Below are 70,789 nucleotides of genomic sequence, written 5' to 3' on the forward strand. Positions count from 1 at the left end.
GAAACGGAAAAAATGGTCCCACCATACTCCAGTCGACATGTTTCCCTTCAAGTTAGATCTGAACTTTTTTGCGGTTTTGATTTTATCCCTTTTCGTTTTAGCAAAGGGTTGAGGAAGAGATGGAATGCTTTAATATTCCTATGGGGGCAGAAATTAACGCATCTGGAGGCTAAAACACAACAAACCAAATTGGGTCGACAGACGGACGGTTTGATGGATGGAGGGATGAATGGGTGGGTGGGTGGACGGATGGAGGATGGATGGTAGGGCTAGTATCGATTAGAAATTTTAATGCAGGTAATGCAGGTAACCGCAAACAAGAACTGCGAAGCCTGGAACCGTTGGTTTAGTAGCTTAGTCGGACATATCCATCTAAGTGTCTGGAATGTCATAGAAGCTCTACGCTGCGAGGTTTCATCAGTATCGGTGAAAATTGCACTAGAAGCCGTGGGAGTTCCACCAAAGAAGCGCACAGCGTCGTCCCAGGTCTACGACATTTCGTTGCTGGACATTCCAGTGCAGGACGTTTCGGTGCGGACATTTCGGTGAACGGACATATCGGTGTACGGACGTTTCGGTGCAGGGCATTTCGATCCTTGCGCGAACATTTCGGCGACCGTATTATCGGGTGCTTGTTTGTTTCAAACAGCCGTTATATTTTTAGTTTCGCTTAACATGGGTTTTGGACAACAATCTAGGGCAGCGATTGCATTTTAATATTAATGCAGTGTTCGCGATTTTTTGCCAGGTGTTTTTAGAAACTGAACATTTGTGTATTTTTCTTTAATACCTAGTTCAGGGAACATCTGTTTTGCAGCCAGCTGATTGAATTCTTTTGCACATGTTTTTTTTTTTATTTACGACAAGACGTTATTTATATTCGCTCTTTTCTGGGGCATGCTAATCAGCAAAGACAATTACCCGCTGTTTACGATGGCTAACGCATTCTCTATGTTATTTTTTTCTAAATAAAATGCACTCTCACAATCTCAAACTTTACAAACATTCGGTTGCCCCTAAAAATGCAGACAATCTTATGAATAGTTTATTTAGGCTGCGCTGTCAAGTTTAAATGAATTTGGAGACGCTGCTCTCGCCAGCTTTTTTTTTTTTTAATTGACGAGTCCAGGATATTGTCGCGGAGGAAGAACGGGCCTTTTGAAAACAGCTGCAGCTTCTACAGGGTGTCCCAGCTATCATGCACCAAGATTTATAAAAAGAGTAAAGGCGTAACTCGAAAGAAACCAGGTGCATAATGTTTGCAGTACTGTGAAGAAGCGGAGAGTAATTTTTTCGTTAATGAGACTTAATTAACTAATTGTAATTAATTATCTAACTCGAGAAATACTGTCCTAATCACTAAAAAGTCAATGGGGCACTTGTAAGTAACCACGAGGGGCATCTAACTGCGCTATTTTCAGCGACGAACTAATTGCGTACTCATTTATTCTGACTGATAAAGGAAACCCGCGAAATATGAAAAATACCACGTGACGACGCTTACGCGCGCGTTGTAAAGCAGCGTCCCCAAACAAAACTGATTGAAAGCAACTGCTTCGCGTGTTACCCGCCCGAAGAGACAGCGCATCACCTTGATAATAGCATGCATGGAAGGAGCAGCAGCAGCAAGATTCGCGGAACAAATTCGGTTGCGATTTCTTTTTTGGTTCTTTTGTCTATTTCATTATGGCTAACTCAGAGGCAGCCTGTTTGAGGGCGTTGCTTTACGGTGCGCGCGGAGGCGCCGTCACGTGGTATTTTTCATATTTCGCGGGTTTCCTTTATCAGCCAGAATAAATGAGTACGCAATTAGTTCGTCGCTGAAAATAGCGCAGTTAGATGCCCCTCGTGGTTACCTACAAGTGCCCCATTGACACTTTAGTGATTAGGACAGTATTTCTCGAGTTAGATAATTAATTACAATTAGTAATTAAGTCTCATTAACGAAAAAATTACTCTCCGCTTCTTCACAGTACTGCAAACATTATGCACCTGGTTTCTTTCGAGTTACGCCTTTACTCTTTTTTTAAATCTTGGTGCATGATAGCTGGGACACCCTGTATATCTCCTCAACGCTGAAGCGCGTACAGGTTGTACGTACAAATACCACCAATTCTGTTCGGTCAAACCAACCTCCGTTTTAGCTTTACATGCTTACTTTCATTTCATTTTAATTGTCCCAACCCCCTCCCCCCTCCCCTCTCTGTCTGTAAGTTTTAACCTTCCCAGATTTATTTTTCAGTAATATTATGTTCAATTTCCCGTGGAAATCTTACAGGCATAGCGGCCATCAGCTTCTCCAAAGAGTCACGGCATTGATGCAAGAAACAGCGATACATTCGGCGTGAGCTCGCACAACCTCTCGAGTGCACAACAAAAAGCCACCCGAAAAGCCGCTGAGGACACAATGACCAGGATCGTTGGCGCCTGTCGCCCCCATTGAGGAACAATCTCGATGGCTGCATTCTTCCGCGCGTCGCGGCCACACGGAAGGCGCCCCTCTCCAGGAATCGCTGTCTTTCCTTTCAGTCGCCCCACCTGCAATTAACTCTTCAAGTCGCCATATCATGGACACCGCAGTCATTCCTCCTTTTCTTCCATTGTAAGAGGGGAAAATTTTGAATAGGCTGGTTTTGCGAGAGCCGCGACAGTCATATTCGCTTTTTCGATGCCCAGTTTACACTTTGAAGAAGCGCAAGTGACACCCCCCTCTCTCTACCAAGGGGGCTGGAGTGCTTAGCCCTCCCCACTCCCACCAACACCGACTGCAAGAATAAATCGATAGAGAAAATTATCAATTATTAAAATGGATGCACGCGCGCGTAAGTTAGCTTGTTTCCTTTCTTTCTTTTTTTTTCGCGGCGGTTTGTCGGACGGGGAAGTGTGGGGGGGGGGGGGGGGGTGATAGGAATGGACTAAAAGCAGCAGCATCTTGCAGCGGTGGGTGAAGTGAAATCAAAGCCTTTCGGTAACACTTGAATTAAAATCTTAGACTTGTTCACATGAATGCTAAAATAAAAAAGAGGTAGAAGAGAAATAAATTAACAACGTTAATTTTTAACATTTAATTTCGAAATTGGGTTTTAGGCGCTAATGCTCCGCCTTGGTTTAGCGTTCTTTTCCTTGCAGTGCGGCCCAAACACAACTCTCAAACGTAAAATTATATCATCTGACGAAACTAAAGTATTAAAGCTAAAATGTTTAAAGAAATGCCTGGGACATCCCGTGCACCTAAATGTCCGCACCGAGACGTGCTGCACCGAAATGTCCTACACATAAATGTCCGGATCCCCCACGGTTTTTCCATATTTTCTTTTCCCCCCAATTCCTTACTCTCTCTCTCTCTCTCGCCGGTCAGAAATTGCCGCCGCCGGCGATTTCTGGCCGGCGCACAGGTCTAATAGTAAGCCAATGCATAGAGGTGACTAGTGGCTCTAGGGGTGACAAAGCTGCAAAACCGCCCTTTTTGGTCGGTTTTGGAATATCCTGGAATATCCTGGAGGACGAGCGAGTGGGGCAGAATTTCATAGGTAACTTACTCAAGGAACCATACCGGAGAACCAGGTGCAAATAGCGTGGGAGGGGTAACATACTGTAGGCTTGTGTACACCTCCAATGGTTTGAAACAAGGATATCTTCTTTCCACTGCTGTTCATGATCTACGTGGCGGGGTTGTGTGGCAAAAAGGGTGTTGACCGACTGCAACACCCTCGGTTTTCTGTAGGGTGTTGAAAGGGTGTGAAATAGGTGTTCAGTTGCAAAAAAAAAAAAAGACGGGGAGCTGGGGGTCGACCTAGCTTCTTCCGGCGTTGCTAAGTTTTGTTAGGTTCTGCAACTTTCTTGCTAGGCTAGGCTAAGTGCTGAAGGGTGAGGCCACGTTTATTCGGATTTTACAAGGCTGTTCCAGTGTCCCAAACCACCACAGTGGGTAAGGTCATTAATCCCCATTTCCGCTTCCTTCACTGACGACCACACAAAGGGGGAACCGATCCTGGGTCCATTTTTTCTTACTTGGGCTCCATCAAAACTTCGTAGAGGGCTCATTGTTTGGGGACCATTGTTTCCAGGCGCATTTGCATTGCCACCGGTCGAATGCCTTCGCCGTCTGGCTAATGTGGTCTTTGCCACACACAACATAAGTTTCTTAAATCACTGTTTAGGCTTTCCTTTATTTTGTACAAGAAGCCAGGAAGGCTGCCTTTTACAGTGTCAGTTATAGCCACGTAGAAGCCTACTTCATACCTGCCAGGTTCGCCAAGATGGCATTAGGGAGATCTGTCCGGGAGGTGGGAGAGGGATAGAAAAATTAGTAGCAACATGGAATAATTTACATTTACATGCATTTCTAATTTAGTTTCAACAGAGTAGGAGCTGAACTGTTTTGTCCAAACTACTAACGAGCTACAGCACTGGTGAGCTGCTAAATCTTCGATGCGGCTGACGCCGCCTTTTTCAAAAAGCCCTGGGAATACTGTTGAGCATAACAATGTTCGTTTCTGCTACACTTCGCCAAAAGAACGCGACTGAGCTCGGATTGTGCCAGAACTTGATGCTCGGAACTGGGGGCAATTTTGTTTTACCATGCTGAACTGCCTCTCGCTTTCAGTGTTTCTGTGGTACTGACCTGTCCAACTTGCGCGCATTGCCAACTATGCTTTATAAGTTATTACAATGTCCAGTGGTGTAGGATATGTGATCGGGTTGTCAGGTAGCTCCAGCACAATGAATGTGGCTAGACTGGGAGAAAGGTTTAGCCAAACATGGGTGTGTATTCGGGAGATTTTTGTTTCGACCGTACATTTGTACAAAACAATCAAAATCCGGGAATTTCCCGGATAATTCGAGAAACCTGGCAGGTATGCAACTTGGCAGCACATGTTCTCACATGGGTGGCAGCCTGCCTATTTTTTAGTGGGGCTAGCTTTGGCCTTAACATGTACACCCCTTGTCAAAATTTTCTAAGCCAATCCTAAGCCTCCTGGACCACAAGGAATCCAAGAAAATAAGCTTTGCCTTTAAATGTGACAAAATTATTTTACGACAGTAAGGAAGAAAGGTGTTTTCTCTAGCTTTCCGCCATAAAAAGTTTCAGCCTTCCTCGGGACTTAAGCTTGTACATTGAATTTTTTGCGGCCTGCGCACCTCTGGCTTGGCCTCAAAATTTTGACAAAGACTGTATGGCTCTCAAGGTTTTGTCCCGACGATACACTACATGAGACGGTTCAAGGAAGAGGGCTGACAAATGGCCACTTCACCTGACCATACTATAATGCCTGTTCAGCATGTTATTTACACTGGGCTACAATACGCTGACTGGCAGTCAACCTGGCAGGCAAGTTTAATTGCTGTGTTGTTAAACGCATAGCAAAGCTCTCATCAAAAGTCGGAACATGCGAATCATCCACTCATCGCAGCTTAATTCTCTTTTTAACAGCAAAGCTGTTTAAGGTTTTTTCTGTCCGCGTGGCTCGTTTACAGAAAATTCCGCTCGGCAAAGTGGAGAGGGGGAAAATTCTAGGCCAATAAGTGTGAGGGAAAGTGGCGAGGAGACAAGGAGCCCACGAGCAGGTGTGGAGAGTGCGTGCCTCAAGAAAAAAATGCTTCCCGTGGTCGGAATAGAACCTGGGTCCCTCGTGCTATGACGTCGGCGTCTATCGGATTGCGCTGTCATCACATTCGGGGCACACAGCATTTTCTTTGGGTTCGTAGCATGAGCGCTAGCTTTGGAGTTTGGCAGTTTGGATTTCGAACCTCAAAACAGTGGATTGTGGACTTAGATTTAACTCAGTCTGCATGGAGAAAGCTTCGCTTTTTAACCATCTTGCGCTCAAGAAAGGGGCAGACCTAAGAAAAGCCAAGTTAAACCTAGTAAAGACCACCAGCTTCTCTGTTTCCTCGGTCTTCGCATCTCAATTGCAAAGGTGGACGATTTTTTTGTATTTTTTTACTCTCCCTGACGTGGAACCACTGATTCACTTGGGCAAAGAAACTGATTTTTTTTCATTTTCCCATGCTCCTTTCGATCAAAACATCTGACCGGGTTCCACAGGAAGTGTCCAACGATGTCAATGGGTGTGTCTGGCCGTTTCTGGAAAGGAGGAAGTGCACAGATGGTGTAAATGGTTCCACACAACCTGTTTGTTGAACCCCGTCAAGCACGTCTACTCTGCCATTTTCCAGACCAAATGCTCAGCCTGAAAATTTTGCGGGTACTTCATGTACAGGGGTACAGATTCCTGGTGTAGTTGGTGTTGCACTGTCAAAAAATTCATAGCGCATGTGGACAAGGACAAAGGAGAGAAGAGACGCCACGGAGTGCTTCCTGTGGTGTCTCTTCTCGTCTTTGGCCTTGTCCACATGCGCTATGAGTTTTTCATGTACAGGAAGCACAGAGCCGTCTTTTGGCCATGCAACAATTCAGGCATGGCCAAATGGTATTATTATAGTTCAATATTCTGGACGGAACAGTGCTAATATTTGAGTGAAACAGTTCAAATATTGGTTTTATGCATACCACCCCTGCCAAAATAGGGGATGCTGCAATTAATCACTGTAAATACAAAAAAGTTAACTAAAACATTGATTTAAAACATTGTAATGTGGCCTAGCAAGTACTGTAGTTGATCAGGTAGTGAAGCTTACTTCTAGGGAATATTAATTTGCGAGACAGGTCATGGATTTCTCGAAAGAAGGATTTCTACACATACTTCGGTGGCTTTCTCCATTGGGGTGTATGGCCTTTACAGCGGGGTTTGAAGAACAAGTGTGTGAGAACTAGGCGATTTGGTTTGATATGACAGTGCAAGCTGAACCAAGCCACTAACAGAGAATGACTACTGGCAGAAACACTTTGTCACGCCAGCACACTAAGTGCCTATGGGTGCATCAGTCTTGAGATAAGCCTAGAGACATCACGACAACGGAGCATCAGGTGAGCTGTGTGAAGCCCTATTTTGCCTTATTCCTGGTCTCAAGTCTACAAACCAAGGAAAAGGAGAAACAGTGAGTGCATTTGCCACTGAACTAAAACAACTTGAGGCTGATAGCATTTTTGGTATCGGCTCAGGCCAACCAACAACCCCAACACTGTTGCCACTGGACATGGTGCTTTAAGACTATTTATTTTTGTGATTTATGGGATGAGCACTTAACACACTTTGTGTCTCTACATCAGAACTGGCATTCAAGAAGGCCTATAAGTTTTCTTTGCAGGCAGACTGTGCCACAGAAGACCTGGAAAATGCTAAGGCTGAGTTCAGAGACCTGCTGAAGACAAGCACAACTGGTTCTCGCGAGGAATCATTATGGCTAGGCGAAGCAACCGAAAAACAGGAATGCTCAAACTTTGTTTGCAATGTGACACACAACACAGCCCAGACACTTACAAGCTCCAGACTTCCTCTTGCAACTATTGCAAGAAACATGAATGCATTCAAAAGGCTTAAAAAGTGAAATGACTTGTAAAAACTCACACTCAAACCACAGCATGGAGCTACCGCAACAGTATGTGTTACTGATCTTGACATCAAGGGTGATCTTGACACCAGCACGTAACAGCCATATTGACAACACACGACCTCAACAACTTTCCGGGCACCGAAAACGTGCTGAAGTTTACAGTGAATGTGGTAATCGACCATAAACCTTCCAACTTTGAAGTTGACTCTGGTGCTGCCTGCATGCTTACCAGCAAGGCCAAGTTCAATGCTATGTGGACGCACAACCCACCCAGGCTAGAGATGAACAACACGTTGCTGCACAAGTGGTCAGGCCGGTCTCTTTACACTGTGGGTACTACAACAGTAAACATTACATACAAGCCCAGGACTTGCTTTTAAAGCTACTAATCAGAACTTGCTTGGACGGAACTGGTTCACAAATCTTGGAATGTAACTAGCCAGAATCAACACTGCCTCAGATGACAAATTCACGCAGCAGCTACTATAGTTCATACCACAAGCTACATGCAGCACTGTGGAGGCTACATTGTTGTCAATCGAGCCCCGACTGAGGGGGCCTAACTCACCGCGAAAGAAAGCGTGAATAGGCGCAGAGGCCTTGGGGTTCCACCTGCCGAGAGGGGAGACTGAAAGGTCCTTTGAAAACCCCTTTCACGGTGAGTTGGGCGCCCTCAGTGGGTGCTCTATTGACAACAATGTAGCCTCCACAGTGCTGCATGCAGCTTGTGGTATGAATCAGACAAGTACCAGTCCACAGTCAACGGCACCAACTCCAAATTCCTTGGCCCTGAAGTGGACATTAAACCTATAGAATGAGCAAGGCCAAAGTGCAGGAAAAAATGGCAAGTACCCTTTGCCGTGCAGTCCCTTGTGTATGCAGATATTGAACAACTCAACAACCAAGGCATCACAGAACCACTCTACATTCAAAGCGGGTAACAATCCTCGTAATGAGGTGATAAAAAGTGGAACGTACAGGCGTCCACAGAATAAACCGGACCATGCGAGCGGCGCGCGATAGCTATCGGTGCGACACCTTCCGGCCCAGCGCCTGCTGTCGAGATAGCGGAGGGCGCATGCGTATCCCTCCCTATAGTTTGTGCATGTCAGTTTCCTTGACTGCGGCTGCAGTACTCCAATCCTGTCGAATGCGACGCGCGGCGGCGCCTTGCGCGGCTCGCCTACCGAGCGGGCGTGATGCATGTCAGCAGCCGGCAGCGTGCGCCATGCGCTGATGCCGCGTAACTGTGCGTTCATCTGAGAATGTTCGTTCGGCGCTATTTTTATCATTTTATTGACTGAAACGCAAACTGGCGTTGAAGAAAGGCTGCGATAAAGATTCACACATGACTGAACCAGTGCTGGTCGTTATGCGACAAACACACAGTTGATAGAACTAAAAACAGCGATGTTTTTTTTTTTAATTTCGAGTTTTTCCCATGCGGCATATGAGAGGCGGTTTAAAGATGGGAGGAGGAAAGAAAGTAGGAAGGAAAGAGTTTAAAATAGACCGAAATACACAGCTGTCGGTGTGAGTGAATTGCTATCGAAAAGCAATGAGGCGTTTCCTTCCATGTCACCCATTGGACAGTGATAGCTATGAAGCGTATAAAGCACGTAACTCGTCCTGCATGGCCATATTCGTGAAGAATGCCTTCCCGCGTCCCCATCGAGCAATGGAGGCACATCGTGCGACTCTTCATCGAAGGGACCACTCCGTGGGAAAGTTGCCACCTCACCGGGAGGTCTAGGACTTCTGTAAGCCGCATTATTCAAGCTTACCGCGATGATCAGGGCAGACTCATTGACGCAGAGCGCAGCGGCCGGCCTAAAGTCACCAGTGAGGAGCAGGAACTACTGATTGTCGCAGCCGCTGTAGCAGATCCCCTCCTGTCTGCAAAATAAATTCGACAGGAGCTGTCATTGAGTGTCTCTTGCGAGACAATTCGAAGACGACTGAAGGAGGCGGGACTCGGGAGTTGCGTGGCAGCGCAGAAACCACGCGTGACGGACCGACAGAGGCTGGAAAGGCTGGAGTTCGCCCGGGCAGTGGAGCGGTGGACAACGGACGAGTGGAAGGAAGTTATATTCACAGACGAATCGACTTTCTCCACTCGCTGGGATCACCAGCGGCGTGTTTGGCGTCCGATGAGCTGCAGGTACGAAACTAAACTGTGAAACGTAGCTGGTAATGTGCATTCTAGATGATATATAAACTACTACAGTCATCATCACCATCAGCAGCATCATTAGCCTATCTAGGCCCACTGCAGGGCAAAGGCATCTCCCATTATTCTCCAATTACCTCCGCCCTGTGCCAACTGCGACCAATTTATCCCCGCAAACTTCTTGATCTCATCTGCCCATCTAACTTTCTGCCGCCCCCTGCAACGCTTGCCTTCTCTAGGGATCCACTCTGTTACCCTTAATGACCAGCGGTTATCTTGCCTTTGCATTACATGCCCTGCCCATGTCCATTTCTTTTTCTTAATCTCTACTAATATGTCCTTAACACGTGTTTGTTCCCTGACCGACTCCGCTCTCTGATTGTCCTTTAATGTTACACCTGTCATTTTCCGCTCCATTGCACGCTGAGTCGTTCTCAATTTAATGTGTAAGAGGTCAAATCGGGAACACGGTTTAATGTGAGAATTGCTGAGCATTCCTTCGGGGGTCCCGAGTGCAACGCTAAGTGTAATTGTTAAGTCTAGCAATGCATAACTACCTGTTAATAACTATATTTCGGAGCAACCGATATACAATGTCCCTGTAAATTTTATTCAGCTGGGTTCATTTGAAACGTTTTAATCGTAGTTTTATAAGCACCGTTTGTTAAGCGTTTCTTGTCGCTGTTTTTTTACGAAACACTTCAGGTAACCCGCATGGGCTAACGGGGCTTTTGTAATTCCCGCTGTGGAAAGAGGATGAAATTGAATCATAGTTTTATACAGGATACTGTTCGCCTACGTGGCAGTGGGGGTGCAGCCTCCCGCTAAAAAAATGTGCCAGTAATTTCAATCGATGTAAACTATCAAACACGCAAATGTCCTTTCATTGATTTATCTAGTATACCCTCCGAACATCTTCGAAGATATCTTTCTTCGGAGATATCTTTCCTGAATGTATTTCTGTATTTAGCCCGATGGTATTTAGATAACAGCCCGGCTACATCCAAAGCGTCCTTTCCAGTGGGAGGTGCTCCGTCAGCGTATGGGGCGCAATGAGTGCGGACGGCCTGGGACCCCTCGTCAGAATTTCTGGGCCATTCAATGCTTCCCAGTACTGTAACATCATTTCGACAAGTCTGCTCCCCTACGTCCTGGGCAGGTGCTTCATCCTCCAACATGACCGAAGCCCTGTCTTCACAGCACGAGCCGTGAGCTCACTGCTCGGGGACCACGCGGTGCGACAACTGCGGTGGCCTCCGTGCGGGGCAGACCTGAATCCGATAGAAAATGTGTGGTGGATTATGAAGATGAATCGCGGCAAACGAAATGACTGCGGTCGCACGGCGGACGAGTTGTGGCAGGCAGTGGAAGATGAATGTGGACGCCTGCACCCCCGTCCCGAAATCATAAAGTCGCTTTATGAGTCGCTCCCCCGACGCATTCGTGAAGTTATCAAAAACGACGGAAACTTCACACAAAATTCATAAGGGGAACCACTCGGACAATCACCGATGTTTTTTTTTTTTGTTCCGAACCGAATAAACCTTCGCTGTATTCAGTTCTTGCTATCAACCGTGTTCGTCGCATAACGACCAGCACTGTTTTAGTCATGTGTGAATCTTTATCGCAGCCTTTCTTCAACGCCAGTTTGCGTTTCAGTCAATAAAATGATAAAAATAGCGCCGAACGAACATTCTCAGATGAACGCACAGTTACGCGGCATCAGCGCATGGCGCACGCTGCCGGCTGCGGACATGCATCACGCCCGCTCGGTAGGCGAGCCGCGCAAGGCGCCGCCGCACGTCGCATTCGACAGGAACGGAGTGCTGCAGCCGCAGTCAAGGAAACTGACATGCACAAACTATAGGGAGGGACACGCATGCGCCCTCCGCTATCTCGACAGCAGGCGCTGGGCCGGAAGGTGTCGCACCGATAGCTATCGCGCGCCGCTCGCTTGGTCCGGTTTATTCTGTGGACGCCTGTACATGGCACATTTGTCGTGACTTCTGTTTCCCCATCAACTTGACATAACGAAGGCATCCTACCCACTTACAATAACTGACAAGATCTTCAGCATGTTGAGAGAGGACAAGATATCTAGTACTCTGGACCTGTGCGCCAAAACTTTGCATCAACACAATAAAAGGTCTCTCCAAAGTGAAGTGACTTCCATTCGACATCTCCACAGCACCAGCCATTTTTCAGCATAGGCATCCCAACGCAACAACCAATGCTCTCATTGCTTGTTTGGAACAGGATAATATGCTGCACGTGTTATGGCTTGTATCCTGCTGGTGGCGTAAAATTATTATTTATTAATCAGATTTGAGAATAAAACAGTTCTGTTGTTGGACACTGCTTTCTTCATTATGCCAAAGATAACGAACAGGCTTCTAATATGTTAATAGCTCCTGACGTTGCCTATGTTACGTGAAGAACTTCAACTCACTCTGTGTGCGCACATACCAGAAGGTAGGTGCATCTGTCAACAGGACCTGCACGGTCAACACGTAGCATGAGCCACATGGCACCTGTGGGCGTTCCAAAACCAGAGCTGTAGTCTTAAATTGGGCTTAGCTGCAGAGCTTGGCAATCGGGGCAGCACTGTACTGCTTCTTCTACCTCTTTGTAAAGCCCTGGCGGCCATACTAGGCTCTTTGCATTTTTATTCATGCCACAATACCTTTGTGGCCTATACATATTAGCTCAAGAACATAGGGCAGCTCAGTGCTTGGTATAACAACACGTGACCCCCATGTAAGGCACTCCATATGGGTAGCAACTCCTTTGGGCTTCCTTCAGTAAGGCATGGACTCGTCTCCTGTTTGTGCACAGTGCAATCCACAACAGCATTGCCCGTGCAAAATAAAATGCTGCCCAGTTGTGTAAAACCAGCTATCTCCGTAGTTGTAAATGAAAGCCTTGATAGAGCGTCAAATATCAAGATGTCTGAACCAGCGATGTACTTGCAGAATTTTTGGGTAGCAAAAAATGGTGGGTTGCCTTAATGGCCTCAGCCAAAAACAAAATTTCAGTAAGCTGCAAGCTGCTTCAGTGTAAGGGCGCATTCACTCAGTGTTCCAACTTGTTCTTGGTTGTGGCATTGAAAATGGATTGACAGTAAACTCCAAAGGCTGCAGGTCGAAGTGAGCATCCACTTCCAGCCCTGCTACAGCCCAAGCATCCACCTCTCTGTGCTGGTTAGGCTGTAGCAGGACTCAGACAGTGCCATAAACCTCTGCTCCACGCAATGTTTGCAGGTGTTCTCTGTCTGAAGTATCTGTAACATCTGCAGACTCAGAAAAAGTTCAGGTAGCTGTGCTATGACTTCCATGAACCCAGTCTGCCATCCAACACAGGATCGAGGAAGTCAGGCATTGCTACGATGTATGCAGTCCTGACTTCATCGCCGTTCGATGGTGCAGCAGATTTACTTTAAAAGATTCAAGGGTCCTGAATTGGCCTTGTTGCCAAATGCAATGTTTGCATGACTGTGGTACGTGGCCACTGGTTTTATTTAAAAAGGCCATGAAGACAAAGTACATATTGTTCATTTGAAAGATTACCTTGTTGGAATAACACTCATAAACATTTAATGCGAAATTCACTCAAATAAGCTAACTAATGAAGAAAACAGACAACAGGCAGGCAACTCCAGCACTAAAGTTATGACACACTACATACTATAAGAAGCTTGTAAGATTGGCCGAGGTAAAAAAAATTATACATAAATTAAACAGGTGTTCAAACTTACAGAATGAAATTTAATGCATGTTCTTTTTATAGCACTAAGCGGGTTGGGGGGTGGAGGAAAGAAGTAAACAATAGTGGTTCTTAACAAACACAAACACATATGCACTGTGTGCGCATATAGAACTAACATTGGCCGATGCTGCGGAACACTGCCGTTTTCGGGCGCGCTGGCCATGCCTGACATGACATTGCTCAACTGGCATAAGTGACAGTGGCACCTACGTGACCTCGTTTGTCGAGTCACACCCCGTGTTTCACGAAATGGTTACAATGAACTGCAACAAAATATGGCACGTACAGGTCACGATACATGCTATGCAGCGGGAGAATTGTAATTTTGGCTTCGTACTTGCTCATTTTCTCTGTAAATCAGGCATTGTTTGCTCCTGGACAAGTAAGTGCTGAGCATAGTATAAAACACCAAATCTTTTGAATAAAAAGAAGTTATACCTTGTTTTCATGGCACCTTTACAATTGGCATACAATATGCATCATCTCTGTAAGCGTGTAAAGTTCCAATACTCCTGAGGGCAGTATGGAGATACGCTCCAACCTGATCACATTTCACGCATACCACGATGTTTATCCAACACGCAGTGCTAAGCAGGTGCCAACAGGAGCGCGCAAGTGCCACCGTTGTTGCTGTCGAACCATTATGCAGCTTTGCTTCACAGTCATTGGCCTGGGTGAAATGTCACAGGTACTACAGCCCTGCTTTGTTCAAAGTGACTTATATGCAAGTCAATATGTGTGTGTCCCACCATTTCTGCCACTCCTGGAAGCCTTTAAGGGAAATGTACTGCAGAGACTTACATAATATTTCTTTCTGATTTCATCGTCAATGGTGAATCACATTCCTTCCAGAATTTTTTCTTATTGTGCAAAAAGAAAAAAAAAAGCTGCATGGAGTAAAATCTGGGGAGTACAGAAGGCGGGATCCAACTGCCAACCTGCTCCACGGTCACAGTGCAACTACCAGTCTCTGCTTTTCTTACTCACTGTCTGATCTTTGGTGAGCACTCGAGGCACAGTTTGGTGGCCTCGCATAACAACTGCAAATCTTCACTCAAGGTTCACTGGCAAAGCATTCCATGACAAATCTTTCTCCTTTGAAGCTTCAATTCTAAATTCCCGCCAGACTTTGTCAAATGCAAGAACTTTGGCGAGTGACATTTTCGTCAACTTGGCTCGTTATAAGCTGCACAAAGCAAGCCCTGTCTTTGAATAAACGCAGTGTCTAGAGTTACGTCCGACGGAACCCAAAATCGAAAACTAGAGTTACGTCCGACGGAACTCAGAATTGAAAACTAAAGTTACGTCCAACGGAACTTTAAGCCAGTTTCTAGGGTTACGTCCGACAGAACTCAGAATTGAAAACTAAAGTTACGTCCAACAGAACTTTAAGCCAGTTTCTAGGGTTACGTCCAACGTAACCAAAAATTGAAAACTAAAGTTACGTCCGACAAGAGTCCTGGTCCGACGGAACTTAGGCCACTGTTTTAACTTACGTCCGGCGTAACGTACAGCACAAAACAAAATTTACGGCTGACGGCACCAAATACCTGGACGCTCTATATGTGCAATCCATCGCAACATTACGGCCAAACCGGTTCAGAATCAGTAAATCATAGGTAACATGTTCGACAGCACCGTTTCCCCGTCCGTCGAGTGGTCAGGAGCGGGATATAAGCGCCCGCACTACTGCAGCGATCTGGGTTCGAATCCCAGCTGGGTTGATGGAGTTTTTAATTAAAAGATTCAAATTTTTCTGTACTAGTCTTAGTGCACTTCTTTCCACATCTAACACATGCAAGCAAAGGACAAGACAGGAATAACAAAATAGAACTTCCTTACATTTTTCATTAGTCAGACAGATCAATTAAATAAACTTTATCGACATTTATTTTTTTCTGTGAAGAGAAAAAGGACCACCAGGACATTCGCTTTATTACCGCTAATCAATTATTTATTATTAGGGGTAGGTTATTGATCGATTAACCTTCCGATTAATCGATTAATGCTTTAGCCGCGATTAATTGTTTTAACCGGTTAAGCTGGTGAGAACTCGATAATATTTCATCGACAACTCTTAGACTTTATACACGAAGTCGACTTGTTCGTGTACCTCTGAGCCCATTTATCTTCATTCCACAGGGCAAAATTTTGAATAAAACCTACAAATATACACGCACAAAAAACGGGTAGGCAATTATATATGCCGTTTTGCCGTTGTAAAAACTATTTCTGCGGTAAGCAAGGCGCGATTAATCGGCGCCATCTGCACTCACGGCGGGTGCTGATGTTCCCGATTCTAGAAACGTGTGTGTGACGAACGAGCTGATAAGCGTCTCGCCCGCATCATGCGCCGTGACGATGACCTACTTACCTCATCTGGAATGTGTGTGAACAAGTGTATGAGCATATTGATCTTATTTCTGCTACTACATAATGTTTTTTGGTCATTTGTTCTTCCAAACCAACACAACCGAATAATCGATGCGAAAAGCCACCCGATTAATCGGGTTATTACATTTATTAAAAGACTCTTGGCCCATGTAAATTTGTTCTCGGCAAACTGCAGACGCTACAAACTGGCACTGCGCCCACTGCACGAGGTTCAATTTTGTTAATTCCTGTCTTCTCCTTTGCAAAAGCCCGTTCTACATGGGGCGAATTTCGCTTGCGAATTCGCAGCTGCGGCGCCACTCGTCCACCAAAACGATCTATTCTCGTTGCTGTGGCGAATTTCCAAATGTTTGGAAGAGTCGAACTTCTGTTGTGAACACGGCTTAGCATTTGGAAATATGTCGCAGCAGGGAAAACGGGAAAATAAATCGTTTTGCCGCACGGGCGGCGCCGCAACTACGAATTCGCAGGCGAAATTCACCCCATGTAGAACGGGCTTTACACGTGTTGGATATGGACAGAAGTGTACGTGGACTAGTGCAGAAAATTTTGAATCCTTTAATTAAGAAAAAACACCATCAACCCAGCTGGGATTCCAACCCACATCAATGCAGTATATAGTGTGGGCGCTTATATCACGTTCCTGTTGACCGACGGGGAGCTGGCACTGTCGAACATGTTACCTATGATTTACTCCTTCTCACCCGGTTTGGCCGTAAAGCTGCAGCATTTGTGTTTCCAAATTTCACGTCAGTTATCGTACAAGCGACCATTTCAATGACGTTGCGTCTAGATTACACATATAGAGCGTCACGGTAGCTGGTGCCGTTAGCTGTAAATTTCTTTTTGTGCTTTACGTTACGCCGGACGTAACTAAAAACATTGGCCTAAAGTTCCGTCGGACGTAACTCTAGTTTTCAATTCTGGGTTCCGTCGGACGTAACCCTAGAAACTGGCTTAAAGTTCTATCGGACGTAACACTAGTTTTCATTACTGGGTTCCGTCGGACGTAACTCTAGAAACTGGCTTAAAGTTCCGTCGGACGTAACTCTAGTTTTCGATTTTGGGTTCCGTCGGACGTAACTGTAGACACTGCGTTGAATAAAATGCCCCCATTTCTGAACTGAGAAAACTATTTGCAGACTTTGGCTTTACCCAGAAAAGAAAATAATGGTGCAAGCAAAAATGAATGTGGCCCTGTAATCTCATAACACTTGAGCAACTTTGAGACTATCCATTGCTCGCACTGGCTGAGACAGCCAATGTTAGTATCTTCCCATGATTCAAGGCGGTCTTTTGAAATTTAAAGGAAATTCTCTTCATGCTTAAACTCAGTGACCATGCAGTTATAAAGGTTTCTACGTGTATTACTGCAGATGCAGTAATTTAAGTCAGGGCCATGGCCAGAAATTTTTTTCAGAGGGGGTTATAGGTTATCTGAAGGGTGGAGTTTTGCTGAAAGGAACACCAAGGTCCGCTTACGCTCTGCCAGGAAAAAGTTTCAGAGGGGGTCCAAACCCCCTCACCCCCTTTGGCTATGTCCCTGTGATCTAGGTGAAATAATGCCGATACGATGCATTCATTTCATCAGTAGCATAAATTCAGTACGGTGTCATCTACTGAATCCTGCCAGTCACTAACTTGGTTGGAGAACTTTAAACAACTGCAGACTGTGATGGAATGTTTGATGCAACAATCCAACCTTACAAGAAAACAAGGGGCAAACTGTGAACTGACCGAGCAGCCGGATGCATGTACTTGCCATTTACATATGTTGTTTATCGTTCGCCGTTGAAACCATGCCAGCATTTTATTTCCAGCCTCCTACCAGATTTCGCAACACCTCGACTTTACAGGCATACTATTTATTCTCCACCGTACGTTTTGCCAACACAACAACACCAAGGCCATGAAAGCAACATCTGGTACGGAAAGGGACTTTTGTAACCCTTTTAGAAAGGTCAGCGGAAAGTAATGGCAACAGCCCAACAAATGCATAAAGAAAGGTGAAACAAACAAGCACTGGCTTCCAACTACCTTTAATAATAACAATAATAATAATAATAATAATAATAATAATAATAATAAATTAACACTTGCATAAGCATTCAAACAAACATGTCACGGCAGGTCAGATCGTGGCATAGGAACAGCACAGCAAGAATTTATGAAGGATTAAAAAGATTAGAAATGGCTATCAGGCTGGTGGCAGACCAATGGAAATTCAGAGTGTCTAATCAGCTCGGGAATTTCACTTCTTGGTGAACATTAAATAACTGACCAAACATTCTGGCACTTCGGCAAGGGGCCCTTACGGACCTCTCTCCTTCACTATGCCTTTTCCATTTTATTTTTTTCCAAGACAGGCATCTTCAGAATCAAATGTTTACTTCTGCTATTGAAATTTCCCTGACACACTTGCTTAGTTACGGTTCGTGTTACGGTTTGCGTGTTGACTAGCGCACAATTTTTCATCCCAAAACTTCAGCACAAATCCATTTGTGATGTGTGCAGGATATGGTGCAAGCGGCATTCCAGGCTCACCGGGTGGCTTGCAAAATTGCATGCCGGGTTTAGGTGCCCGTGCTAGGATGGGCCGGCATAGGTGCACATGGGAGGGTGGCTGCTTCCCACGCCTGCTCCCCTCAACCTGGTCAACAGGGGCAGTGAAGGGCTGGGTAGTGTCGTCTTTGGATGCGTGCCAAGGACATCTTCAGAAAGGGCTGCAAGCAGGAAACCAAAGCTGAGCCAAGAAACTGGCACTGCAGCCCCCTGAGCACTGCCTAATGCTGGCACTGAAACAAAATATGCCCGAGACAGGGTCCAGTCATAGGGCTGCTAAAAATTTTATCGGAGTTCACACGGACACTCTTGAACAAGGACATAAAACTGCAAGCAAATGCCGGCCCCTTACACATCTAGAATGAATGCCTGCTGGTAATTTCCAGCAACTATTGGAGAGTGCCAGGTAAAGTTGCGTCTTACAGTCCGTCATGGGCCACAATTTTCATGAGTAGAAATCACAATCCTGATTATAAAATCATTATTGCACTATGTAACTGATCTGAAAGCACCTTCACCGCACTGTATCTATATTCTTTTTTTTTTTACTCCCCCTAACAACCGTTCTTTTCACCCCCATGGGGCTTAAAGGGGCACTGACACAAAATTTTGAAGGCGAGATAACTTCGGAGATAGATTGGTGGGAACACATATACATCATCTGCAAAATACCAGCGGCGAATACAGCCTAGAACATATTTAAAATCAATTTTGAAGTGTGCGAAACGCAACCGAGCAGCCAGCAGAGGACCACGCGCAATTGTAAATAAACAACATCCAAACACGTCACGAGTTTGTGTTTGCCGCTTCCGCACTAACGGCGTTTTTTGCCGGCTCGCATGGCTCGCCTGGCTCGCCGCTCCAATCGGAGGGCCGGAGGGCGGAGCTTCTGCTCTCGAGAACGAACGACCCGATCGTTGGCGGCGGAGGCGCCGTGATTTCGTCAGCTCATCGGGCAGCTGGCCGCTACCAAAGTTCTACAGCGATTCCAGGCACTCTGTTTCTATTACTGGTTATTACCATTAGATGCGAAAACGCGCCGGAGGCACGAAAAGCTGACTGAGCTAGCCGCACGGTCGCTGTGCTGGCGGCGGCCACGGCCGCGAAGTGGCCCAGGCCGGCGCAGGTAGCTCGAGTGATAGTTTGTTACCGCTGCACGAAATTGTCCCCAAGTCCCGACCATGGTGGCTTACATGATAAAGGAGTTAATGATGCGATGGCGGGTTGCATTAAAAATTGTCATCTGCGCCGCTTACGAGAGCGGCACTCGAATATCCGCCGCAGTGCTGAGCCGAACACATCTGTAGGCGGACCTGTAGGCAGACCGGCCGGCTGCTCCCAGCGCGCGTCTTGCCACCCACCGTCTCGAGCGTCGCGCGTCGTTCTTTAGCCGCGGTAGCATTTGCACTCGCAGCGCCTGCCTCACATCCACGGTCGCTTTTTAATTAAGCGCCTCACGAGATGCAGAAACTGCCGTCGATGCGGATTCGACAGTGTTACGGCGGCTCTGCTCTGTGATATCCCTCCGACGGTCACGTGGTCAGCTTTGATCACACAAAATCCATCGTTTCGCGGCACTCGCTGAAACCGAAACTGCGACTGGCCGCATTGAAAATGCCTCTAATTAAACAACCGTCGCACGCTGAAGCAAATGAGGTTTCTACAGGTGGTAAGTAGGTCACTAGCTACTTATCGCAACAAAAAAAACAAGATGCAAAATTTTTGTGTCAGTGCCCCTTTAAAGGGGCCATGCAGACAAAACACAAGTTGGTTCATTCAAAATATTGCTTCGCTGGAATCATACTGACACCACTTTTAGCGCAAACTTCGCTCAAAACAGCTACATAATTAGGAAAAAAAGAGAATGGCCATGCGACTCTCTAGCTAATTTCCCGCACTAGAACCTATGACGTAATATGCACAGCTGTGCGATTGGCTGAGGCTGGCAAAAGCAAACACAAGTTAGGCAAGGCTGATAAGCATGCAGAACAAGCCATCTTTGCTTAAATGCAATGCATATTCAGTTAATAGCAGTAAGAATGGTGGGGTAAACAATGAAAGTTACAAAAGTACACATAACCATAAAAGCCCCAGTGCGTAATGCCGTTGGTACGACGTGCACTATGCTTGTTATAGCTGCACAGCAGTCCAGCGCTTTGGGGCTGTCTCACACGACACTGGCTGATCAGCGTAAGCGACATTGCCTTACGTGACCCTGTCTGTCAAGCGTACCTAATGTTTCATAAAACGATTACTTCCAACCGCAACCAAAACAAGCCGGGTGCAAATACGGTCAGAAACAAAGCGAGGGCGGATAGTGGTCCTTTACAATATGGTGGTGCTTCTAGGAGGACTGACGGTAAACAAGGCATTTCGGAATCCGCTGCAGACTAAACGGCATACGAACATTCACTTGAAGACCTGCACTTGTTGCATCATCGCAGACGTCACGAAACACACGATTTGTCAGGAGAATCAAAACTCTAACTTAAATTGATTAATTTATCAGTGAATAAAGCATCGCTTGCTGCCGGAAAAGCACTGGGGCCACCATAAAAGACCAAATCTTTCGAATAAAACAAACTTGTATTTTGTCTGCATGGCCCCTTTTAAAGGGACACTGAAGTGATATGTAAACATTGCGGGATTACTAGCGCAAATTGTAGTCCGGAGTCCCCAGGCCATGTTTCGACCACTCTAGGCGCGTTTACGCGATTTTATTTAGTAGAAAAACTAATTCGAAAATGCTGTCCTCCTCTCTTTACGCTCGCCCATTTTCTGTGGCGTTTTCGTGTGACGTCAGGAGGGGATGAGCTGGCAATTGGCTGCGCTACTGCACGGCTTCCCGGCCTTCAGACGGAGTCAGTCGGCCCAGCGTTTGTCCGCCGGCCGCCGGCGGGTCGTCGCAATCAAGGAGGTTAAAAAAAAATTGCTTGGTCGCAATTTGTTCGCTTAGTTGAAACGAAGCCAGGACACGTTTGTGAATGGAAAAATGTGCCTTTCTTTACTTGGTTTGTTTGTACACTGTATCTAGCTCCAAGTCAAGGTCGCTTCACACAAGCGCTGCACAAGCGCACATGCGACGCTTCGCTGACTGGTACGCCAGTAGGAAAATATAAGGCCTCTTGAAGGCGGGAGAAGAGTCAGCGAAGTCAATATAGGTACTAAGGAAATAAAATCAACTGATATTTTTACCGTACAGCGTAAAACTAGGGCGCGGGAAGCACTTTTTTGCGCTGGGCGAACAAGCACAGCGGTCAGCAGCACGACTACGCATCTGCGAACGCTTTTCCGTCTACGAAATGCAATTGCTAAACGTGAGCTACTGTGGAAACTCGGGCGACGCTTACTGCACGAGCGCAGTACAACAAATAGTCACCTAAGCTGCTTGAAATGCCAAAACTAAATAAAAGTGTAAACCGGTTGTACAATATATACCCTATATTAGCACAGCCTTTGCATCCCGCTCCGTGGCTCAGTTGTCTGGGGCGCTAGGTATGTCACCTCAGGTGTTTCGCAAGTCACGAGTTCGAATCCCTGCGGGTACGTGCTTTTTTTTTTTTTTTTTGTAAGTTAACTTTTTTGTTTCCCGCCGATGTTTTCTATATTGAGTTCACCTTTTTTTGGGCCGCACCGTTCATGGCTACACGAACTAGTTCACAAAACGCGCGCAGGCTGGCACTGGCGCGCTAGCGAGTTCTCGTTGGCGTGCTGTTGCCATAAGCACCGACTGCTTGCAGGCAGTGGGCACAGGCCAGAATGAACAGACCCTTGGCCTGGTGCGAACACGCTTTTTACGATACAGGCATGAGGGAGGCAAGCTCCAAATATGGGGGAAAAGCGCATGACATTTGGGCGTCTGCGGGTACGCGGAGGGCGTTCATGCACTGCGGAGGTCTCGGCTAGTGAATGCTACGACTACAAGCCGTCCTGTGAGGCTTATCTTGTGCATTTGGTCGACAACATGGCAGAAGCGCGGTACGTGATTACTGAGATATTGAGAATGCCCATCCAACAACGCCATTGGTTATGTTTTACAGAACCGAAACCAAAACCGAAACTTCTTTGATTGCTAACCTTGGGCATCGTCCAATCACGGCGCCCCTCCTCCCAACGTCACAGCCTTAGTTGGTGCGGCCGCCGCAAACCGCGCATGGTAGTTTTTCTTCTTTCGCGCTTTGTAAAATAATTACCGATTTGTCAACCGGATAAACGATGAAAAGTGTGCTAATTTGAGCCAGTCTACGCAGTGCAAGCAAAAACGGGAGCTTGACAAATTCACTTCAGTGTCCCTTTAAGAGGTAAAGGAAGCTTTCACTCAAGGCATAAATACCCCTGCTACACCGGCGTCTTGAATGCCTTCGAACCAAATATCATTCAACTCAAACGTGGGGCTTTGAATGCCATTCCGAGTCTGCCGTGCTCCACTACTATTTCGATGGCATTTGATTTGAAAGCTTTAACAATCACTCACGGTGCTGGGTGGTGCTGCTGCTACTGAGTTCTATTTTTACACAACAATGCAACAAACAAATTTAGCAGCAGTCTTTGGCAGTAAAATATCAAATTATAAATAACGAAAGCTTTAACATGGTTTTTCTTAATTCTAAATTGTAATCAAGGTTCTTTTTATACTTTTGGGTGCATGCTTTGTGTTGACTGGCCACACTGCTTTGTCCCTTGCTTGCACTGGTGCTTAGAGTATAGAATTATTGCATCTTGATATCATGATTTAAGTGAATGAAAAGTAAACAAAGTCTGAAAATTAAGAATAATCTGCTTGTTCTAAGTGTAACAGTAATTTAATGCTTATTTGGAACGCTGTGCACGAGAGTGCGAGAAATGTGTTCGAGAGCCCCATATGTCTCTCAGGGTGTTCATTCGACTTGAATGTCATTTGAGCTGAATGCCACTTCAAAACCCAGTGAAGCAGCACAATTTCGCATTTGAGTCAAATGACATCCTCTTCGAATGACATTCGAATGCCAGTGTAGCAGGGGTATTAGTAACAAAATGTTCACATTCTAGATCATACTTGAACCAGGCGTGTTCAAAATTGAGATGATACAGCATTGCACACATTCTAGTCAGCTGATTTCCCAAGCGACAGCAGGGAGAAACGCTACCTAGAATGTGTTCATGACCAAAAGCATCACGTTCAAGGTGGTTACTGACCGCCTTTATTGAGTTTGCTTCCCCAGAAGAAAACCTCTCACATCCCTTGGCTACTTGCTCAACCTGCATTAGTCCTTGTCTGCAATGGCACTACCCCCTATTTGGTGCTGTCGATGTAACATCCACTCCACATCATTGCGCCTTGAAGTTTGATTGGTATGAGGATGCATTGCAAGGAGTAGCCAAACCAAAGGTGAACACGTTTGACGTCATATTCCACGCCGCATGTGGCAAAAAATTAACGCAGCAGGCTTCGGAAAATTTGCAGTCAAAATTATTTGCACTTACAATTTTCAGCATTCAGAAAATTAATGTCATTTTATTCAAAGTTTAACATATGCCAAAAAGTACCTGAAGTGTATTCTGCCAGTTCAACAGCTAAGTCAGCACCGTTTAAGCTTTAGCTATGTGTGTACCCAGAGTCATTCTGTTAATTCCTGCAGTGTAAAAAAACACTTTTCTATGATGAGGTGTACGGTCAATGAATCTGCAATAAAGCATGTTGAACCACCGTGCAAACGACAAAACAAAGGACGATAGCAAGAGGACACACGAAGCACTTCACGCCTACTGCTAGTTGCTAGGGTTTGCGAGTGTTGCACAGAACTGTGCCCTTGCAGGAGTGCAAATAATCATTTTACCTGGTCTTGCTTTTCTGCCATTAGGCCATGTTAGTGGTGCCCACCAAACTATTCAGATGCACACTTCTCTTGACACTTTTTTAACTACCAATGTTACTTCAGCGCAGTATGTGTTCTGGTGTCAACAATCAACAAGCACTTCCAACGCCTGTCGAATGCAGCGGGGGTCACAGATGGCAACAGCAGCACAGCAGTGTACATTTGTTGCAAAGCTACAAGTGAGCCATTGGTAAAACCTAAAGAACTTTAAAGAATGGGCAAATTTGTTGCAGTGGCCTTAAATATTAAGTTAGCATTCACGATATACATGAAAAAAAAAAATCAATTCAGCATTCTCCTATGAAATTATTGGTTATATGAATTACTCGTTATATTCATCATAAGGGTCTATGTATGCAAATGCAAGTGCACACGCACACACACAACATATAGCTATGTGTAGAAATATACATTTTGATTTTAGGTCTGTTCAGGATGCCAGCATAATATGGCTCTTGCATAGTATGAATGAGAATTTGCCCTATGATTTCTTCCCAAAACTATAAAAGCCATAAATATCAAAGCTATCAGTTTAAGAGAAAATATTCCAAAGGTGCCTTGCATCGAGGCGAGTTCCTGCAGGGCTGCTTCATCGTTATAGAAGCTACCTTTAATTTTAACATGTATGCTTCCTGGGTAGGTTTGTTGCTTACTTTACTTAACCAAAAGACCCCAAAGTCTCAGCAAGTGCCTAAAGAACACTTTGCAATAGCACATTTTCCAGACAAACTCACTGCCCAGGCTGCTACACCAGTTATTAAGCAGAAATGCTCATCTTTTTTTTTCCACACCTTTGTGCCCCCCCCCAAATTATTGCAGAGAGCTCTTATAGACACCAACACTGTGTGAAAGCTTTTCATACTCTTTAAAAAACAAACAAACAAAAAAAAAAATCTTCTTTTATCACGAGACATGTCACACCGTGTAGCGTACAGGAAATATTGTCAGAAAAATGAATGCTCTGCTATCTGCAAATCACACAAAAGGTAGCGGGAGAAAAACCCCGGCACACACCTGCTACTCTGGCAACTGATGGTCCCCGGACGGCAAGCAAAGAGGTGTCCACGTGAGGGAACGTATCAGAAGTGGTAGAGGGCAGCCCTGCACTTTATGTGGCCAAAACGAAAGCAATTCAGACTTCAGGTCCTCAGGGAGAGAGCTTCTGTCCCAACTAAACAAAGTACAACATTCTCGCAAGATGGATGCAACAGGAGTCTTCTTTTCAACAAGTTCCGATTGCAAAACGTCACTGCCAATCAAAGCACCAAAAAAACTAAAGCTAATTTTACAGTTTCTTTTCTTTTACAACAGAGCTGTTGTCGGCTAAGTCCCCCACTTTTTTTGCATTTGTAGGATGGGAAAAGTTGGCTGTTTTCTTAGCTCCTAGGCCGGTTTTATTTGTATATGCCGTGGCTGACTGCACGTGTTGTCCTCTTGTGCTGTTTGTGCACCATCTCCCTTAAGCCACCTGTTTGCCTCTGCCATTTAAGGGGGGACACTGGTCTTAAAACAATTTCTTTTAATTTTCAAGTGAACTCTGTGAAACTTGTCAGTCTTGCTGCTTTTTTCCCACTGATTTCAAATATGCCAGTATTTTTTCAGTTGGTCAATTAGTTCCCAAGATAATTAGAGATAATTAGCCATTTTTGTCCCCACAATTAACAAAACAGTGTTGGTCACAAAACTGTAATCTTTATATTTTCCATTACTATGAACCCTGCTGAATGCAATCTTGGAAACAGTTTTTTGATGCATCGCTTGGAACTAATTTTACAGCTCATTAAACTTCGGTGTTTGAAATGGGCACTGAAAATGGTTCCTTGCCACTGGTGCTACCGAAGTTTAATGAGCCGTAAAATTAGTTCCAAGCGGTGCATCAAAAAACTGTTTCCAAGATTGCATTCAGCAGGGTTCATAGTAATGGAAAATATAAAGATTACAGTTTTGTGAGCAACACTGTTTTGTTAATTGTTGGGGCAAAATGGCTAATTATCTCTAATTATCTTGGTAACTAATTGACCAACTGAAAAAATACTGGCATATTTGAAATCAGTGGGAAAAAAGCAGCAAGACTGACAAGTTTCACAGAGTTTACTTGAAAATAAAAGAAGTTGTTTTAAGACCAGTGTCCCCCCTTAATATTTTGATATAAGATGACATGCATCATATTTTGATATAAGACAGCAAATTTGCATTGGAGACTGAAGCAGTCGGAGATTGGTGTAAACTTGGCCTTTGTGAGCTGGCTTTGCCACGTTGTTGTGCGCTGCACAGTGAAGCCTACCTATCAAGAAAAAATATGCAAACTCAAGAAATATCAAGCAACGCAAATATCAAGAAAAAATTGGCAAATAGGTGGAGGCGACAGAAGGAGACCAAGGCAACAATTGAGTCACGGATGCAAAGCACAAGTGCAATGCCCGTTGGGAACCCGAATACCACGAATTCCGCTGAATGCCTTACTGGCATGACTGCGCAGTTTGAACGCGAGATGTTAAAAAAGACGTAACTTCACAATGTTACTTATACAATTAAACACAGAGGTGCGTGCAGAAAAAAAAAGCAGACCAGTATTCTTCAAACATTTCTCAGATAGCTTAATTAAACAAAAGGCATTCAGTTCCACCCTGCCATCCCACTGCAGTAAAGGTGAAGGCAGAACTGATTGTATTCGTCGTTCGTGGTAGCACATAGCCAGTTTTTTGTCAGTTAAAGGAATAGCAGCCAGTTTTTCGTCAGTTAAAGGAATAGCAAGGATACGTAATAGGTGTGGATAACAGCTGACTCCACCATGGTACCACCATGGCGGCCGCTTTCCTGATGGAGGCAAAAAGCGAAAACGCCCGTGTGTTCGAGATCTAGGCACACGTTAAAGATCCCCACATGGTCAAAATTAATCCGGAGCCCTCCACTACAGCATGCCTCACTGCCTGTGCAGCGTAGGTGCGTTAAACATCATAATCAATAAATCAACAATTGATTACACTTGACATTTCAGCTGCACAAATATCGCAAAACGAAATTAATGGTGCAAACTAAAATGAACGTGACCCAGCAATTTCCCAACACTTGGGCAACTTTGAGACCTTCGCACAGTGGATGCGACAGCCAATTCCTCCTCCCTTGAGTCAAGGCGGTCTTCAAAACTCAAAGCTACTTCTCTTCGCGCACTTGCTGACCGTGTGGTTATAAAGATTTCTACATGTATAGCTGTGGATGCACTACTTCCCTCATTTGCATAAATTCAATATGGTGTCGTCTACCGAGCCCAACCAATCACTAATTTAGTTGGAGAACTTCACATAAAAGTGCATGCTGCGGTGATGCAAACTTATGCACAGATGTCTGACCCAACTGACCAACCTTACAAGTAAACCGGGGCAAACTACGAACTGTCTGAGCCACAGGATGTATGTACCAAGATTACCTGCTGTTTACAGATGTTGTTGATCGCTAGGCCATTGCAATCACGCCAGTTTTCTGATCCCAGCCTCCTGCCAGATTTCACAACGCTCCGATTCCAATGGGAACTTCAAGTGTTCTGCTTCCTCTCCTTCATAGGCTTTGCCAACATGATAACATAGAGGTTATGAAAGCAATTTTCAAGACGAAATGAATAATGCTTCTGCAGAAGTCAGCAGAAAACGTTGGTGTCTCCAACTAGCTATGTTCACTAGTTTGCAACCTACTGCCTTTCTCGTTCTATACCTTGCCTTGTTGTATAAGCCACACCCACCTATCAAATGCCCTTTTCACCAAAACATTCTGCACGTAAGCTGCACCCTAGCACAATCTGGTTTTTGAAAGGTGGACACGATAAAATTCCACAGGTTGATTGATTGTAGGGTTTAACGCGCCGACGCAACGCAGGCGATGAGGCGCGCCGTAGTGGAGGGCTCCGGATTAATTTGGACCACCTGGGGATCTTTATCGTGCGCCGAAAGCTCGTACACACGGGCGTTTTTGCTTTTCGCCTCCATCAGAAAAGCGGCCGCCGCAGCCGGGAATCGAACCCGCGACCTCGTGCTCAGCAGCACAACGCCTTAGCCACTGAGCCACCGCGGCGGGTAAAATTCCACAGGTAATTCTGCATGTGTACTGCCATTGCCAAATAATTATAAGTGAAAGACAGTTTTGCCGTCTTTGCAAGTGGCTTACTACAATGAACTGATCAGCGTTGCATCTTGCCATTTTATTAATTTGAAAAAAAAAGGGCTGCCCACTGCACACAACCAAGGTTTGTTTGCACAAACGTTGGATCCGATTGACTCGGGCAATGCCATCAAACTGATTGGGCTTAAAATCAATTCCATCATGTTGTCCGGCAGCATTAAAATCTGATGTACTATACCAACTGCGGAAGCATAACAAAGGTTCCCACGATTTGCTGCAGAAACAGTTAAAATCAATTCCATCATGTTGTCCGGCAGCATTAAAATCTGATGTACTATACCAACTGCGGAAGCATAACAAAGGTTCCAACGATTTGCTGCAGAAATTATTGTCAATTTCTAGTCGAGAATTGCAACTGCATTTAATGCTTCCTTTTCAGTGTGCTTCACAGCTTCCACCAACACAAGTGTGGCAGCACCGATCCCTGTGGGGTATACAGATAAGGCCATAATGAAGACACATTTTGCACCTTCCTCCACAGCATATACTGCGTCACTTTAAACATTCCAGATATAAGATGCCCTGTTGCACATGTCACAACGCCTTGAAATTTGGAAGACTGCAGCAACTTATACACTGAAAAATAAGGTGCACCCGGCGTCAAAATAAGCCGGGGCACGCGAGCGCGTGGCAAAATGCATCGCTGCGACATCTGACGTTGCACTTCTGGTGTCGAGACACCGATGTGCGCGTGCGCGTCCAACCACGCTCGTTAGCCTGTCTTTTCCTTCGCTTCAAACGGCAACGCTGGTCACATTCAGCGCTTGGCGCCAGGGGTCACTTTCTTTGCTCAACCCGTCTTCCTCGCACACGCTTCAGCGGCCGAGGGCGAGGGTGAACGTGCGTTGCTCGCTCTGCCCTGCTCTGACAAAGGATGCATTGCAACGGGACTGCTATCTTAGATTTAAATGCTGTATTCTTTTTTTCTCGCTATTTAAAAGCAAAAATCTCGGTCTGCCTGCGTGTCAATCAATTTACCTACACTGCCAAGAACAGTTGAAAAAATTCTGAAAGGTGAAAAAAAAAAAAAAAAAAAAAACCGTTGCAAACTACTTCAGCTTCTCCCATTGCTCATACAGGTTCATAACACAACGATAATGCGAGAGTCTTTTTTCGTGGCTAGTATACACGCTGGGTTAGTGTTTACGACATCGAATAAAAATCAACGCGTTATTAAATAATGTTTCGGAAATGTGAGACAATAGCAAGAATTAAAACAAAAACTATGATCTGCTTTAGCTGCACCCAGCTGAAAAAATAATAAAAAAGAAATACTCGCGCACTGCCAACAAATTGTGAGTGCTACCTGCAAGCGGGGAATAACTTAATTTAGGTGAGGGAACGTTCGTTGCATTGAGTAAAGGAGAAGTGAAAGGGAAGGAGAACCTGGCAGGCGCTAGGGGCGGAGAGGAGATAGCGTTACATTGCAGGTGTTGCAGGAGGTAGTCGTCCTTGATTGATTGATTGATTTGATTTGATTTGATTTTTATTCTTGCGCGAAAAAACAATAAACAAATCACTTTTGCGCAAAGGGAGCCGGGAAAAAAGCCGTAAAAACAGCTTGACTAGCCCCAATTGTTGGTTTTAACCCGCCGACGCAACACAGGCGATGGGGCGCGCAATAGTGGAGGGCTCCGAAGTAATTTTGACCACCTGGGTATCTTTAACGTGCGCCGCAACCTCCGAACACACGGGCGTTTTGGCTGCAGTCGTCTTTCCAACACATATGCTCTGAAGCGGATGAATACTCGCATAATTTTTTACGTTGCACTGGCGATATCTTCGACCCCCTGGTCATGTTACCTCCCGTATACCACTCAAAACGCGACACAATTATAATGCCATCTAGAGCCAAGCAAAGTGCTCTGAAATATCGCGACCAGATTTTACATTTTAGCCGACCGGCGGTCAAGATCGCGGCAACACATCAGGACTAGCGCCTTGTAAATCCCTGAAGAAAAAATAACAAGAACTACTAAAGACTGCCGCCAAAGGTACCCGATAACATGAGCATTTATCTGCATAGTGAGCATGTTGTTTTCAAATGTGCGGCACGGATGCAGCAGTGACGCTATTTCTTGTCATGCGGTCTAGCTTACGATTGGCCGCTGCTCCCCCGCAAAACGTATTTCAGTTTAGAGGGCAGAACAAGGGGGCTCAGTATACCAAAATGGCACCACGTGTTCCCGTGGAAGATCGCAAGCTAATAACGAGACTTTTCCTGGAGGGGCTGCCGCAGCGAGTCATATGCCAACGGACGGGCCGATCAAAGACCGCGGTGAGCCTGATAATTCGTGCCTTTTGCGACGAAGGAAGGATTGCGGATGCCCAGAGGCCTGGCCGACCAAGGGTCACGCAACACGTCGAGGACGAACTCATTGTTGCGGCAGTTGTCGCAGACCCCTTTCTGAGAACGAAGGAAATCCGTGACGAGTTGTCTTTGGAAGTGTCGACTCCGACAATACGCCGGCGTTTGAAGGAAGCCGGGCCTTCGAACTGTGTGGCTGCGAAAAAGCCGTTCCTGACTGGGCGACAATGCCATCAGCGGCTGCAATTTGCACAGAAACACCAGCAGTGGAGCCAAGAAGAATGGGGCACCGTCATTTTTTCGGATGAATCCACCTTTTGTATTCGCTGGGACCAGCAGCAGCGGGTATGGAGGCCCTTGAATTCGAGGTAACGGCTCCTCTCACTTTCTCATGTCAGCATCGTTTACTTGTTCAGAAATGGGGAAAGCTCTCGTGGATCTGTTCCAAAAAAGTTTTAGAAATCCTTTTCGTGAAGGCTTTTTGGTAATGCCAGTTTATATCTAAGTACTCATGGTGCAAGGTAATTTGGAATAATTTCTTGTTAGCATCATATCTAATGCATGCTTTTCAGGCTGTCTGCATGAAATAATACACAACTCGTGTTGTAACCTTTATCATGGTCTGCTACATTTTTTTATGTTTTTAGCTGTAAATGCGGTCTCTTCTAAATTTTCAGGTACAACCCAGACTATATCCACAGTGTCCTTTCAAGCGGCCGCTGCGCAGTCTCTGTGTGGGGAGCCATGAGCCGGGAGGGGCTAGGACCTCTTGTCCGCATTGAAGGGAGATTCACGGCGTCCTGCTACAGTGCGCTTCTGCAAGACACCATGATCCCCTACGTGCTCGATGGACCTTTCCCCGATGGATGCTTTATCTTTCAGCAGAACAAAAGCCCCGTGCACATGGCACGTCAGGCGACCGTCCTGCTGGAGGATCTGGGCGTACACACTCTGCAGTGGCCTCCGAACGGTGCGGACGCAAATCCCATCGAGAATGTGTGGGGGGTCATGAAGTCGCGCCTCTCCAAACGCCACTTGTCAGGAGGCACAGCGGACGCGCTCTGGACCGCCATTCGGGAAGAATGGGACAGCCTTCGCGCAAACCATGAGTTTGTGGTTTCGCTTTACGAGTCGATGCCAAGAAGGATGAGCGACATCATTTCCGCAGGCGGCCACTTCACCCATTACTAGAGTTCGGTAATGGGAAGGAGCACAGCAGCGCACTTCACAGATGATTTTTTTTATTGTTTGCCTTGAGCGGTGCTTTGATTTTTAGCTGGTGTAGAATACCGGCTGTCATTTCGGTTATTTTTTGTAAAACTCACGACGAGGCCGGTCTGTTCTCCCTTTTTCCCTTGTTTAATTATTTCAGAACGTGTGCAAGGTGAAGTCTCATCACACCTTCATAAAATAAATTATTTCTCTCTTCAGTTAGTATTCTGTTTTGGTGTGGTCATTCTTAGTTGACAACCAACTGCATGTTTTACGAAAACATGTAAAAACTCGTCCCAACGATTCTGATTGATACCTACTGAACAAGCGCGGAGCCGCATGCAGTTACAACCGTTTTCTCCTATACATGGCAATCTCTCTCCGTAGATTGCGTTATCATGACAACAAGCTAATTCTCCATCGTTGACAACTTCACTACCTAATTACGTCAAGTGAACCAAACTCGGCATAGCGGTATAGTCGACTTATCAGAAAATTTTAATAGAATTGGTTTTTGGATACATTTAATAACACATGAGTTAAAAAGGGTCGTGGTTTGTGCCTGTTCGTGATGCATAATGGGAACTGAAGGCGCAAACGAGACACACACAAAGAAAGGAGACAACAGAACAAGCACTCCTGTTGTCTCGTCTCGTGGTCTCCTTTCTTTGTGTGTGTCTCATTTGCGCTTTCAGTTCCCATTAAAAATGAGTTAAAGCCGTTTTCTTTAATCATACTTCCTCCGTAGATTTTCGTGCTTCGCTGCGCAACAAGCTGTGTGGGAAAGCCATCTTACAAAACCCCAGCTTCCGTCGATCTTCATAAAGTCGGCTTTACCTGTAAACACGAACGCATTGCTGGGAACTCCGGAGGTAGCGTAAAACGACACAAAGCAGGCTGTAGTCAAGCCCAGCTCAAGAACAGCGCCGCTGTTAGAAATGCCGAAATGGGAGAGCATATGTGGGGAACAATTCTGTCAGCGCGAGACGGTCAATATTAGTTATCTGTCAGAACAGAGCAGAACGAGCAATGCACGTTCACCCTCGCCCTCGGCCGCTGAATCGTGTGCGAGGGAGACGGGTTGAGCAAAGAAAGTGACCCCTGGCGCCAAGCGCTGAATGTGACCAGCGTTGCCGTTTGAAGCGAAGGAAAAGACAGGCTAGCGAGCGTGGTTGGACGCGCACGCGCACATCGGTGTCTCGACACCAGAAGTGCAACGTCAGATGTCGCGGCGATGCATTTTGCCACGCGCTCGCGCGCCCCGGCTTATTTTGACGCCGGGTGTACATAGCCTGAAGTTCATTGAGGCCCATTCAGCGTTACTTACTAGCTAATAACAAATCACAACACCAAGCTACGATCCCCACATTCAGAGCCAAGCAGGACGCCTTTTTTTTTATTCTCTTTAAACTACCTGCATCATGTTTGCATTTGATGACTAACTTGCAAGATCTCTACAAGCAGCCCTGCATTCAGAGTGCAGAAAAAACAAAACAATATATTTGGGCAAAAAATATATACCATTAATTTGAGACAAGATATATCAGCTCACACCATCAAACTGCAATTTTTTTGCCCACTGAATCAAGGTAGACAAATATTGCCTCCTCGACACCGTTAGCTAGAGGAATTCCAACACGGTTTCAGGATCAAATGCTTACGTCTCTGCTAGCTGCGATTGGAATTTCCCCAATGCACTTGTTAGTTGTAGTTTGTGTTAGGGTGTCTGTGTTGGATTGTGCACAGATTTCACCTAAGCACAAAGGCATTTGCGACACATACAAGACGTGGTGCCAGCAGCATTCAGCAGACTCACCATGTGGCTCGTAAAACTGCATTACAGGCCTGGGTACACACGGGAGGACGGCTGCTTCCCAAGCCTGTTCCCCTTCGACCTGGTCAACAAAGGCAGCAAAGAGCTGTCAGTGTTGTCCTTGGATGAGCACCGAGGCCTTGCTCAGAAAGGACTACAGGCAGATGGCCCAGATGGCCCACCTTGCATGGCCCACCACCAAACCGTGGGCTATATCACGGCAGTCCAAAGCACAGTCCAAAGCACACGCAAAGGGGGGTAATCACGAATATGCTACATGTAAGATCTGCACTTACCCACATCACTTTGAACTGAAAATGCCACTCTGAACAGGAAAGTAGGAGCCACGGTGACAGGCTGTGAAGAATAGCAGTACTGTCACGAAGGCCAACAATGCAAGGCTAAGCAGGGTCATCACACCTTTGCTGCATTGAATAATTTGACGAGTTCAAAAGACTGTAGCGTCTAAATGTTCCGTATTTCTTTCCCTCAAAATGCATGTCAGTACTGCCTGTCTAATGTCAGTACTGCCCGTCAGTACTGCCTGTCAGTACTGCCTGTCTAATTCTAGAGAGGACTTTTTTTTTCTTTGATCAAAAGTACGGTGGTGAGCCTGGGTAGTAAGGAAGCAGGGCACTGCTTTGGTGCTTTTTGATGTTCTGAAGCTTAGGGGACGCTTGCTGGTGTTTTACTGACAGTTTTAAGCGGAATCTGAAGCCACACTTGTTATAACAAGGGTCCTTAAAATATTTCTAGTTCACACCTGAGTAAGAAGCCTTGGCCCACCTAGCCTTGAAGATATGGAAGTGCTAACAGCCCTGGTGCTAACAGCCCTGCTAACAGCCTGGACCATTCAAAGGATTTGTTAACTGCAGGTTTACAAGTTACAGCAAATGGCCCCTGGACTAGACGTGGCAAGACTTATGCCACGTCTTCCTGCCCTCTGCTAAGCTAGAGAACTTAACGGAGGGGTCGTCAATAACTTTGGCCCAATCCTATCAATTACTGCTAAAGGCACCTAAATAAAACAAAATACAAGAAAACATGCAAGAAATAGAGGATTTTAAAAATTTTTTCTGCATTTGTTTTGGTGCATTCTTTCCAGGGTTGCTGGACTTAAAGTATCACAGGTGCCATGCTCACATCAACAGTGGATGAGTTCCAGCTACACTTAGAAAATGTACTACAACAGGTACTTGACAACACAATTCATTCAGGACAACATGCATATTTCGTGTTCACAATCACGAATATCACTTTGTGTGACATAACCACACAGTGGACCTTCGACAAGGTACCCAACTATTCAATGCCAAAAAATTTGAATCCTGTTTCAGTTCCCAATTTGCACTTTGTCTTTTCTCCCCGCCCTCCTAGCCGTACCTTCAAATTCCTCTGGGATTCATCTATCACAGTGTCTTACCTTGCAGAGTCACTGAGACCCGTTTTCCCTGATGCTCCTCAGATCCCGTAGCCCACGTGAAGTCCCGGCTATGGACACGCTGCCTCGAGCCACTGCTTCCCACTAAAATCCCTGGGTTGCTCAAAGTGTTATCTAGGGACTTTACTCGCCCCGGGAATGCAGCAACCCATGCAGTTCCATCATACATGGCCTGCAATTGCAGTCCCCTCGTCAACAGGAACGTATGTCACCACAGGACCAAGCTGCAAAAAAATCACTCTTATTCTTTGGGTTTCGATATGTTAGTATGAAATGCTATGCTCGTCATGGTACAGTTTTCTTCAGCTGTACCGTATGAGCCACAAGTTGTGCTGTACCTGGTGTTGCCAGTGTCACTACAGTGGCTGGAATTAGTGGCTCTATAGTTAGAATGGTTTAACAAAGAGTCGCTGCACGTACCGAGACAGCCTTGGTAGCCTTCAACTATGGAGGAAAGAAAAACTTAATTTCCTCAGTGCCACCAATCCAGCGTCACCTCTAATCCTGGGGCTAGCGCCAAATTCTTCCCTTCAGTATGGTGGCAGTGCAGGCCCTTGGCAAGCATGAGTTGAGGCAGAAGCACCAACTACGAGGGGGGGGGGGGGCAGTGGGGCTCGTCGTGCCCCTCCCCCGGACGGCTTCACGGAGGGCAGAGCCCCCTCTGGCCCCAGCTCAGGATTTTTTTTCAGGGCCTGGCTCGGCTCCGCGCCTGTCGACATCAGACTGTCGGTCGTCGTGTCTGCGAACTATTGTTTATCCAACCGTTGAACACGAAAAGGACAACACCCTTCATTTCCTTGATGTGATAGTGAAACAGGTAGGAGGACGTTTGAGTAATTCTGCACATTGGAAACCTACTCACACAGACAGAGATATCTGCAGTTCAACTCGCGTTATGGCGGCGTCTTAATGGGTGACATGTTTTGGCTGAGGTCTGTGCGGCGGAGGCATAGAATGTTTTCTAGGAGTGGACGGTGGCGCCCGACTACACGAAGGGGCAGAATAGAGACCCCTTGTGTGCGCTAAGTAGGCTCTCTAGGGTCCAAGGGGGTGGGGTGGGGGTGGGGCGTCTATATTGGAAAGCAGCCGCCTGCACTTTTGAAGACTCCCCACGGCCTTTTGCTCGCCACGTGTTTCGTTCGTGCGGTGGAGCCTGGAGGCAGTCTCACAGTAGCAGTCCCCCGAAACGCGTACCTGTTCCATATGCTCCCAAAGCCAGCAAAAGGCGTTGCCCAGGATATTCAAGAAAGAAGGGGTGCATATCATGCACAAGCCTTTGTCTGGGAAATAAACTAACAGGTACCAACCAAAAGTACTATGGAAAATCCGACGTTTTGAACCCAGCTCGGTTTCTTCTTCACTGGTGACTGGGGCCACGCAGCAGCATTTTCTTACAATATTTAGTGCGGTCAGTCTTTCCCGGAATTTCTCGCTGTGGATTGCAGTTCATGCATGTACCCTTGAATTGTTTACCCCTGAACTACCCACTAAAAAAAACAAATTGACTCGCTTTTTTGTGCTGGTGGTTCAGTCATGCAAAATTTTTTCATAAATGTGCCTAGTAAAACACGTATTCAAAGAAATTTGTACTGGATGCGTCAAACCGCTGAAGTTCACGGTTCATGGATTTGCAGGATGTCTTATTTGGGGACACCCCATAGTAAGCTGCCATAATGTAAAAGGCCCTCACTGGTGCAGGTGCCCCTTAAAGGGACCCCCCCTCCCCGGTGCAGGTGCCCCTTAAAGGGACCCCCCCTCCCGGAAAAATTGAAGTCTACGCCACTGAGTTGACGTTCTGTCAACACTGCAAGAAAGTACAGTCGAGGGAGAGAGATGATGCCCTTGTCTCGTTATGACTACTGTACTTCATTTTTAACTCTGCTCGCCCTGCCCGCCCCATAGGCACGCTGCGACCGGCACGGAGCCAGGCCGGCGCGGCGGCGTACGCAGCTTGGACAGTAAAGGCACCAGCTTCGATCACGCTCGAACACTACTCGTTTTACAGGAATGCGGCCAGCCGTGCGCAAACGCGACGTGCGGTGGGAAACACTGATGTACAGTACAAAGCAGCGAAACATATTTTATCAACCACAGTACACACAGTTGTTAAGCTCTTTACACGACTCACGTCCCTTTGTTTAGCCATAGCAACAGGTGGCTATGGTTTAGCTTAGCTTCACGGCATATGAACAAGCTTCTCACCTTTTTGCTACCAGGAAGCGAGAAGATATCTTGCTGCGATTAGAGTCTTTAGCGTCCCTTTTTGTGCGCTTGATGTCCGAGGAGGAGTTAGTCCGAGACAGCACACACGTTGAGACGCGCGCGCTGCGGAGAGAGGGAAAAAGTGAGAGAAAGGGTAGCATTATGCCTCCACAGGGCCGCTGCAGTTTCAGGAGCGCTAAAATAGAATCGAAACCGGAAAAAAGCCGAGGAAAATGTTCCAGCTAATACGGCAACAGGGACGGATGAATTCATACGAATTCTGAGATGATCGAGCACGCAGTCCGGACAGCACCACTGCTCGGATGGGGTTGTTTGACCAAACACGAACCGAGTGAATGCATGCGTTGTAAGTAGTAATTTGAGAAAAAAAAAAAAAAAAAACACTTTCCCGTTAGATGCCCTGCTTACTTTGATTGGTTGACTGTGGTGCTTTAGAATCAACCAATCAACATGTATCCCCTGGTAAGAGGTATAATAACATGCTCATCTCACCAAAGAACTAGGCTATGTTGTACTTGTAATTCCAGCGATGCTGGCAGCGGCGGGCTGAAATGCGGCCTAGGCTGTGTGACCACCGCCAATATTGTGCCACGTAGAGTCGAAGAGAAGCCATCAATACGCAGTAAATTTTCTCAGCGATTTCTCCTTTGAGCATATTTTTGCAAAAGATTGGCGCCCGTTCGGCGAATTCGTAACCTTTGTATGTTGGCTGTAAGTAAAAGAGAAATGGGACGGAGAAAAAACACTAGTGTGTCCAGAACCCCAGGTGGTCAAAATTAATCAGGAGCCATCCACTACGGCGCACCTCGGAGCCCAGGTGTAGAATCGGTGCGTTAAAGCCGACAATCAATCAGCAATCACGGCAGACCTCACATAAACACTCATGTTCCCAGTGAACGCAAGCACGTCTTGTAGAAGTCTCAAACTTATCTTGTGCAGCTGTCCAAGACATCTTGATCTGCACATTAGGGCAGCTACCACACTTCTATACGACATCTTGGCAAGACCTCCAAGATGTCTAAGCAACACCTGATCAAGATTTTTATAGACATTGCCAAGACGTGAGATAGCCATCCAGTAGCTCGGCTAACGCGACGCTATGCCTGAGCTACAAGACGTCTTGCAAGATATTCTTGACGACATCTCGGAGACTGCTAAAAATTCCAACAAGACGTTTACAGGACGAGTACTAAACACCTCATAGCTATCAGGATTGAAAGCAACAAAACGTTTATTCTCCGTTTTGACGACGTTCTCAAAAATCTTGCATAGCAATCCACGAGGTGACTTCTAAGCATGCCAGATAGAGAAATAATGTCTCGTGAAGATGTTTTCTAGTAGTTGTGGAGACATAAACGAGAACCTCTCACAGCAGTTTATGCAACCGTTATTGTAGTCATCTTGCTATCATCTTATTAAGATGTCATCAAGACGGCTGTTATAGCTCTCGTCCTGTTTTACGCCCAGAGAATATATAGAAATGCGGTTATCAGAATAGAGTGCACACATATAACTGGTTTCATCTAAAACAACTTTGATATTGCATGGATGGGACAGCATTCCCTCGTTAAACTGCATTTCATGTGGCCTGACAAACTTGAGTGAGCTAAAGCTTCTAGACACACCTTAAATGCAACAATAAGCACACTAAGCAACTTTTGCAAGACTAACCATTTTATTATTCAAATAAGTCATGACAAGTTAAAATAGAATAAAAGGTGACTGAAAGATGTGGAAGTAAATAAAAACTTGAAGCACTCAAATTGAAGCTATACAGATGTTATGCATAAAAGGCAAAAATTAGAAAATTAAAAATGAGAGAATTGCCATAGTGATTAAAACATGCTTATAAAAAATGACTAGATACTGAATGCCTTTCAGCCTTTCAATGTTATATGGGAAAAAAGTCAACTGCAAGAACTAAAAAGAATGATCATCAAAAATAAGTTAGAGATCACAGAAAATGTACCAAAACATGTGCATTACAGCGAAAACCTAAAGTGGCAGAGTCTTGATGATGTTTGAAGTGCTGGAAATCCAGGCATGCTGATCCAATGACGGAGGGTTAACCTTCCTGCGATGAGAGAAACACACTAATCTGAGTATACACAGACACGCGCCCAAATGAAACACCAAACTTACACATTTTTGAGTAACGAGGCTTTTTTTAGACCACTAAGGCAGGGCAAAGGTAAATGCTTAAGGTAGCTACTATTTTGCGGGTAGCCAGTGAACTCTTGCTGAGAAATTTTTTTATTAACCATTCCTTCCTTTATGCACCTGGAAGGCCTGGGTAGGGGAAGTCAACAGCGACTGATGATAGGGGAGGGGTATTGGGTAGTGGGGAAGTGGGTATACATTTCAGTGGTTTCAGAGTGCCACTTGTGCAAGATGCCAATAATATGGCCAATATGACGGCAGGTTAATAATGCAAATTATTTGCAGGAAATAGCAAAATGTTGCTTGACAACTATGTTAGGCAATATAAAGCAGCGTAAAATCATTTGAGCAATTTCCACAATATTAAAGCAAATTTAGAAGAGGGGGAACAGAAACCCAGGCGGTGTGGAATATTGGCTGCAATCCCTTCCAGGCTACTACCCACAATGAAACATTTTTTTGTGGTGGACACCTGATTATTTGGCAAAATTTTGCATCTTGTAATAACAAAATATAATGCCATTTCAACCCAACTTAATTATACTTGGTTTTTTTTTTCAGGTAAAAGCTGAATTTACCGTATTTTTACCCTCAACATGTGTCAGAATTGGGTTAAACCCGCTTTCTCCCCTGAATAGACCTTTTCAAAGTAGCGATCTCCACAATCGTGGGCTGACGGTCAGCCATTTTCAACCAGCACTTACTGGAATTCCAGCAAGCCCCAGAAGAACAGCTTCCAAAATCACTGAGTATTGACAGAACTCTACTGGTCACTACCGCAGGTCGGCAAATGCTTCACTGACAATCTTGTGCCTTGCTGATGGAAACTGTGGTATTGAGACGACCTTTTCCCAGCTGAGATACATTCAACGATCAGAGAGATCTTGAATGGAGACCGAAATGTTGCGCATGCAGATGATATGTGCATAAACAAAGACGTGTAAAACACTATGACCAGGTTTTTGTGGACAAAATATTTCATTTTTTAAAAATTATCAATGCTCTCCACTGTAATCATTACTGATTCATTTCCCAAACAAACGCCAAATTTTGGGTTGTGTTTACTAGGAAGCCCTGATATATCCCCGGTTACCAGCGTGAAACAAACATCATTTTTAATGCGTCAGATTTAAGCTCATAATGCTTACTGGTAAAATAAAGTGAAGTCAAGAGTTCGACGAAAGTTTGTCAGGTAAGGTATCATGATGAGGACGAAGATGCGGTCACTGACCAAGTCAAGGTGAAAACACTGACGTATCGGGACCCGTACTGGTCCCTTGATCACACTAAGCTGGCGAGAGCGGTAACTCACTTCTTATTCTAAAATGTGACGTAATGTGTAGCTTGCCGGCAGATTGCCATCTGTCGTATTGATAGTGTCCTCGGTCGTCTGAATAAACACGGATTCCACAAGCAGTGAGGTGCTTGAACTCTTTTCCTTGGCTATTAGAGCGGCGCTATCCCCATCGATGGAATGGCCATGATTATCGGCGTGCTCGTCCAGGGTGTTCGGCACTTCATGTACTGCAAGCTACACGTACTTCACGTACCGCAAGCAGTTTTGCAAGGAAATCCACGGAACTGCCATGGGAGCTTCCATATCTGTTACTACTGCAAATTTGCTCATGGAGGTCATTGACCCGAAGGCCCTCATCGATTTCGCTCCCAAGCCCAAGTTATTTGTCCGCTACGTGGACGACTGCTTCTGCGTTATCAATAGGAATGATGCCCCATGGCTCCTGCTTCTCAACTCGATAGAAGCCGCCATCCAGTTCACAGCAGAATCTGCGTGTAACAGCAGCCTCCCGTTCCTCGATGTCCAGGTGAACCGTACCGGAACTAGCCTTTCGTTTGCTGTGCACAGGAAAGCGACGCATACCGGACATTACCTGAATTTTAATTTGTGCCACCCAGCCTGTCACAAGCAATCTGTCGCTTCCTCTCTTGTGACGCGGGCAACACGTATTTGCTCAAGTGACGACGAAATGAGGAAAGAACTTCAGACAATACATCAAGGATTATTGACGAGCGGGTACCCGGAGAAGCTTATTAAGAATGTTGAAGATCGCATCCTCAATCCCAGGCCATCCCAGGGCAAGCGATTTCGAAGACGCGCCGGCATCCCATACGTTCCTGGGGTCAGCGAAGCTCTAAGTCGTATCTTTGCAAGGTATGACCTTCGCGTAGCGCGCATGCGGTCCGACAAACTGAGGAATCGGCTTGTGAACGTGACAGATTGCTTGGACAGCAAGAGATACCCCCGTGTTGTCTAGAAGGTACCATGTGCAGACTGCAGCTGCAGTTACATCGACGAAACTGGCAACTTCATCAGGAGATTAAAGGAACCTGAAAGGGACGTGGGCAAGAACAGGAAAGTGCCGAACACCCTGGACGAGCACGCCGATAATCATGGCCATTACATCGATGGGGATAACGCCACTCTAATAGCCAAGGAAAAGAGTTCAAGCACCTCACTGCTTGTGGAATCCGTGTTTATTCAGACGACCGAGGACACTATCAATACGACAGATGGCAATCTGCCGGCAAGCTACACATTACGTCACATTTTAGAATAAGAAGCGAGTTACCGCTCTCGCCAGCTTAGTGTGATCAAGGGACCAGTACGGGTCCCGAAACGTCTGTGTTTTCACCTTGACTTGGTCAGTGACCGCATCTTCGTCCTCATAAAATAAACTGAGTACATTACTTAGTACATCTGTTGATTTAACATGAAAAAATACAAATTGCCTACTGATAAAATAAACTGAGTGCATTACTTAGTACATCTGAATATTTTACATGAAGAAGCACATATTGCAGAATGGTTTTACAAAAAAGTCAGATTTTTCCCCAATTATGAGTCTGAAAAATAACAGCTGACTTTTACCAGCCGATTTTAACAAAATATAAAACCAGAATGTTGGACGAGGATGTATTTTTCTTCAACTGCCAAGTTTCTGAGAAAGCTGTATAGCTTTTCTTTGTAGCCGTTTGGCTTCATTCAGGTGGATGTCAAACTTTCCTTCATATAAAACATGAAAACAGACAACTCTAACTATACTGAGCATACTAATAATGTGGCACGAATTGGGTGGCTCAAGGGGAGAATCGGATAAAAAAAAGCACATTTTCTTTATTTTTTATATTTTCTGGCTATTTACTTTATTAATTTTGAATATGCTTTCAGTCAACAAAACAAAGCAAACTAAGTATTATCAAAAATCCAGGGAAAAACATGTTTGAATATTGATCAGAACTTGGTGAATATGTGTGTAAAAGGCTCCTTGTGATTCAAGTTAGTTCTGTCAAATTTTGGCCATCTTTGCGTAGCTTTCTTGCATGGCACCATTCTGGCTGGCATTGTGGCCACTCGATTTTTGTGGCCCAAGAATTTTTTTTCGGGGGAGGTGTCCGTGAACTCTGTGTGTCAAAGTAGAAAAGAAAAAGTTTCCCGGCCTGTTTTGAGCGGAACTAGTGAGCCTTTCACTTCTGATGCAAATGCGGGATAACCACTGGCTTCTGCGACTTTTTTTTTTCTCCAAGGTTGATTCAGTTATGCTACACCTCTAAAAAACATGCAGAGTGAGTAAAATAAACTTTCAAAGTCCTGTACCTCTTTGAAGCATTTTGAAGCCTGGCTGGGCAATTCCTGAGCCAGCCTTGGATGGCTGGCAGGTCGGAAGTCCATAGTTTCCATCAGTCGGACCACATCTGCAGAAATTCAAAATTGGTCTCAGTGCTAAGCATGTGCGTATAAAAACCAAAAAGCATTCTCCCTTTATTTAAAAGCTATACTTTGACAACAAAACAAACAATGCAAATTTAGGGTGTTTCTTGTGTCAAAGCTACGTAATGAGGCTATGAGCCACGTAATAAGGTGGGCTCTGGATTCATTTAGATCACCTGCAGACACTCAACACACAGACATTCTTGTTTATAGCTCCAACTACAAAAGTGACTGCTGTGGCTAGGATTAGACCTGCATATGTGGCCTTAGCAGTGCAACGTTTTGGCTACTATAGGCCACCGCTACTTTGACGAGATGGGCATGAGGTGAGCCCGATTGGGTACCTAGAATCAACCTGGGCTGTTTGAGAATTTTGAGGTGAGCTTGCTGTAGAGGGTCACTTGTCATAAACTGTGGGCTTCGAACTATTTCTTCATAGCACAAATTTGCGCAAGTTGGTTCGAACTGTGATACATGTGATGGGACAACAAAGAAGACCACACAGGACTAGCGCTGGTCCTGTGTGGTCTTCTTTGTTGGTCCTGTGTGGTCTTCTTTGCTGTCCCGTCTTTAGCGTGCTACTTAACCATGTTTTATATTTCTTCCCCTTTGACTATTGTTTTGTTCACAATTTTCTCTTTGTCTGCCCAAATCAGTGGGTCGTCACTGCAGCACCTAATTTTGAACACATGCACACCTTGCGATGATTTCCGTCACACGTTTTGGTTTCGCACAATCCCTCAGCTTCACTAGCTCAGACTGAGGAAGGCGACTCTTCAAGCCATCACAAGTGCCATTCAAGCACTTCAACTTGCCTCACACTCCACAAGCGTGCAGCAGGCATGGATGTCATGTTAACACCTGTGCCTCATCTCACACACCATTACCACTTAAAGGAGCACTGACACCAATTTTTGGCGTTAATATTATTGCACAGTTCGCTTCCTTCACTCAACAGAATACCCTGGCTGAAATATGAGCGGCCTGCGACTCATTGGATCTCATTTATCGCGCCGACGGAGGAGCGGGCGGAGCGGCACTCAGCAAATGGACATCAGCGTGACATCACCCCGTGAAGCCAAAAGAAGTGACGCGACAGCGGTCGTCAAAAACTCGTGAAGTCACTTCACACGCGCGGCCCCACAAGCGGCGAGAGGGCGCAACACACTCTCAAGCGGGCGCCGGTGACGTCCGCACAAAGCGGTGAGGTCAGGCCGGGATTCTGTCATATGCGCCGTTCGGGATGAAAGCGCGGGAATTTGAAACAAACGACTTTCAGCCTGTTCAATGTAATTAACTATCGCGCGCTGAAGTATTTGAAGTGCTTTTTCGGCTTCGCCAGACCATTAAGCATCGATAAAAGGAATAAAAGTGTAACATAAAATTTTCGTGTCAGTGCTCCTTTAAAATGTCACCGCAGGCTTGAGTGCCAAAATTTTTGTAACTCTAGCCATGGTCGTTTGAAGCAACAAAAGAAAAAATAAAATCGGGCAACAGGGACAGCACTGAGCTAGCACGAAATGAACTGCATTATCCGCACCACTGTCGGCGCGCCTGTCCAACCATACAAATGGAATTTGCGCTGCTGCTCCCATGCTAGCAAGCACTCGAGAGGCCAGTGCATAATAACCGTATGAGAAGGAGCAAGAAGCTGGACGATTTTGGCTCCGACAAATGTAAAAATGTTTTGGGCTGTATTTGCTTATATCTGAGATGCTCTCTTGCAGCTTTGTTCGTTTCATTGTGGGAATCGTTCATCTCAACATTCAACAGATTCAAGAAACTTACTCCATTTTACTCTGTGGTAAATGTTAACTTAAAATGTATGATCTCCACTTATTTCTGCACAAGACACCAATAAAACAGGATAAATGTGTTGTCATTGGCGCTATAAGAGAAAAATAGAAGTGCAAAACAAATTGCATCACATCCTACTAATGGCTATACATCGTGTAAAATATGGAAGGTTTTACGCACCAAGGACATATCTCGGCTATCAGGCATGCCGTAGTGGAAAGCTACTGAATAATTTAATGGGGATTTTTAACATGCACCTAAATCATGACAGTTGGGAGATTTTTTATAATGCTAATCAAAGATGGTTTAGGTGGATTTCCTAGCAAAAAATGCGATAAAAAAAAGAAGCACTGGTAGACACACCTCCAACATTAAAACCTTACTATGTACTGCTATAAGGCACACTGCAGATCTTACAACGTTAAGTTACACAAGGTACTGGCTAGTTGATTCTTTATAATTTGAAAAATACACTTACTGCATGATTACATGAGGACCGGAAGACGAGGACGACAGAGTGTTCTGGCTGTTGAGAGTAATGATGGGAAGTACACGTGTTGTTGCTTCTTCAAAGAACAAGTTTGGTGCTCAGCCTGTTATCCTCCTGCTTGGCTATCATTTAATCGTACAGTGTGTACTTTTTATATATAATCCCTGTGGGCTTAAAGGGGCCCTAAATAGGCTGCCAAATGTTACGATTTTGCGTGCGCAGTCACTGGAGTACTATCCAAGGAACGTCATGCCGCAAAAATTGTTTAAATTCGTTAAGTATTAGCCGAGTTATCGCTCATTAAAAGGGGCCACCCATAAGGCCTGGGGCTCTCCTCCTCTAGTAACTCCTCCGAAGCACTGTGGAAGCTGCGACGTCATTGACCCGGCGCAAGACCACCGAGAGAAACAGGGCAATCCATCCCCTCCTTGATGTACGTGCAATCATTGGCTGCGCCAAGCCCTGCGCGCGCTTTTTTTTTTTTTAGCACTCGACGCGCATGCTCCGCCCACCAGATTCCGGTTGCACGGTGAGCGCTGTCGCTGTGGTTCGCGTTCGCGGCGCCGCACTGGGCAGTGTCTCGTGCGTCATAGAGGCGCGTCAGAGCCGGAAAGAACTGCGTCAGAGCGCGCAAGTGTGGCGGCAAGGTATGGTTGGTGAGCCAGGAGAGAAAGTGAAATCTTTTTTTCGTGTTTGTGCGGCCCCTGCTTTACGCAGAGGTGTAATATTTGGTACACGTTGTCGTGAAGGGGTACTCTAGCGATTGCGCGATTGAAATGGCGACCTTCGGAAGCCTATTTAGGGCCCCTTTAATACTGATACAGCTTATATTGATTTAGGAAGTGCATTTTCAGAAAGCATGCAGAGCGTGCCGAAAAAACACAAGATTGCTGTACCTTTTGGTGGCATTCCAAAGCTTGAAGGGGCAATTCCTCAGCCAGCCTTGAATGCCTGCCAGGTTATCTTGCTATACACACTCCAGCACTGCCTGCAGTACAAATAATAAGCTCCAGTGAAGTGGGCACGGCCTTTTCCTGCACAATAAAAAAAAAAAGAATACTAATGCAGAGAAATATTGCCTCCCAAGCATCATGCATGTAAAAACAAGCTATGACTCTGTACAGACAGTATCTCTGTTAACAAGAGAGTGCACTACATGTGTTGCACTATCACTTCATTTCTGATAACAGAGAAGTTGATGCAACCACAGCAATATCAACCCCCTGCACTCAGCTAAAGCACCGCACACGTTAACCTGACGCAGACACGAATAGATTAATCTGTTCACTCAATCCTCCTGTGCATACATAAACTGAACAAAATCTAGGGCGTTTAGGTAGACTCCATGAAAACAACCTTTTACATCAAACCAAGTTGTGCACCTCTGCAGGAGGTGTAGGTTAGCGCAATTGTGCCTGCAGGCGCAAGTGGGCTGCTGAGTGAGGCTGGAAGCATGGCAGAAGGGAGCGACACGAGTTGCCTAACTGCTTGTGACCTGTTGACTCAGCCTGTCTACTTATACATGTTCTTCACCAAGCAGACAGTGTCCAAATCAACTATACTAACCTCGTAGGCTTTCACACTCAACCCATGCACTTATACGTGGGCGCACTGAATTGGAATAAGAAGCAACTATCTACTCAACCCTCCTCCCCCCTCCTTTCATTTCTGTATGCAGGATTATTTAAGTCTAGACTACTATAAAGCACTGCCGACAAACAAACATGCAAAATTTTAACATTTTTGTTTTTGTTTTTTTTGGGGGGGGGGCATTATAAATGAAGATGCTTGGGCCTCCAGGTGAGCCAGCAATTACTGTTTGTAAGCACACATGGGCTTATTTGGGTAACGGCCACACAATGACCACACACAGCTGAAGCCCCCAATGTTGAAACTTCAACAGTGTACACCGAACAATGGGCCGATTTTTCTGGTGCTCTCAACAAGTATGGATTGTTGCGACCATTTCACCCTTGTTTAAGGTGAGGGGGAAGCCGAGGGACAAAAACACCGATGCACTTATTTCCGCTCCACTTACTAATAACTGAAGCGTCTGTGAGGAGTTTTGACGATATTGATTTAGCCAGAAGGCCCACACATCAGAATACTAACGGAAAGGAGGCAGTTACGTCACCACCAACTAAGAAATGCGAACACGGCACAATGCTAATTGATTAACCTTCCTTTTTCTGGTGCACGTAATCTGAATCACACATAAGTAGTGCGTCACAAAAAAATAAGGCACCTCTTCGGCAAACCTCACGGGAATTTCATAGTCTGGCAGGGAAAGTTTTTAAGCGTACACTCACCTGAAGTGTGTCCCAGAAGAATTCGAAGGAACCATTTTCTCGAAGCCGCGTGTGTCCGAGCTGGGAGCCAATATAAGTTGCACACCTCTTTCTTGAGACAAACGCCACTTCTGCCGCCTCGACGAAGTTCTGAAGGCGCCATTTCACTGTTCACTAATGAGCGCTAACGAGAACCCACCGCTGAGAGCGCAACGAACTTTTCAGTTTTCTTTCACACACACTACCAGCGCGATCGCTGCTGACAGAAAACCTACTGTAGTCGCTGGCACAGCTAACAACAGACGTCGACACGGAAGGACGGTTTCAGCTAAACTTAACACCACAAAAAAGAAAACAGTTTAGTAACACCTAGGCAAACACACAAACACAGCGCGCGCGGCAACACGGCTTCCCGGCATTCACTGCCTCCGAGATTTCAAAATTTGAAAAAGATAATCAGTGAGTTGCATCTCAATTACTTACACATTTAAATTGCTAAAAATCTGCAAACTAATTGCAGAATTCATAATAATTTTCAGCGGCTTTATTAGCAAAAGCTTCTCTTCTTTTTATGTGCGGTCCTATAAAGTACCGCCTTCCCGATATTCCTTCCTCGCGCGTAAGCTTCACAAATCCGCCGCAGCTTCGCACTCGTTTTGTTGTGTAACGCAGCCGCCTGTAGCGCTGGTATCTTACCCCTTTTTGGCGCGGTTGTTTGAATGTGGAGTAACGAGCTGCAATGCGTGATAGCGGTTCTAACCAGGAAACACTGTTGAGACGGGATTGCGCCCTGCCTGATAAGCATCCGTGTAAGTGTGACGCCGGCATTCAACGGAAGATTTATGCCGGTGTGCGGTCAGTTCGCTAGCAGCATCGTGCGAGTACCCACTTTCCGGGCGTGTTGTCAGTGGTCTCTGGAATGTGAAAGTAAGGTTTTTCCTCTGTAGTATGTGTAGGACCATCGTGCGGCGAGAGAATATTGTTCCTGTAAGCTCACGTTACGACGTAGGTGAGCGGGTCAATCACGTCTACCGCGCTTAGCGTTTTAACCTGTGGGCAATTCGCTTCATTTGAGAAACCGTAAGCGTGATGTTTTTTCTTTTTCTTTTTTTTTTTTTTGGGGGGGGGGGGTTTGGTGGTTCTGATGTACCCTGGGGGCAATCAATTCCTGTATTCGTACGCTTTTTCACTGCGTCAGGCTGAATACATAATGCGACACGAAGAAACCCACGGCTGCACTTCTGTGCACGTCCGTTGGAGAGAAAATTGTGCTTGGCTAAGTCATGTTAACAGCGCAGCTGTCGTTTCTGGTCGTAATGTGTGCGGTGTGCGGCGTCCTCAGAAAACTGGATCATAGTTACTGCTGCCGTTTACCGCGCGTGTGAGCCCGCGTCTTACAAGGAGTGCCCGGTGTCCAAGCTTGCACGTGGCGCTCGCAAAAAAAAAAAAAAAAAAAAACATGAAAACAGTTCACGTGTGTTCACGCCTCAAGAGGGAGCACAAAACAGCTCGCGCTACAGACGTCCAGTTCGCGAAACCCGTCGGCGCCGGTTCTAACACCTGTTGACGCGTTCAACTTTGGGAGAAATGTGAAAGCCTGCGATCCGGGGACGGACGCTAGTCATGCATGAGGAAGACGGCGTACGATATAGATAAATATGACTATGACCTCTACTGCCACAATGTGAACATGTAAATAAACAAGTTCAAGGGCTTACATAAAAAGAAATTCTCCAGCTTCGTTATGGTTCAAACCTTGCGCGACTTAGTGCAAGCTTCGCCATTTTTTTTTTTTTTTGGTGTAGCCATAACATTATTCCACGTTCAAAGGAATTTATCCTCAAGTTCATTTCTCGTGTCATAATTTAGACAAAGCGCATTCAAAGTTTCATAAATATTTCACGGCAATTGTGTTGTAAAAAAACATTGGTACCATCTTATGCTTTACCACCAAGTAATTATGAATCGGGGTTAGCTGGAAACGACGTGAATCCCAGTAAACGGTAAAAAAACAGCTTCAACTCTAAAAAACGCGCTTGCGAGTAGATTTCAATTCAATGTTATATACATTTAGAAAAACGAAGAAAACTTATACCAGTCCTTTACAAGCGCTGCTTTTTCAATGAGTGTTGTGCCTGTGTCTTTTAAGACACCTTGGTTCTCCAACAAATTTGCTATGGGAATGTAGACTGGCTTCACGTCCAGGCCGATTTTGTTGAACTATTGAAATTTCACTGTAGCGCGCATATCAATGCCTATGGTTATTAAGTATCGTTGCAATATATGATGAAGAAATGACATTCTGATTATTTTTCAGCCGGAGCTCTGAATACATAGTGAAGCGTGCACGTGCACAGCCTGCATGCGCGTAGGAGACAATTGGGTTTAAAAGGGCCGTACGCATACGATGTTTGCATAATAAAAAAGTTTCAACGAATTTGAAATTTTTTTCTGGCTTGTATTTTTGTGCGATAACCCAGTTCTCATTCATTTATCCACATATACAACCACGTGTGTGTGTCTGTCAGTGAGAAGTAGCCACAGGGGTTTATCCAGAATTTAGGTTTCTAGGGGGTGACGAAATCCTTTTGGGGTTTTCTTTTGGGGGAATATATAAAACCCTGAGTCGCCAGAGGAAAGAATAGTGTTCCAGTCAATCACACAACTGACGAGCTGTTTGCCACAAACACAAAGCGCGTTTCATGCATGAAATGGTCTCTTTAGCCATCTGGCGCAATCCACTTGTCATTTTCCTTTCTTCTTCACCTGCCACCTCATCTCCCACCTGTCAGCGAATCCACGATGAGTCCTCTTCCCTAGGTTTGACTCTTTCACGCTTGATTGGACTGGATTCGGAAAACGTTATTGGGGCCTGCGAATAAAGCCCTATTGCTAGGTCTTCTGGATTTAATAATGTTCCCTCAACCTCCGTGAGACGCGTCCAGTACACACCGTAAGAAATTAGTTCTCACGATAATTTGCATTATCTCATACCAAACGCAATGTAGGCGATCACGTTCTGTAAGTAGAGCCTTCTAGCCCTATTACAGCCAACGTCGTTTAGACGCAGTTATGTGCGTAAACAGAGGGGTGCAAAAGGGGCAATTCCACTTCCAATTTCCCCACAAGAAGAGTTACCTACTTCCACTTGTTCTTTGCCCTCCCCTCGCAACGCAAATCCTGCCGACGACCATAGCTCAGCGACCTCAGCGCAACGTGCTAAACGCAAAGAAATTAAAGGTTTTTCCTTTCCACAAAACGTCTGTCACGAAGTGACTATGGCACGTCTTGCGTAGATAGCCAGAAGACATTATTAGTAGGTGTCTTCGATTCTAAGCTAGAAAAGGCGTGTGCACGATTGCAGTACAGCTAGACGATATCGCGTCATTGAAAACGTCTTCAACACCTTTTTAAAATGCCATCTCTTAGCTGTCTTGGAATCAACGTCATGTAGACGTGTTCAATAGCTGAACATCTGACACATCTATTAGTGACATCTTTCAGCTGTCTACACAAAACGTACTGTAGACATCTCATGGTAGACGCTTTGTAGGTGTCTTAAGAAGCTTACAACATCAGCCAGCTAGGACAAACGTCTTGTACACGTTGAGGTTCATATGTCTTCTAGCCATCTTAGCACAGATGACTTATCAACATCTCACGGAGCTCAAGACGTCGGAGATCTTGAACAGGTGTCCTGTAGCTATCTCTCTTAAGACATCTTTGAGACATACGAAAATAGACGTCTTATAGGTAACTTTTGTAGCGCAAGATGTCTAAGACCTCGCAAGACCATGGTAGACATCTCTAAGACGTTTTGTGTTCAGTGGGGTTTATCCCGAATTTTTCGAGCTGAGGTTTCTGCTACAGCTAGGTTGAATTCATATGGAGCCATAATATTATATAATTTGGGATTTCATCACCGTAAATTTTTTTACGTTCCTATTTTCTTCTCTGGAAAACTAAATGATGCCCATAAGAACACCACAATCACCATCATTTACACCACGGCACGCGGCACGCGGAGAATTCCACGCAAACGAAGAATGGCAAGGAACTCGGAACACGGATATCCAATTATGTATGTAGCTAAGAGCCCCCAACGGTCATTCGGGATCACGGCATCTGGCATGCCCCGCAACGACACCGACCAGCGACCTATTGAGTCCGCGCAGAAGCCCGGAAATCGGGACCAGTGCGGAAATGCTTACGCCGGGACGGAGCACACCGCTGCGGGACCGAAGAACTGCCAGGTGCACGAAGAGGGCGGAGGTGATGTTCCTCGGGGGGACGTGAGGGCCCTGGTTGACCGCCAACCATTCACACAGCAGAGGCTCGACACCCCCCCGTTCCATCAGCAGAGACGGCGCACCAATTCCACTGGCGTACCTTTCGGTTCCAGTTGCACCGACAGAGACCAGCGGGAGGCATACCGCCCATCCAAGGTTAGGCTAGAGACACTCAGGCAGCACCACATTCGGCCGCTTCGAAAAAAATCCACACTATTCCCGCGGGCGCAGTTCTACTGCCATCTCTGCCAGCGACACCTTGACGACGTTGGGTACGCCGAAAAGCACATTCAGCACGACGTACACCTTACCAAGAAGGCCCTCAGTGACCTGCGGATGGACGTCAAGAACCTTCCGTACCCGGTCAAAGCCCAGTGCGACGCGATCAGCAACTTCGTCCAGCAGATTGCCAAGGAGCACGGCCTGACGAGAGGGGAAGTTGAACTGCGCAGGAGAATAGCCGAGGACTTGGAGGCCCACATCAAGGGAACATTGCCAGATGTCAGTCTCACGCTGCATGGGTCATCGGTGAACGGCTTTGGCCTGAAGACGAGCAAGGTCGACATCGACCTGTCTCCACTCGGAAAAGCGGACACCGTGAAGCTTTTCGTCGAAACTGGCGACCTGCTTCTGCAGTGCCCCACGTATTCGAACGTGCAGACGGATTTTTTTTCCAGGGTGCCGCGAATACGCTTCACGGATGTCAGCAGCACCCTCTCCTGCGAGATCAGCCTCAACAACAGCAACTCGCTGAAGACCTCGAGGCTTCTAGAAGACTACGTGTCGCTCGACCCCAGAGTACAAACTCTGGGGGTCGCACTCCGGTTTTGGGCCAAAATATGTGGCCTCGACCAGCAAGAGAAAGGCACGCTGCCAGCTCACGCCTTTGCCCTCATGACTGTGTTCTTCCTGCAGCAGTGTAAGCCTGCCGTGCTGCCTGTTCTTCACGAGGTGAAACGGTGCGATGAGTCCGAATCATACGTGAAGCCTAAAGATCTGGAGGGCCGGTGGGCCTGCAAAAATTTCCGCTCCGTGGGCCAATTGTGGGTTGAGCTCCTGCGCTTCTACGCCGTCGATTTCAAGCTCAGCAAACACGTGGTGTGTATCAGGAGCTCCCAGCCCGTTGTCATCGCCGAGAAGAAGTGGAACAACCGCTACATTGCTATCGAAGATCCCTACTCTCCAAAATGGAACCTTGCCCGTTCCATCCCGAGCGAGCGGGTGTACCTGTTTGTGAAGGGCTGCCTGCGCTCGTCAGCCGTATACTTCCTAGTGCCCCAGCTCCGATCGGGACCCATGTTCACCATGCTGCCGGGTCTGCCTCACTACAAGGACGACTCAGAGCTCGAGTCTGAGTCTGACCAGGAAGAGGACAAGCTCAAGGGAAAGAAGGAAAGGCAGAACCAGTCGCCGAAATGCTCGGTTGTGACCAGGGCAAACGGCGGCGATGACGACGAAGAAGAGCGAGAGGATGGTGCTAAGAGTAACGATGATAAGTACCTCTCGTTTGACGAGAATGTCAATGCCGTTACCAGCCGCCACCTCGTTCCGAACCCGGCCACAAAAGCCAAAGGTCACAAGACGACAACGCCTCTTCTCCGAGAGCAGTTTGTCAAACCGGGACCGCCGATCCCTCAGGGGATATTGGCCAAACTCGACCTCTGCAGCATGGGGGACTTCCAGTACAGCTTCACCCGGGAGACTCTCGCCCGCGGAAAGGTGCCTCCCATTGTCTGCTCCTTATGCCAGAAGAGTGGACATCTGCGCGAGGACTGCCCAGGCCAGCGCCTTCCCGAATTGAAGAAGCTTCCTGACATGACCCGGAACTTCGAGAAGATACTCAACGACGTGTGCCAAGACGTGATGAGTGCCTCCGTTCTACAGCCGCAGGAAGAGGCAGATCGCCAAGATTTGCTTCATAAACTGCAGTACATGATTCGGGAGTCGCACAAAGACGCCAAGCTGACCCTGTACGGCTCCTCGTGTAATGGCTTTGGCTTGGCACGGTGTGATCTCGACATTTGTCTGACATTTAACAGCAGTAAAGACGGAAAGGACATCAGTCACGTCAGAATGATCAAGTATCTTGCGAAGAAGTTCTACAAACACCCAGAGCTTGACGAGGTCATGGCCATTACCAACGCCAAGGTGCCAATCGTCAAACTTTTCCATGTCCCGAGTGGCTTGGAGGCCGACATCAGCTTGTACAACAGGCTGGCGCAGCAAAATACACGGCTTCTGAAAACGTACAGTAGCATTGACAACCGAGTCCGGGAACTGGGCTATACCGTCAAACGTTTTGCGAAAACGTGCGATATTTGTGACACCTCACGAGGAAGCCTGTCCTCCTATGCATACATCCTCATGACACTCTACTACCTCCAGCAGCGCAAGCCACCAGTCATTCCAGTCCTGCAGGAGCTGTACCCTGATGGGGAGACAAAGCCAGAAGTGATCATCGAAGGTTGGAATGCGTGGTTTTTCGAGGACATCGGCCGTCTGCAAAGCGTATGGAGCGAGTTAGGCCAGAACAAGGAGTCCGTGGGGGAGCTATGGCTGGGCATGCTGCGATTCTACACAGAGGAGTTCGACTTCAAGAAACACGTGGTGTGCATCCGTCAGAAGGCTCCCATAACCAAGCTCCAGAAGATGTGGAACAGCCGGTGCGTAGCCATCGAGGATCCTTTTGACCTGGACCACAATCTCGGCATTGGAGTGTCTCCTAAGATGTACATATACATTATGAAGGCTTTCATCAAGGGAAGGTCCCTTTTCGGAACGCCAATAGGTAACCTTCCCGCTACCCATGCCACGCACGTGGACTATTTTTTCGACTCGAGGAAACTCACCGACGGACAGCGGCCCAACGACCGAGGGTGTCACCGCTGCGGCAAGATTGGCCACCGCGTGAAGGAGTGCCCGAAAGATTGGCCATCGCGTCAAGGCGTGCCCGCGACCTGCGGCACCCGGTCCCAATGAGTGTGAAGGCAGGAACACTCAGCCGCCAGAAGGACAACAGCCAGTGCTAACTTTGGCAGAAGGTAGATGCTAGGCATGAATAAACAGGGACCAGTTCACGCGACTGTTGCATTACATAAGCGATCTGTTGCAGTAAATATGCGACCTGCATCTTCTTCATAAACATCATCATTATAATCCCCGTTATTTTTATTAGTGCCACACAGAAGAATGTCAATGAACTCGCGACCGGAATGTCCCGTAATGTGCTTATCTGCGTGCCACTAGCGGTAACTACGAAAATCAGTGCCCCTCCATTCTGTGAAGATGAATGACCTGCGAAGCTAGGCGTAGTCGCAGGAGTGCACGAAACAAAGTACGTTTGTTTGCAATTTGCAATTGAGTTTGCTTCCTAGCCAATTAGCTTAATGAAACTTCGAAGAACTCGAGCTTTATATTAGTGAACACACATGGCCGGGGTTGTCTGTTTTCCTCCGGCGTCGTAGGCACCTTACTGTCTGTGTAACACGCGACCCACTTAGCTCGATTAGTGAAGAAACCAGACAGATCGTATTCGGCTGTTGGACGTCCATTGTAAGCCTCCCGCCAACACAACAGACATGTCATCAGTGACTGCATGGAACCTAAAGCTTTGCGTGCACGCCCCCCTCCTCCCTCCACTGCCCGAACGTGCACGTATAAACCGGTAACCGCTTTGTAGACATATACTGTTTCGCAGTAACGAAGCATTTCACCAGAAATCATCATCAGAAAAATATTTCCGTTCATTTGCTATGGTTGCAGGGTCACAGGGTCATTCCGGTCACCAGGCGGCCCACAACCTGGCGCATGCGGCTACTGGGTCACACCGGGCGCAGGAGGAGGCCCCCCTGTTAACACCATTGCCAATTATCTCTGAAGAAGAACGGGGGCGACGGCACCTTGAACGATCGTCGGCGCTTAAAGCGCAAGTACCGGAAATGGAACCCCCTTTCATCGCTGGGCTTTCCAGAGGTGCTCAGGTTTTTAGTTTCTGAGTACCTCAGGACCGCACAATGTCCGTCCGCGTCCGTGCGCATAGCATTTACCATCGCAAAAAATCACACAGGCACCAAAAGGATTCGAGCCTGTGTCTGGTAGACCAAACAGAGTTAGTATCAGTCGTCTGACCCATTGGGCTAGGACCGTGAGATAGTAACCGAGAGTCAAACGGCTTACTCCCTCGCCTGTAACGGTGCGGAGCACCTTACGACCCCCCATTGTCGGTCTGCGTCCATCCGTGCGCACACCACCATCCAGCGAAAATCAAGCGAAATTCGATTTGAGCCGTGAGTTGCAGTTTCATTTAGGGATAATCAAGGTGCAACTCACGACTCAAATCGAATGGCGGTCGAGGCGCAAATCAGATGTTACTCGGGGCGGAACTTGCATGTCATTTCGAGTCACCGTACTCCGCACCCTCGCCATCATCCACGGAGTAGAGATGCTGCCATATATTATTGCCAAGGCTCGCACAGGCTTTGCACTCACACAAATGGCGCTACCAGGGCACGACATCGGCTTATAAGCCAATGCTTGCGTTGTGTATACGCAACGCCAGCTGCACTAGTGAACACAATCGCCTGCACATTTTGATTCATCTGCACCCACGATTTGCCACGTCTTGTGAGAATGCGATGGCCTCACGCATATACAAAAAAAAACCGCTTTCCAAGATGACCAGAGAGGACGCGATTACCCTCAGACAACTGAAAACAAACTTCCACGGAACACTACACCATGCCATCTACCCAACAACATGCACATTGACTTGTCAACACTGCCCCACACCCAACACTCTTTACCTTATGTTCTGAAAGTGCCGACAATCACCATCATTATCCCCCCTACCAAACCCAACCCTCGAGCAGTGGGAGGACCATTTGCCCAGCTCACGCTCTCAAGAGCAGCAACGACGGGTGGATAGGGCCCGCCAGGCAACCAGGGACCAAGCTTCCCGGACTAAGGAGGCCTCCCACAACGGAACTGATACAGTTGAATAAATCGTTATTCATCCTCCTCCAGCAGGGGTGACCGCCTTGGCAGACTGCATGACACCGAAAGCGAGCCAGGAGCAGGGGCGGATCCAGGCTTTTTTGTGACGGAGGGTCAGCTTCTTTCAGTGATGATGATGACGATGATAGTGATGACGATGGGGAGGAGGTTAGTAGCCCTTTTTATTCACCGAAATTCTAGAAAACCAAGAACACAAGAAGTAGAAAAATTATCAACTACAAGATTTCCCGCTCAATATAATCCAAACGCCAGTGAATATAATCCCAGCGCCAGTGATTATAATCCAGGTGCCAACCAATATAATCCAGGCGCCAACCAATATAATCCAGGACCCACGCAGTGCAGCATAGAGTTTCTTACAGTATACACACATGCCATCGCTTTGTAATTTTGTTGGCAACCACTACAAATCCGGGCGCAGTGTACTTTCATCCAAGTTAGGTGAACTAGGTTACGTGACTAGTTTAAGCAGGCGACCTAAGAACTGCGCAATAAAACAGTCACGTGACTATCCAACGCTCTCGCCTAATTACTATACTGAATCCGAGGATGGTGTCATGGGTATGACTTATCGCATTTAAATTTCTCACTTACTCGAAATTTTAGGGGGAAACTACCAGAATGCCTAACTGTCGAAACCCAATTCGGGCCTGAACGTGGGACAGGCAGGGGGCGCTGCTGGCGCCGTTCAACAGCGCCACCCGCGGAAGAAAATCTCAAAAATGGTGGGGACATGCCCTGGCGCATAGAGATAATATACTGACTCTAGAGGGAAAGCGCGCCGCTGAGCCAATGCATTGGAATCGTACGACACATAGTGGCAGACATGATACAACGATTTGAAGGTTGCCAGCTGAGTTTTTGCTTACTAAAAACGGCGAAAGCGATTGGTTGTAATCTGGCAACAGGCTACTGTGACGTTTCCGCGTCCGGCTAGCGAAGCATGCCGGGATTAATTGTAACATGGCGGACAGCTGGCCAGGCGGATTTTGTGTAGGCGGCGTCGACAGCATTGCGTGGTTTATCTCCTGTGGTAGGTAACCGACGTGTTTGCGGTTTAGTGTGTGACTTATATGTACTGAGACTATATGAGCAAGATGTGGCAACGCTCACGCAACACTTGCGCGCAAGCTCGAATGCGACTGATCGCATGCGCGAGGACGTCAAGGAATCAGCTGATCCGTACTGGGGCGCACAGAAAAAATGAATCTCCGTCATGATCTCCGTGCATTTTTGCGCTGTGGTGCTTTGTTTGCCATTCTGTGACATCTTGCGAGTCGCTCGATGCTTTTCAAATGAAGTGAAGTGAAGAACTGTGGCTTTGTAGCTTAATGTAAAACCTTTGTTGACACACACAAAAAAAGAAAAACGTTATCGCATGGGCCAACGCTGATATTGCCGGTGAGTAGCGGCCCTTTGAAGCACAGGAACGAAAGAGCGCGGTCGATCGCAGGCCAATGGAGTGGCAGAATGCATGCCAAGGGAGTATGCGAAATACAGTCTGCGGCGTGTCCCGTTTTCCTTTCCGTCTGTATTCGTCAAGTTCTAGCTGCTTTCCACCACTTCAAAGGGAAAGCTTGCGGGACTCAATGGGCAGTATTGAATGGGTAGTAATTTGCCGCACAGAGCGCGCGAGGAGACAACATTGACTTGTTGACTTGTTGTGATTGATTAAAAAAGAAACCGCATTTCGTTACCTCTTTTTTCGTTCTACCTTGGCGAACGTTTGCGCGAAAGTTCGAAGCACGAAGAGCTGTAAGAAGTTCCACGAATAAAACAATTGCAACCGAACAATTATAAAAGTTCCTTTTATTTCTCTTCCAACGAGAGCGATCGCTGGCTGCCACTCCGTAGCCTGTGGTGAACTTGCGGTAGTCAAGGTCAGATCGGAATCGCTGTTCCGGCGTCAGTTCAGGGGCAATAGACAGGGTGCTTAACGTGAAGAAGCGAATGAAAGCCTCGCAAGCGCCCGGGGAGGCACTTGCTCAGCGTGTGCATCCGAGTTGTACCAGTTGTACACGTTTTGCCCACACGCAGATCTGAGCTGGAGACTGCACACACACACTGCGCAGTCAGGCGCAAGGGCGCGAGGGCCTCGCCACTTCCTAGCACACTTAAAGAAATCGAAACCAAAACTGAGCTACGCACTTACTTTTGGTTCGAAAATTAGAGCTTAATTACACTAAAAGTTTTTTGTAGAGCTAGTTTTAATTACTGCGGCAATTATTTGCAACTGTTTTGCTTCAGTTCTTTGTTTTAGTTAAATAATTAGCGAACAACCCTTTACAAAACTGAATACAATTGATCTGGCAACCATGGGAATTGTATCATGTCAGCGCCCACGATTCGTACGGTCTCGGAGCTCGCTTTACCCCCCTGCCCTGGCGTGTAGGTATGGAGAACGCGTGTTTCCGTGTTGTTTAAAGGGGCAACCTCTCGTTACCGTGATGATGTTAGTCATACGAAACTGACATTTTTTTGTCATAAATCAGGTCCGGGCGACACGCGTTTGGTTTAATTAATTACCTAATATAGGTACTTAATTCATTATTCTTTAGTCATTGATTTGGTTAACAGTCAAATTGATGTGACCAGAAATTGTAAGGTACCAAATTGAAGGTCTCTATAAGGGGAATCACGTGGGAGAAATAAAAAATTGCTTCCTGCTTATAGTCATGCGATAGTCACGTGAGTCATAGATTAGTTTAAATGTCAAAATAATGCCACTAGGGCTTGTGAGGTATCAAATCAAAGGTCTTGATAAGTGGAATCACGTGGGACAAATAAAAAATAGCTTCCCGGTTGTAGGCATGAGATGGTCACGTGAGCCCTGATTGGGTTAAAAGTCAAAGTGATGGCACTAGGGCTTGTGAGGTATCAAATTAAAGGTCTCGATGAGAGGAATCTCGTGCGAAACTTAAAATTTTTTTCCTGGTTATAGTCATGAGATAGTCACGTGAGTCATAGATTGGGTTCAAAGTCAATGTGACGCCACTAGTGCTTATGAGGTATCAAATTAAAGGTCTCTATGAGGGGAATCACGTTAGACAAATTAAAAATTGCTTCCTAGTTATAGTCAGAAACATAGTCATGTGAGTCATCCATTGCGTTAAAGTCAATGTGACGCCACTAGGGCTTGTGAGGTACCAAATTAAAGGTCTCAATGAGGGGAGTCACGTGGGACAAATAAATAATTGCTTACTGATGATAGTTATGAGATAGTCACGTGATTCACAAAATTTGTTAAAGTCAAAATGATGCCACTAGCGCTTGTGAGGAATCCAATTAAAGCTCTCGATGAGGGGAATCACGTAGTACAAATTAAAAATTGCTTCCTGGTTATAGTCATGAGATAGTCACGTGATTGACAAATTGGATTAAAAGTCAATGTGACGCCACTAGGACTTGTGAGGTACCAAATTAAAGGTCTCGATGAGGGGAATCACGTGGGACACATCAAAAATTGCTTCCTGGTTATAGTCATAAGATAGCAACGTGAGCCCTAGATTGGGTTAAATGTAAAAGTGACGCCACTAGGTCTTGTGAGGTATCAAATTAAGGTCCCGATGAGGGGAGTCACGTGGGACAAATTAATAATTGCTTCCTGGTTATAGTCATGAGATAGTTACGCGATTCTCAAATTGGGTTAAAAGTCAAAGTGACGCCACTAGGGCTTATGAGGTATCATATTAAAGGTCTCGATAGGGGAGTCACGTGGGACAAATTAAAAATTGCTTCCTGGTTATAGTCATGAGATAGTCACATGAGTCATAGATTGGGTTAAACGTCAAAGTGATGCCACTAGGTCTTGTGAGACATCTAATTAAATGTCCAGATTGTGGGAATCACGTGGGACAAATTAAAAAGCCCTTCCTAATTACAGCCATGAGATAGTCACGCGAGTCACAAATTGGGTTAAAAGTCAAAGTGATGCCACTAGGGCTTGTGAGGCATCAAATTAAAGGTCTCAATAAGGGGAATGACGTAGGACAAATTAAAAATTGCTTCGTGGTTATAGTCCTGAGATAGGTACGTGAGGGATAAATTGGGTTAAAAGTCAATGTGATGCCGCTAGGGCTTGTGAGGTATCAAATTAAAGGTCTCGATGAGAGAATCACGTGGGACAAATTAAATATTGCTTCCTGGTTATAGGCATGAGACAGTCTCGTGAGTCATAGATTGGGTTAAAAGTCCAAATGATCCCACGAAAACAAGCAATTCAACAGCGTTTGTTTCACACCCATGATGCCAATACTCGTGATGTAATACACCTCATAGCAACTCACGTGACTAATTCATGATCCATTGGAGTCATGCGTCATCATAAGGAATCATGTTCACCATGACAAGATTCTCGTACACATCTCGAATACAAGGAATTCGACAGCGTTTATTTGACACCCATGAGGCCAATACTTCTCGTGTAATAAACTTCATAGTAAGTCACGTGACCAATTCATGATCCATAGGAGTCATGCGACATCAAAAGGAAACATGTTCACTATGACAAGATGTTCTTGCGCATCATGTAAACAAGTAATTCACCAATTTTCTTTTCATGCACATGATGCCAATACTCGTCATGTAATTAACCTCATCGTAAGTGACGTGACTAAATCATGATGCGTGGAAATCATGCGACATCTTTGGGAATAATATTTGCAATGAAAAATTCTTTTGCACCTACCGCAAACAAGCAAATGAATGGCGATCATTTGATACCTATTATCTATTACTCGTGGAAAAATAAATGTCATGGTAAGTCACGTGACTGATTAATCATCCGTAGGAGTCACGCGACATCATAAGAAATGCAATTAACAATTGTTCAACATACCATCCGCCTCTTTCTCGCGTGTGTAACTTTCTTTTTACATTCGGGCGGGCGATAACAAGCACTACGGCATCACTTTGACTTTTAACCCAATCTATGACTCACGAGACTATCTCATGCCTATAACCAGGAAGCAACTTTTAAATTGTACTGTCTCATGCCTATAACCAGAAAGCAACTTTTAAATTGTCCCACCTGATTCCCACCATCCAGACCTTTAATGTGATACCTGAGAAGCCCTTGTGGCATCACTTTGACTTTTAACCCAATCTATGACTCACGTGACTATCTCATGACTATAACCAGGAAGCAATTTTTAATTTGTCTCACGTGACTCCCCTCATTGAGACCTTTAATTTGATACCTCACCAGCCCTAGTGGCATCACATAGACTTGTAATGTAATCTATGACTCACGTGACTATCTCATGACTATAACCAGGAAGCAATTTTTAATTTGTCCCACGTAACTCCCCTCATTGAGACCTTTAATTTGATACCAGGAAGCAATTTTTAATTTGTACTACGTGATTCCCCTCATCGAGACCTTTAATTTGATTCCTCACAAGCGCTAGTGGCGTCACATTGACTTTTAGCCAATTTGTGAATCACATGACTTTCTCATGATGTCACCAGGAAGCAATTTTTAATTTCTACTACGTGAATCCCCTCATCGAGCCCTTTAATTTGATACCTCACAGCCCTAGTGACATCACTTTGACTTTTACGCATTCTATGACTCACGGGACTAATATTTCTGACTATAACGAGGAAGCGATTTTTAATTTGTCCCACGAGATTCCACTCATAGAGACCTTTAATTTGATATCTCATAAGCACTAGTGGCGTCACATTGACTTTTAACCCAATTTGTGAATCACGTGACTATCTCATGACTATAACCAGAAAGCAATTTTTAATTTTCGCACAAGATTCCTCTCATCGAGACCTTTAATTTGGTACCTCACAAGCCCTAGTGGCGTCACATTGACTTTTAACCCAATTTGTGAATCACGTGACTATCTCATGGCTATAACCAGGAAGCAATTTTTAATTTGTACTACGTGATTCCCCTCATCGAGACCTTTAATTTGATTCCTCACAAGCGCTAGTGGCGTCACATTGACTTTTAACCAATTTGTGAATCACTTGACTTTCTCATGATGTCACCAGGAAGCAATTTTTAATTTCTACTACGTGAATCCCCTCATCGAGCCCTTTAATTTGATACCTCACAAGCCCTAGTGACATCACTTTGACTTTTACGCATTCTATGACTCACGGGACTAATATTTCTGACTATAACGAGGAAGCGATTTTTAATTTGTCCCACGAGATTCCACTCATAGAGACCTTTAATTTGATATCTCATAAGCACTAGTGGCGTCACATTGACTTTTAACCCAATTTGTGAATCACGTGACTATCTCATGACTATAACCAGAAAGCAATTTTTAATTTTCGCACAAGATTCCTCTCATCGAGACCTTTAATTTGGTACCTCACAAGCCCTAGTGGCGTCACATTGACTTTTAACCCAATTTGTGAATCACGTGACTATCTCATGGCTATAACCAGGAAGCAATTTTTAATTTGTACTACGTGATTCCCCTCATCGAGACCTTTAATTTGATTCCTCACAAGCGCTAGTGGCGTCACATTGACTTTTAACCAATTTGTGAATCACATGACTTTCTCATGATGTCACCAGGAAGCAATTTTTAATTTCTACTACGTGAATCCCCTCATCGAGCCCTTTAATTTGATACCTCACAAGCCCTAGTGACATCACTTTGACTTTTACGCATTCTATGACTCACGGGACTAATATTTCTGACTATAACGAGGAAGCGATTTTAAATTTGTCCCACGAGATTCCACTCATAGAGACCTTTAATTTGATATCTCATAAGCACTAGTGGCGTCACATTGACTTTTAACCCAATTTGTGAATCACGTGACTATCTCATGACTATAACCAGAAAGCAATTTTTAATTTTCGCACAAGATTCCTCTCATCGAGACCTTTAATTTGATACCTCACAAGCCCTAGTGCCATCACTTTGACTTTTAACCCAATCAGGGCTCACGTGACTATCTCATGACTACAACCGGGACGCTATTTTTTATTTGTCCCACGTGATTCCACTTATAGAGACCTTTAATTTGATACCTCACAAGCCCTGTGTGGCATTACTTTGACATTTAACCGAATCTATGATTCACGTCACTATCGCATGACTATAAGCAGGAAGCAATTTTTGATTTCTCAAAGAGAGCCTTCAAAAACGGCTCGCGAGAAATAAACGCAACCGCCCGCTTAAAAGACGCATAGCGAAGCTCAACCTAGAAATACAAGAATATGCTGACAAGCTCGCGCTGCAAAACTGGCACGCGCTATGCGAGCGCACGGAGCTCCAAATGAGTACGGCCAAGGCGTGGAACTTATTAAGGCACCTCATAGACCCAACCAAAAGCAAGACCGAGCAATGCCGGGGTCTGGAGAAACTCCTCCATACGCACAATCGAGGAGACCTAAACGAGACCATCCGAGAGTTGCGGGCCAAATACACGCCAGAACATCCCGTAGTCGAGCATGGAGATTACACAGGCACTCCGAATGCAAAACTCGACCAGCCCTTCACCATGGAGGAACTTAGGGCAGCCTTACAAGGCCTCAAACCAAACTCAGCCCCTGGTCCGGACGGCATTACCAACAAGATGCTGCGGAACCTCGCGGACGAAGAATGTGAACTCCTACTCGACTACTTTAACAAATGCTGGGACACGGCGACTCTACCCAAGCAATGGAAGAAGGCATCAGTGCGGCTGATACCCAAGCCGGGGAAACCTCAGACAAAAATTCCCGTGCCCTCACCCATCCCTCAGCAAAACTCAGGAAATAACACTCCGACAATTACAAGCAGGCACGTACGTTCACCCGGTTCGAATGAATTTATTGTTTCCCACACAGTACACCGCGCTATGCAAGTTTTGTCCACAGCTAGGTACCCTCCAGCATATAATTGTGGAATGCGCTCACAACCCAGCCCTACCACCCCTCTCCACCTGTTCCTTTCCCGAGCTGTGGGAGACGCTGTTGACCAGCTGTCAACTGGAGGACCAGACTCTCCTGGTGAAACGGGCCAAGACGGCGAGGGCAACGCATGGATTCCCGGACTAGGGTTCCACTCTCACATTTGAGCTCAATAAAATGTTTTCTCTCTCTCTCTCTCTCTCTCTCTCTCTCTCTCTCTCTCTCTCTCTCTCTCTCTCTCTCTCTCTCTCTCTCTCTCTCTCTCTCTCTCTCTCTCTCTCTCTCTCTCTCTCTCTCTCTCTCTCAGTGTAGACAATCTCAGGCCGATTTCCCTCACGTCGTGCCTTGGTAAACTTCTAGAGCATATGGTCCTGAACAGAATAAACGACCACATGGAGGACAACCAGCTCTACCCGCACTCTATGGTGGGTTTCAGGGCCGGTTTGTCGACCCAGGATGTTATGCTACAGCTGCAACACCAAATAGTTAATACCGAAGACACGGCACCCACGGACGGCCGCGTAATAGTCGCACTAGACCTTACCAAAGCTTTTGACAGACTCAAGCACGAGTCCATACTCCGAAGCCTCCAGAGCCTAGCGATAGGCAAAAAAACATATGACTACATCAGAGAATTTCTCATGTCCAGGACGGCGCAACTCAAGGTGGGGCCACACGCATCACCGGAGACCCCCACGGGGAGCATAGGGACGCCTCAGGGATCAGTACTCTCTCCCTTCCTGTTCAACGCCACTATGATTGAACTTGCCAACAGGCTGCAGGGTATTGACGAAGTAAACCACAGCATCTACGCAGACGACGTCACGCTGTGGACTGCGGGCGGCCGAGACAGCGACATACAAGACCGCCTCCAGGAGGCCATCGACGCTGTCGAGGCACACGCAAAAACCCTAGGCCTCTCGTGCTCCCCCGAAAAATCGGAACAGCTTACCTACCAGCCCACACGGAGGGGCAGAAAACCCAAGTGCGGGCCCCAGACGCACAGCATAACGCTAAAAGTGGGAGAAACTCCGATCCCCGAGGTGTCCGAAATACGAGTCCTCGGCCTGCACCTGCAAGCCAACGGGCACAATGGCAAGACCGTACAATACCTAGAAAAGACAGCCCACCAAATCACGCGACTAATTACGCGGATTGCCAGCAAGAACAGAGGCATGAAAGAAAAGACGCTGCTAAGGCTCGTCTACGCCTTCGTTATTAGCAGGGTTACATATGTAGCCTCGTTCCTACCCCTCAAGCAGGTAGAGAAGCAGAAAATCAACAGCCTCATCAAGAGAGCACACAAGCAAGCCCTCGGGATACCAATATGCACCCCAAACGAGAAATTCGACGCGTTGGGTGTACACAACACGCTCGAAGAACTCATCGAGGCGCAACGCACTTCGCACCTCGAACGCCTCACCAAGACGGCCACCGGCAGACACCTACTGGATAGCCTGCGCATACCATACGAGAAAACCTTTGTCGACAAGCTCTCCGTCCCCGCCGAACTACGGAAAGGCATCCGCGTTCCACTTGTTCCCAAGAATATGCACCCGCTATACAACGAGAAGCGGAGACAGCTGCGAGCCCAGGCGCTCAAGAAACAACTTCGGGAGGATCCGCACGTCGTTTATACAGACGCGGCCACTTACGAACAACGTGGAGCTATGGCTTCGGTCGTCATTGACCACTCGGGCAAAGTTCTAGCCGCCTGCTCCATCCGAACCAAACACCCGGAGGAGGGCGAAGAACTGGCCATTGCACTAGCCCTAGCAACGACCCTAGCGCGGAAAATCGTTAGCGACTCCCAGCCAGCGATCCGCAATTCCGCACGAGGAAGAATTTCCGGCGCGGCGCTAAGGGTTCTTTCCCGCCGCGAGACAAACCAAAATGCCACAACCACGTTGATATGGACGCCCGCACACGCGGCACTAGAAGGCAATGAATGGGCCAACGAGGCTGCTCGAGATCTTACCCACCGAGAGCCCCCGCAACCCGGCTCACAATCAATGGACAACGCCAAGGATCGCCTCTGTGCTTACCGAGACGGGCTCGAACACTACAAAGGGGAAAGACGAACCTACCCGGCTGCCCACCCCTCGCTCACTAAGAAGCAAGAAGTCGCGTGGAGACGCCTCCAGACGAACACGTATCCTAATCCAGGCCTTTACAGGCACTTCCATCCGGATATACACGACGGCAAATGCAAGCACTGCCCAGAAATTGCGAGCTTGACTCACATGTTATGGGAATGCCCCAGTGTCCAGAAGAAAGATTTTAGCAATACCAAAGGCACATTTATTATAAATAGTAAAGAGCAATGGGAGACCGTGCTACACAGCGAAAACCCTGACATCCAGCAGTGGGCCGTCCAAAGGGCCGAAGACGCCGCCAGGAGTCAAGATATCTTGGCCGTCGTCTAAGGCGCCACGGGCCTGAATAGGCCTCTTCTTTGGACTAAATAAAGTTATTTCCTCCTCCTCCTCTCACGTGATTCCCCTTATCAAGACCTTTAATTTAGTGTCCTCACAAGCCCTGGTCACATCAATTTGACTTTTAACCAAATCAATGACTAAGGAATAATGAAGTAAGTACCTATATTGGGTAATTACTTAAACAGAACGCGTGTCGCCCGGACCTAATTTCTGAAAAAAAATGTCAGTTTCATATGACTCATATCATCACGGTAACGAGAGGTTGCCCCTTTATACAACACAGAAACACGCGTGCTCCACACCTACACGCCAGGGCATGTCCCGACCATTTTTGCGATTTTCTTCCGCGGGTGACGCTATTGAACGGCGCCAGCAGCGCCCCCTGCCTGTCCCACGTTCGGGCCCGTATTGGGTTTCGAGAGCTAGTCATTCTGGTGATTTCCCCTAAAATTTCGAGTAAGTGAGCAATTTAAATGCGATAATTCATACCCCATGACACCATCCTCGGATTCAGTATAGTAATTAGGCGAGAGTGCCGGATAGTCCCGTGACTGTTTTATTGCGCAGTTCTTAGGTCGCCTGCTTAAACTAGTCACGTAACCTACTTCATCTAACTTGGATGAAAATACACTGCCCCCGGATTTGTAGTGGTTGCCAACTAAATTACAAAGCGCTGGCATGTGTTCTGCACTGCGTGGGTCCTGGAACAATCCAGGACCCACGCCTGGATTATATTGGTTGGCACCTAGATTATATGCACTGGCGCTGGGATTTTATTCACTGGCGTTTGGATTATATTGAGCGGGAAATCCTGTAGACTTTTCCTAGAGACATGAGGGGTCATCTTATTGGGGGTATGAATTCAAAAACTAGGGGTCAGGACATCCAGACCCCCCCTCTGAATCCGCCAATGCATGGAGCTGATTGTAATTCCACTTCCTTGAAATTTCCTAACAGTACCTCCGTAAGTAGCATTAGTTCAGATGCTCATGCTACGCGGCCGCGGCTATACACTACGATATGAATCGGTTTCGTGTGCTTACATAATCTAGCGGAGCACTCATACCTGACAGCACGCCAGTTACGCTTCATATCTCAGATATTGATCACTACCCTAAACAAGCCAATGTGGCATAAATTTCACGGTCATTCTACACAATAAGTACGATGGATAATGCAAAATTACATGCGGGAGTCAGCACAGAGAATTTACGGCTGGGTCGTCTTGTCGCGAGGTGAGCCCTCGCAAACAGTCATCATCTGCTACATATATCCTCCGCTTATATCCGCGTCTGCGACTAATTTCTTCTTCGAAACATCGTCATATGACACAAGGAGCCTGCAGAATCTAGCACAGAAGTAAATCAGAGGGCCTTATCAAATACTACACTCTTCCAATGACACCTTTTTCGCTTGTGAACTAACATACTGTATACTTCAAAAAAGTGTGCCCGCCGCGTGATCAGCTGTTCGTTAAAGTCCGAAAACAAAATAAAAGTGAACGCGCAGCTTGTGTGTGTGATTACTGAAATGGTCATTCCTTGATTTCGCTACGAATGTGTACCCCCCTGCTGTCTTGGAAAATATCAGTGCATTTCGCATCTTGTTGGTCTAGTGAGTCCCACCTTGCTTTTAAGTTAAGACGAACGGCTCTAGCATTCACGAAGCTGCTCTGGGTTTTTTCATTCCCACACGAGCTATTATATTGCTTTCGGACTTGGCAGACCATTTATTTTTCTCTGGTTTTATTAACTCTCCTTGGTCCTTTCTATCAGGCGGGAGTGGGCACATATTTAACGACCCACATACTTGGAATATACTTAGCATGTCCGCGTGGCCTCTATTCCTATAAAAGGCACAAGTTATTGTCAGGGATTAGGTAATCACATCCCCGAATCATACTTTTCTAAAAAAAACGACGCATATATTCGAAACAAAGCTGCATTCGTTGTCCGCCCTGCAAAATGAAACCAACCTCTCACTGTGCCAGAGGTCTAAACGAGGCGGCAATAGGATTCACTTGCGCCTGACATATTCGAAGGGGACAGTGGTGATATGCTGCTGCCGTCGCCGACGCCAGCAGCATATCAGCACTGGCGTTCGAGCACTCTATCAGGACGAAGCTGTTTTTTGATGTGCCCTAAACGTACTATTTGCTTACAGACATCATTATAACAAGTTGTTAAGGGCGCGGAAAGGCAAAAAGAAGCGAAAGAGAGCCAAAACAGTGCATGGACCGCTATTAGCTGCGCACAGCGTTATCAGGCGCACACTACATCATATATTGATGGAGACACATAGCTCCGATGCGAGCGGCGATACGCGTTTGCTTTTATTGTTGGCTCTTCACTTGGCCTTTCGCTTTTTAGGGTAGAGTTTCCGCTTCCACGCGAGCAGCGATATGCATTTGCTTTGGCGATAAGCGTCGTCTTTGCAAGCTGGCTTTCCCACATTGCGTTTTTCCTCACGCGCGGATGCCATAAAATCCCGGGTCCTATCCATATAAGCGTTGCTTAAACACAGACGAGGAAGCTCATGAACGACATGAGCGAACACCGCTAGCAACTAGAATTGATTTAGAAAAAAAAAAAAAAACTATTATCACGGCCTCCATCCCACGGCCTCGCGCAAATATGCACACGCCCAAAACAATAAGGTGGTCAAAAGGGAACGCGCACTAATACCATCCGGCTATAACAGCTGATTGACCCTGCCAACACGTTATTTCCATTCCTCCGGTCATAGGCTGAACACGCGTTGCTAATGTGGGTGCGGTCGACGAGTTACATGCATACCGCTACCGGAATCAAGATTACCGGCTCGCCTCCCCCTCCCAAGGTACGCTCTGTAGGACTGGTCTTTGCCAAAAATAAAGTTTCTCTCTCTCTCTCTTCATGTTTGTGAAAACACGAGAGGGAAGTGTATCCCTGGGTGGTATTGCGGGATGAACCCTCTTCCGATCTCTAGCTTGACTGATAAAGCACCGACGGAACCAGTGACCATGTGACCTTGTGCGATGGCGCCATTTCATGAGGACGACTGAACAAGGACTCGGTAAGAGCTAGTTTTGCTGCCGTCGAACGTCACAAGAAAAGACGGAGAGGAGGGGAATGGGTGCGTATCACACGCTGATCGTATCCGCTTTTCGATTTCACAAGCCACCGCGCGCGTTGCTTTGAAATGAAACGTCCCCCGTGCACTGCGCCGAGCACCAAGATGAATTCGCAGCGATATCAGGGACCTGCCAAATGGCAATGGGAAAACAAGCAGTCAGTTTCATTCCAAATGTGTTTCTTACTTGTCATGATCAGTTCACAGTGAAGCTATAAACGTTACAGAATTC

At 46.2% G+C, this 70,789-nt stretch overlaps 2 protein-coding genes and 1 long non-coding RNA gene across 6 annotated transcripts; 1 reads left to right on the forward strand and 2 right to left on the reverse strand.

The window, feature by feature from the left end:
* Nucleotides 1–3,917: 3,917 nt before the first annotated feature.
* On the reverse strand, nucleotides 3,918–37,488 carry LOC144155488 (uncharacterized). 4 transcript variants are annotated; one of them, XM_077686963.1, is made up of 6 exons: nucleotides 37,354–37,488; nucleotides 35,134–35,375; nucleotides 33,714–33,792; nucleotides 25,219–25,310; nucleotides 18,332–18,510; nucleotides 3,918–6,088 (listed from the first exon to the last, which is right to left on the reverse strand). In XM_077686963.1, exons 2-5 carry the CDS (start codon nucleotides 35,318–35,320, stop codon nucleotides 18,374–18,376), a joined length of 495 nt encoding a protein of 164 aa, XP_077543089.1. In that variant the 5' UTR covers nucleotides 35,321–35,375; nucleotides 37,354–37,488; the 3' UTR covers nucleotides 3,918–6,088; nucleotides 18,332–18,373. The 4 variants fall into 4 exon arrangements, 2 of the variants coding, with proteins under 2 accessions (XP_077543089.1, XP_077543088.1); XR_013319581.1 differs by lacking the exon at nucleotides 3,918–6,088 and adding an exon at nucleotides 34,007–34,067 and having other exon boundaries at nucleotides 16,878–18,510; XM_077686962.1 differs by lacking the exon at nucleotides 3,918–6,088 and having other exon boundaries at nucleotides 16,878–18,510.
* A 1,552-nt stretch (nucleotides 37,489–39,040) lies between these two features.
* LOC144172500 (uncharacterized) lies at nucleotides 39,041–48,031 on the reverse strand. Its single transcript, XR_013323025.1, has 4 exons — nucleotides 47,858–48,031; nucleotides 46,445–46,582; nucleotides 43,148–43,245; nucleotides 39,041–39,448 (listed from the first exon to the last, which is right to left on the reverse strand). It is a non-coding gene; the product is annotated as an uncharacterized LOC144172500 (long non-coding RNA).
* A 3,935-nt stretch (nucleotides 48,032–51,966) lies between these two features.
* Nucleotides 51,967–55,104, forward strand: LOC144161458 (terminal uridylyltransferase 4-like). Its single transcript, XM_077692117.1, has one exon. It carries the CDS (start codon nucleotides 51,967–51,969, stop codon nucleotides 55,102–55,104), a length of 3,138 nt encoding a protein of 1,045 aa, XP_077548243.1.
* Nucleotides 55,105–70,789: the final 15,685 nt, after the last annotated feature.

The sequence above is a fragment of the Haemaphysalis longicornis genome, unplaced genomic scaffold (genome assembly GCF_048455015.1).
Source record: "Haemaphysalis longicornis isolate Haplotype H1 unplaced genomic scaffold, Haemaphysalis longicornis Haplotype H1 scaffold_1, whole genome shotgun sequence".
Lineage (NCBI taxonomy): Eukaryota > Metazoa > Arthropoda > Arachnida > Ixodida > Ixodidae > Haemaphysalis > Haemaphysalis longicornis.

Excerpts from the sequence above, each read along its gene's own strand:
- LOC144161458 (XM_077692117.1), top strand. The coding sequence starts at position 51,967 with ATGCCCCGCAACGACACCGACCAGCGACCTATTGAGTCCGCGCAGAAG.
- LOC144155488 (XM_077686963.1), bottom strand. The coding sequence starts at position 35,320 with ATGTATGATGGAACTGCATGGGTTGCTGCATTCCCGGGGCGAGTAAAG. Across the intron at positions 33,793-35,133 it reads GGTCTCAGTGACTCTGCAAG|GTCGAAGGGGAACAGGCTTG; the intron begins GTAAGACACTGT and ends TTTGTTGACCAG. Across the intron at positions 25,311-33,713 it reads GCAGTTTTACGAGCCACATG|TGCAGGGCTGCCCTCTACCA; the intron begins GTGAGTCTGCTG and ends GGCCACATAAAG.